Source organism: Triticum aestivum, chromosome 5B, assembly GCF_018294505.1.
Source record: "Triticum aestivum cultivar Chinese Spring chromosome 5B, IWGSC CS RefSeq v2.1, whole genome shotgun sequence".
Taxonomy (NCBI): Eukaryota; Viridiplantae; Streptophyta; class Magnoliopsida; order Poales; family Poaceae; genus Triticum; species Triticum aestivum.
Genome location: NC_057807.1, coordinates 386,505,125 through 386,575,005, shown reverse-complemented (window position 1 = coordinate 386,575,005; position 69,881 = coordinate 386,505,125). Strand labels below are relative to the sequence as shown.

The window sequence follows — 69,881 nt, the reverse complement described above, 5'->3', positions numbered from 1 at the left end:
ACATATCATTCATCACATTCTTCTTGGCCACATCACATCACAAAGCATACCCTGCAAAAACAAGTTAGACGTCCTCTAATTGTTGTTTGCATGTTTTACGTGGCTGCTATGGGTTTCTAGCAAGAACGTTTCTTACCTACGCAAAACCACAACGTGATATGCCAATTGCTATTTACCCTTCATAAGGACCCTTTTCATCGAATCCGTTCCGACTAAAGTGGGAGAGACTGGCACCCGCTAGCCACCTTATGCACCAAGTGCATGTCAATCGGTGGAACCTGTCTCACGTAAGAGTACGTGTAAGGTCGGTCTGGGCCGCTTCATCCCACAATACCGTCGAAACAAGATTGGACTAGTAACGATAAGCATATTGAACAACATCAACGCCCACAACTACTTTGTGTTCTACTCGTGCAAAGAATCTACGCAATAAACCTAGCTCATGATGCCACTGTTGTGGAACGTAGCAGAAATTCAAAATTTTCCTACGTGTCACCAAGATCTATCTATGGAGAAACCAGCAACGAGGGGAAGGAGAGTGCATCTACATACCCTTGTAGATCGCTGAGCGGAAGCGTTCAAGAGAACGGGGTTGAAGGAGTCGTACTCGTCATGATCCAAATCACCGGAGATCCTAGTGCCGAACGGACGGCACCTCCGCGTTCAACACACGTACAGCCCGGTGACGTCTCCCACGCCTTGATCCAGCAAGGAGGGAGGGAGAGGTTGAGGAAGACTCCATCCAGCAGCAGCACAATGGCGTGGTGGTGGTGGAGGAGCGTGGCAATCCTGCAGGGCTTCGCCAAGCACCACGGGAGAGGAGGAGTACTTGGGAGAGGGGACGGCTGCGCCAGAACTTGTGGTGTAGCTCCCATGCACCTCCCCACTATATATAGGGGTGGAGGGGGCTGGTTTCTTGCCCTCCAAGTCCATTGGGGCGTTGGCAAAGGTGGGAGGAAAGAAATCCCATCATTTCCTTCCCCACCGATTGTTATCCCCCCTTTTTAGGGATCTTGATCTTATCCCTTCGGGATATGATCTTATTCCTTCTAAGGGGGAATTTAGGTGCGCCTTGACTAGGGGTGTGGGGCCTTGCCCCCACTACCCATGTTCATGTGGGTCCCCCCATGCAGGTGGGCCCCACTCCAGAACCTTCTAGAACCTTCCCGGTACAATACCGAAAAAACCCGAACATTTTCCGGTGGCCAAAATAGGACTTCCCATATATCAATCTTTACCTCTGAACCATTCCGGAACTCCTCGTGACGTCCGGGATCTCATCCGGGACTCCGAACAACATTTGGTAACCACATAAAAACTTCCTTTATAACCCTAGCGTCATCGAACCTTAAGTGTGTAGACCCTACGGGTTCGGGAGACATGTAGACATGACCGAGACGTTCTCCGGTCAATAACCAACAGCGGGATCTGGATACCCATGTTGGCTCCCACATGTTCCACGATGATCTCATCAGATGAACCACGATGTCAAGGACTCAATCGATCCCGTATACAATTCCCTTTGTCTAGCGGTATAGTACTTGCCCGAGATTCGATCGTCGGTATAACGATACCTTGTTCAATCTCGTTACCGGCAAGTCTCTTTACTCGTTCCGTAACACATCATCCCGTGATCAACCCCTTGGTCACATTGTGCACATTATGATGATGTCCTACCGAGTGGGCCCAGAGATACCTCTTCGTTTACATGGAGTGACAAATCCCAGTCTCGATTCGTGCCAACCCAACAGATACTTTCGGAGAACCTGTAGTGCACCTTTATAGCCACCCAGTTACGTTGTGACGTTTGGTACACCCAAAGCATTCCTACGGTATCCGGGAGTTGCACAATCTCATGGTCTAAGGAAAAGATACTTGACATTAGAAAAGCTTTAGCATACGAACTACACGATCTCTGTGCTAGGCTTAGGATTGGGTCTTGTCCATCACATCATTCTCCTAATGATGTGATCCCGTTATCAACGACATCCAATGTCCATGGTCAGGAAATCGTAACCATCTATTGATCAACGAGCTAGTCAACTAGAGGCTTACTAGAGACATGGTGTTGTCTATGTATCCACACATGTATCTGAGTTTCCTATCAATACAATTATAGCATGGATAATAAACAATTATCATGAACAAGGAAATATAATAATAACCAATTTATTATTGCCTCTAGGGCATATTTCCAACAATTAGTACTGCCGATTTTGGTGTGTGGTCAATCCTGAGAACGGTTTATGTTAATGTTTATCCACTCAATTCAGTATGTATATTTTGAAGTATCCAGATCTTCTTTTTTGTGAGGACGGTTTATCAATTATGGTTACACTCCAATATTTGTATGCATTGCAGGGTTTATCACACCCACCAGGATTTCCAGTCCCATGGATGTTCGGTCCATATGATTTGTCACTACCTTTGGACTGTCCTATTTGTGGGAGTAGGCGGGGGCCCTGCATGCCACCCGTAGTTGGACAATCTTCTGTTTAGTACTTCAACATAGTGATTTCATGGTAAGGATTCACTCGTGTCACATCAAGTAAATCTTATTGATTTACTGTCTAAATCTTATTGATTTAATGTCATGTTTTCTTTCTTTTCCTGCAATTTTACGATGCAGATTTTGCCATGTGACATTCATCATGGAATAAACCGTTTGGTTTGCTCTAGGATGGCAATTTTTGCAGGTTTCACTTCTTATGTCGTGTCAGTAATGAAGGCACTGTCCATCACTTATACTACTGGAAAAAATTGGATCAGTCTGTTGTCTGAGTACAAGCTCAATCCCTATGATGAACTGTAGTTTGGTTTAACAAAAACACCACAATTAGTCCTTGTCGCGTTTAAAAGAACTGAAGAAAAAAACTGGATCACGGTCATGGATCCTAGTCAAGTTAGAAAGCTGATCATAGCAGACCAGATACGATCGCCGCTGTCTCGCACATCGGTACCACCTTCAGCAACGGATCGAGCACCGGTAGTTGCTCTAGCACTAACAGCGGCAGCAGCTCAGTCTGATCCAGCAGAGGATTGGGCACCGACCGCGTCAGCGGATCAGGCTGATCTACCAGAGGATCGGGCATCGACACCGGCACCTGCTCCGACACCGGCACTAGCTCTACAAGGAGCACCATCTCCGGCAGCAGCACTGGCTTCGGCACCTGCACCAACACTTGCCCTTGCATTTGCTTCGGACCGTGCAGCGGCAACCGAACGAGCAGTTGCACCGGCAATAGACTGGGCTGCAGTTCACACTTCATATACCAAAGTCCTTACAAAAACCGACATGTCCACCTTGTTGGTAAGCATTGGCCGCCTAAGTGCTTCGTTCTTTTTTCTTTCCATGTTGTTTCACATGATTCACTGTGTTGATCTAACTGTTTGGGTATGTCTTCTTGTTTGCAAACGGAGAACTCCTAGAGCAACGAGGGAGTCGTTCAACAATCCGGGCGACCGCGACCAAGTTTCTCTTACCATGCGCAGCCTTGGTGTGAATGAACCTGCTCAATATACCATAAGTACAAAGGATGGTCACATGATGATTGATGCTAAAGGATGGTCAAGGTTCAAATCTAAATCATATCTTGCAGTAGGGGATGATGTCAAAATCGAACTTTCTCGGCAAGGAGAGCTGGTCCAAATCAACTTTGAAATTCTTCAGTAGCAGCACGCAACTGCCGAACTGATCTATCCTCCAAGAGATTTTGATGTAATAATCTGGCATGGTGAAACAAGTGTCTTGTGTGTATAAGTAGTATGACAGTATTATTTATCACATGGTATATCGTTGATAGAATTGCAACTCTCATTGCTGGTTAAGAACCGTCGTTCGATTTCATTCCAACAGCTGCTGTGCTTTATTCAATTTTGTGTATTCGCCTTGCGACAGCATCTAAAACCAGTGCCGTACCGATCGCTTGCAATATGAAAAGCGCTGAGGTAGAACACATGGGCCCCCAAACATGCAGGGTGGGCATGCGGCCCAAAGTCCAGAACCATGAGCCTGTCTGAGTATTATATTCTCAGCTGAACCCCCATAATGCCCGTGTGTTGCACGTAACATCAAGATGCATTTGTATGAGTATTTTATCTTGTGAGAGAAAAGGATGAACGAGGGAAGTCCTTATTTGCAAATGTGGAGAGGTGTGTGGGTACCTTTTTGCAAAATTGCCTTAGTTTCCTTCCTATCCGTCAGATATAAATCGGATGGCCTATATTGCAGGATGGCAGGCACACCATCATCACCAACTCGTCTATACTGTGTTAAAAACAACTCTGTTTTTTATAATTATATATGTTATATATATTCCCCTTGATTTTTCTTATGTATAAAGTTGTGATATAAAAGATTTGTATATTTCTTTACAGAGGGAGTATCTCTCTGTCAAAAATATATTTATGTGTAACTAGTTACTCCTGTCTTTCTACTTCCTTTCGCTGATATGTGGGGCATCCGGCAACGGAGTCCACATGCCATATGCACAAATTAGAGTGCACAACTGCACGGTAGACACACCCTGGTCATAGCACCGCAGTAATGCCCAATGAGCCGCCAAATCACAACCCCCCCCCCCCTTCCAGCTTTAGCAGTAAGACGAAGCGGCAATATTTCACTGGGCCTGAATCCCCTTCTCCATTGTCTGCTTATTTAGAGAAAAACCCCTCTCGGCGATTGCATAGGGTTTTCTCATGGAGAACCAGGTACGAATTCTTCATCCATCCCCGATAAATCCAAGTCCCTTGGTCGCAGGTAATCCTAGGATGGCAGCCGCCATCGTTGATGCATTTTTCTTCCTACTGAATCTAGTTTGTTTCATTTGCAGTGTCCAAAGTGTGAGGACCCTACAGGTTTCTGCGCCCTCGATGAGACGCCACACTTGTTCCTTCTCATCCTAACACAGGATTTTAAAACGCGCATAGTATGTTCCTAGAATCCTCTTTTCTATCCGGGAGAGTGGGGGTTTTTTGAACATGTTGTCGACTAATTTGGAAATTTGGATTGCTATATTTGGATAAAAGGTACTACTAGTACGATGGTTAACACTGATGTGAAGGAGGAAGTTATTTCTAGATTTGGATAGTGGTGTTCTCATATTATTTTTCCTGCAGTGCATTATTTGCTCTGTCAGAACACATGTACTCAAGATGCTCGACCTTGCCATAACTGAATACACCAATTTAATGGTCACAGTGAAGACAAGCCATGGATATAAGTTCCGAGTTGGGTTCATGAACCAAGAAGATCGCTGCTTTTTTATGGCCGAACTTGGATAAACTTTCTCAAGTGTTACGGACTGAAAGTTGGCACATGAATGTTGATGGAAATAGCAGAACCTGGTCTCATCTTCACTGCGATCTTCCACCCCGACATTGTTTTGTTCATCCATGTTAGTTTTGTATCTGTTTCTTGCTTGTTGCCTCAATTACTTCTTAATCCACCTATTCTGTCTAATTAATCACAATTTAACTTCAGAAGTAGCAACGAATCTCTCACGAAGATGCTACTTCTAACTAATATTTTCTTATAATTGGTGGCACGTGTAGGTTTTTTCAGAGTTAAGCAGACTGCTCGTTACTGATGGCACTGAAGTTGACTGGGACGACATCCACAATTTCCTACACTTTATTGATCGTCTTGAGGTCCTTGTGGGGCATTTCAATGGTGGAAGGCCACGTGGGATATGAGTGTCACTGCTGCACTCGTTGAATAGGTCCAACTGTGTCCAGAAACTTATGGTACGAGCTATTTTCCGTTATATATGTTGTTCATAAACTATTGCTTATACACAATTTTACAGTTGTGATCTTCTTGAAACAGAAACTGCCCAGTTCTATTGTTCCTATACAGATGCCTGACCATGGTCGGGTCAGACTTGCGCTTGGTCACAACATGATGTTTATGTCGACCTACACCATTCCCCTTGGAGGTGAAAAGATACTTATTCATGGGTGGTCTCAAATAATGAAGGCCCGTCCATCTTGGAGAATAGGACAGAAGATTATGTTCATGCTTTTCCATGGCTCTAAAGCGAATATCCTGTTTATTGACCACATTGCGAGATGAAGCCGCTTTTAGAAGGTTGTGGATGCGTGGGGTGGCGTCTGGGCCTTGTCCTGGGGCTTGGCGGCCTCACCCTTGGTTAACTGTAGGCAAAGTAGCACTGTTCAAGGCGTGCTTTGTACGGTTGAACCTGTATAAGTACTCATACTGCTTTGAGCTTTGGTTTTTAAGTGCCCCTGCTGGTTTCAGTTAAGGTTGTTAAGTACTCCTACTGCTTTTAAAGTCTATCATGTTTCTTCAGTCTTGTCTTCCTCCAGCCGCCAAAACCAAACCAGCGCAAGCGGGGCCTCCTGCTTCCGCCTCCCACGACTGGCTGCGCCTCAGCGCACGCATCGCGACCACCGTCTCCTAAATCATTACCGCCGACGTACGAGGCCTCGACGTCGTCCTCTTCGTGCTTTGGTGCGCTCGCCGTAGCGCCGCCCTCTCGCATTGTCAACATGGTCAACAAACAATAGGAATCGGCAGAAGTACGTGGAGAGGATGACAGTAGGGGCCCACCATGTCAGCGTATGGAAAAATAAAATGCTTCCTCCTAGTGTTTTTCGGACATCTAGGACCCACGACATTGTCAGCGTATATAGTCAATAGACAAGAGAACAACACAAGATCGGCTGACACCTGGGACGTAGTTGCTCAAGCAGTATTTTTTTGTTATTGTTGAGATGGAGCAGGGTTTGAACTAGGTTGTGGCCCGTCTAGCCCAGGCTTATATTTTATGTTCACCATGTGACCAGCCCAGCTATTTTTTCTTTGTGAAAATGAGCCCAGTTTATTTTTTCTGAAGAATACCCAATCTAGGCCTACTTATTTTTCTACGCCCTGATGGGCTGCAACTCTTTCAAGACGCCTGCAAATCTTGAAAGTAATATGAAATGGGTTGTAAATATAAAAACAGATGACAAATTGGCAATTACTTTATAATTTCTGAATTTTTTCACATTTTCATATTCCTATTTCACTGGGCATTAACCTAATTCAAATATATCTTCAAAGTACTTTAAATCTGGCTCGACATTTCGGTATTAAAAATAGTTTGGAACCCATAGAAATATGCGAAATTGGCCCTGGCCAACCAAAAAATGGACTGCAATAAATTGCATAAGAAGTTGCAATGAGCTATATAAAAATTATTTAAAAAGAGGGAATGGTCTGACTTGTGGGCCTATTAAGTTGACGCATATGCAAGATTTTTTTTAGTTGTTATATACGTCAACAAACGATTCTAGCAGACGTAACCGTTGGATGTCAATCCAACGGCCGTTCTTCAATCTCTCATCTTCTTGCTCCAGCCGCCAAAGCAGCGCCGGCGGGACCGCCTGCTCCCGCCTCCCGTGGCCGGCTGTGCTGCCGCGCAGGCCTCACCGCCCCCTACTACTCCCACCGCTGGCCAGGGCATCCCTCTACTCACCCACACCCCCTGTTGTTCTGCGGCGACGGCAGCCTCACACCGCAGCCGAACCAGTGAACCCTCGTATTCCTCTCTCTGCGGGCTTCCACTGTCGCGTCTTCCCCGGCTCCGCGTCATCCCCTTCCGAGGCTTCGTCTTCGTCCACCGCCCTGGTGCTCTCGGCGCGGCTTGGTCAATGTGGTCAACGACGGACTTCCATCGGAAGAGTACTGTACGTGGAAAGGCTGACAGCTGGGTCCATGGCAGCCGCAAGGAAGTGCCTCCTTATTACGCGGAAAATAGTTCTTCCTCCACCTGACAGCAGGGACCCACCAGACGGGCCACCTTATTTCACGAAAAAAACGTTTCCCCCCTGACTACTGGGACCGACCGGATGGGCCACCGTATTTCGCGAAAAAAATGTTCCCCCCACTATCAGCTCGGACCCATCGGAAGTGCCTCCTTATTACGCACAAAAAAATGAATACTCCCCCTGCTAGATGGGACCCACCTTGGTGGGAGGCTGACTTGTGGGCCTACTAACTTGACTGGGACGGAGGCCTTTGTCAACTTAGTCAATACGAACGATTCTAGCTCCAGTGACCGTACGATGTCCATCCAACGGCCGTAGTGCTTCTTCAACCTCTGGTCTTCTTGCTCCAGCCGCCCAAAGCAGTGCCGGTCGTGCCACATGCTCCTGCTTCCCGTGGCCAGATGTGCTACCGCGGAGGCCTCGCTGCCCCCTACTATTCCCACCGCTGGCCACGCCCTGCGGCAACGGCAGGCTCACACCGCAGCCGAACCAGTGAACCCTCATACTCCTCTCCACATGGGCTTCCACTGCCGCGTCTTCCCCGGCTCCGTGTTGTCCCCTTCCTAGGCCTCGCCGTCGTCCACCGCCCTGGTGCTCTCGGCGCGGCGTGGTCAACGTGGTCAAGGAACGACTTCCATCGTACGTGGACTGTACGTGGAGAGGCTGACAGCTAGGTCCACGGCCACAGCAAGAAAGTGCCTCCTTATTACGCGGAAAATAATGATTCCTCCACCTAACAGCAGGGACCCACCGGACGGGCCACTGTATTTCACAAAAAAATCGTTTCCCCCTGACTGCTGGGACCCACCAGCCACATCTTCGCACGCAAGGAAGTGCGCCCGGCCAAAAAACGATTCGCTCCCCTGACTGCTGGGACCCACCAGCTACATCTTCGCACGCAAGGAAGTGTGTCTGGGCAAAAAAAACGATTCGCCCCCCTGACTGCTGGGACCCACCAGCTACATCTTCGCACGCAAGGAAGTGCCTGACAGTCGGGACCCACCTGGTCGTAGCGTACGCAGCGTTGTCATTCTGGTCGCGAACGTGTACGTACATACTGGTCGATCTAGAGGCGCGCACGTGTCGTAGTAGAGGCACGCATGTAGCATGTGCACGTACGTACAGCGGCCAGTGTGCAAGAAAGAAAATACGGCCACGTATGTACATATGGGCGGGGTCTCGAACGCCTACTCGCGCATACGTACGGCCAGGGCTCGTGTACATGGCTGGGTCAGGACGGAGAAACAGCGTCGTCGTTGTGTTCATGGGGAGCCAACCGGCTGGGTTGGAACGGAATGCATCGTCGTGTTCATCGAGACGGCTTGGACGGAACAGGCGATGGAAAGGAGGCCTGGTGTACCGCAGAATGGAGGAAACTGCCTTGTGTTCGACTGGCCACGTTCAGAACGGGATCCTGTTCATCGGGAGGGGTCTGGCGTACCGCAAAACAGAGGAAACGGACTTGTGTTGGACCTTCTACGGCCGAAACGGGGTCCTGTTGATCGAGAGGGGTGTGGCGTACCGCAAAACGTACGAAACGGACTTGTGTTGGAGCGCTACGGTCGAAACGGGGGTCATGATCATCGGGAGGGGTGTGGCGTACCGCAAAACGGGACTCCATGGGATACTGTTCATCTCCACCGGCGACCTCCACCAGCCTCCACGGGATACTTTCATCCACCGTAGACCTCCTCCAGCCTCCACCTGCGACTGTTCATCCACGGGCTCCTGTTCATCCAGCCTCCACCGCGCGCTACTCCACCGGCTACTGTTCAACCACCCCTCTCCACGGGCACATGTTCAACCACCCCTCCACAGGCTACTGTTCATCCACCCCTCCACCGTCTACTATTCATCCAGCCCTCCACGGGGTCGTCCTGTTCATCCCGCTCTGCACGGGGTCCTGTTCATCCAGCCCCAACCGGCTCGATCGATCGGGGTCCTGTTCATCTAGAGGCAACACCACGGGGTCCTGTTCATCCACCCCCACCGCTCACTATTCATCCAATCCCCCCCCCCCCCCCCCCCCCCCCCGGCAATGCTCACTGTTCATCTACCCCCATCCACAAGCTCCTGGCTCTTTGGACTGAAAGAAGACCTAGCTCTCCTAACCTATAGGGTAGGAGAAAAGAATAAACCCTTCTTACTTTCCTTTATCCAAACCTTGTAACAAAACTCTTAGTGCATCTACCCCCCCCCCACCCCCCCTCTCTCCACCCACAAAGTGGGATGGATTTGTAACATTAGACTCATGTACAGTGGTTGATTCATTTAATTAATTTGCAGTAGGAGCCTCTCCTACTGTTTCAATGGTTCAAAAAAATGCTCACTGTTCATCCAGAGGCAGCATCGATCGGCTTCAGTTAGCAGCAGTAGCGAAGGAATCGCTCGATCGGGTTCAAGTAACGCGTAGCCTGCAGTGCAATCGCTCGGGTTCAGTTAGAGCCCAACACCTCTCTCGGGTTTAGTTAGAGCCCAACGCCTCGCACACGCATGTACGTGTACAAGAGAAACGCGCATCGCTCGGCCCCCGACCACCCACCGTAATCGGGAACTCGCCGAAATTTTCCTCGCCCTCGCTTCTACCACGGTTTTTTCCGTCATGGACGGCCCAAAGAATGTCATGCAGTTGCGTCTCCGGCCCGCCCAGGACAAAAAGCCCATTTTTGTCATGATTTTTTGTCATAGAAGTAGGAGCCCACCGCATCTATGATGATACCGGGTTTTGTCACAATTATCGTCATACAAGTGTCATAAGTATGACAGAAAAAAATTCGTTCGGCCCGAAATGTCACGGATGTGTCTTTTTTTTTGTAGTCTGTGATCTGCGCAGGGCTTCGCCTAAGCACCGCGAGAATATGAACGGGGGTGTAAACTATCGAGCGGGCGCCACACATGGCTAACAGTTGATGTTGTGTGTTCTAGGCGCCCCTCCCCATAAATATATAGATGGGAGGGGGAGGGGAGCAGCAAGGGTGCGCCCCAAGTAGGAGGAATCCTACTTGGGGTCGTCCCCAATTTGCCCCCCCCCCCCTTCCATATTTGTCGGAGGGGGGAAAGGGAAGAGGAAGGAGAGAAGGAAAGGGGGGCGAATCCCCTCTTTCCCTTCTCCCATGCGGCCTCCTTCCTTGGGGGTGTGCCTCCCCTTGTGGGCTGGTGTGCTCCCCTCTTATGGCCCATATGGCCCATATCTTTCCCACGGGGGTTTCGGTAACCCCTCCGGTACTCCGATATGTACCCGGTACACTCTGGAACACTTCTGGTGTCTAAATAATATCATCCTATATATGAATCTTTACCTCTAGACCATTTTGAGACTCCTCGTCATGTCCGTGATCTCATTCGAGACTCCGAACAACATTCGGTCACCAAGTCACATAACTCATATAATACAATATCATCATCGAACGTTAATTGCGCGGACCCTACGGGTTCGAGAACTATGTAGACATGACTGAGACACCTCTCTGGTCTATAACCAATAGCAAAACCTAGATGCTCATATTGGTTCCGACATATTCTACGAAGATCTTTATCGGTCGAACCGTTATGACAACATACGTTATTCCCTTTGTTATCGGTATGTTACTTGCCCGAGATTCGATCGTCGGTATCTTCATACCTAGTTCAATCTCGTTACCGACAAGTCTCTTTACTCATTCCGTAATACATCATCATGCAACTAACTCATTAGTCACTTTGCTTGCAAGGCTTCTTATGATGTGTATTACCGAGAGGGCTGAGAGATACCTCTCCGATACTCTGAGTGACATATCCTAATCTCAATCTATGCCAACCCAACAAACACCTTCGGAGATACCTGTAGAGCATCTTTATAATCACCCAATTATGTTGTGACGTTTGATAGCACACAAGGCATTCCTCCGGTAGTCGGGAGTTGCATAATCTCATAGTCGGAGGAATATTTATTTGACATGAAGAAAGCAATAGCAATAAAACCGAACAATCGTAATGCTAAGCTAACAAATGGGTCTTGTCCATCACATCATTCTCCTAATGATGTGATCCCCTTTATCAAATGACAACACATGTCTATGGTTAGGAAACTTAACCATCTTTGATCAACGAGCTAGTATAGTAGAGGCTTACTAGGGACACAATATTTTGTCTATGTATCCACACATGTATCAAGTTTCTTGTTAATACAATTCTAGCATGAATAATAAACATTTATCATGAAATAAGGAAATATAAAATAACAACTTTATTATTGACTCTAGGACATATTTCCTTCAATGATGCCACTGTTGGGAAATGTTGCATGGAAAACAAAAAAAATTCTACGCACACGCAAGATCTATCAAGGAGATGCATAGAAACGAGAGGGGAGAGTGTGTCTACGGACCCTCGTAGACTATAAGCGGAAGCATTTGTTAACGCGGTTCATGTAGTCGAACTTCTTCACGATCCAACCGATCGAGTACCGAACGTACGACACCTCCGCGTACAATACACGTTTAGCTCGGTGAAGTCCACGCCTTCTTGATCCAGCAAGACGGCGAGGTAGTAGATGAGTTCTGGCAGCACGACGGCGTGGTGACGGTGATGGTGATGCTATCTCTGCATGGCTTCGCCTAAGCACTACGAAAATATGACCGAGGGTGTAAATGGTGGAGGGGGCGCCACACACGGCTAAGAGATTGTCGTGGTTCTGTCTGGCGCCCCCTCCCACATATATATAGGTGGGGGGGAGGAGGCAGCCTGGAGGCGCCCCAAGTGGGGCTGAATCTCACTTGGGGTCCTGCCCCAAGCCCCCTGCCATGTATGGGTGCGGGAGGAAGGCAGGGAAGGGTGGCGTCCCCCCTTTCCTTTCTCACATGAGGAGGGAAAGGTGGGAGGGGCCACCCTCCCCTTTTCTTCCTCTAGGGCCAGCCGGCCAGGGAGAGGGGTGCACTAGCCCCTTGTGGGCTGGTCTGTCCTCCCCTTGGCCCATTAGGCCCATACACCTACCGGGGGTGTCCGGAACCCCTTTCGGTGACACGATGACTACCTGATGCTCTTCGAAACTCTTCTGGTGTTCGAATATCATCGTCCTATATATCAATCTTTACCTCCGGACCATTCCGGAGCTCCTCGAAATGTCTGTGATCTCATCTGGGACTCCCAACAACATTCGTCCACCAAATCCATATAACTCATATAACACTATATCGTCAACGAACGTTAAGCGTGCGAACCCTATGTGTTCGAGAACTATGTAGACATGACCGAGACACCTCTCCGGTCAATAACCAATAGTGGAACCTGGATGCCCATATTGGCTCCTACATATTCTACGAAGATCTTTATCGGTCAAACCTTATGACAACATACGTAATTCCCTTTGTCGCCCATTGGTATGTTACTTGCCCGAGATTCGATCGTCGGTATCTTCATACCTAGTTCAATCACATTACTGGCAAGTCTCTTTACTCGTTCCGTAATATATCATCTTGCAACTAACTCCTTAGTCATTTTGCTTGCAAGGCTTCTTATGATGTGTATTACCGAGAGGGCCCAGAGATACCTCTCCAATACTCGGAGTGACAAATCCTAATTGATCTATGCCAACTTAACAAACACCTTCGGAGATACCTGTAGAGCATCTCTACGATCACCGTGCAGGTGCCACCACCGCCCCCCCCCCCCAGCCCTAGCCTGGGCCGGTCCGCGCCGAGCGAACTCCCGATCCAGCAGGTCCGTTTTCCGTCGTCACCGTCTCCGCTTCCAGGCTGGCTCCACGGGACGTGCCCTCCGCCGGCTTACACGGAGGCCCGACCGTCGTCGGGTTCCCAGTTGCAGCCCGAGGCGTCGGGCGCCACGGGGAACTACGCCGGCCTTCCCACCATGGACCGAGCGCCGTCATCAGCCCTCCGCACCGCCGAGGCAGTGGGCCATGGCGCGCCACACCAACAGCCATCCCGGTTCGCCAAGATCGACTTCGCCACTTACGACGGTTCGGACGACCCGCTTAACTGGCTCAACCAGTGTGACCAATTCTTCCGCGGCCAGCGCACGCCCGCGTCGGAGCGCACTTGGCTGGCTTCCTACCATCTCCGCGGGGCCGCCCAGACATGGTACTACGCCCTCGAGCAGGACGAGGGCGGCATGCCCCCGTGGGATCGTTTTCGCGAGCTGTGTCTTCTTCACTTCGGACCGCCATTACGCGGGAGCCGCTTGGCCGAGTTGGGTCGCCTGCCTTTCACCTCCACGGTGCAGGATTTCGCCGACCGCTTCCAGGCACTGGCGTGCCACGCGCCAGGTGTGACAGCCCTACAGCGGGCGGAGCTACCACGGGCTCGCTCGCGACGTGCCCATCACTATCGGCGACGAGCACTTCACCATCACCTGCGTCGGCATCGACTTGGGCTGCTTCGACTTCATCCTCGGCGTTGACTTCTTGCGCACTCTTGGTCCCATTCTCTGGGACTTCGACGCGCTGACGATGACCTTCTGGCGGCTGGGCCGCCGCGTTCGGTGGGACGGCATTGGGGGTGCCGCACCCGCACCACCACTTCAGCTGGCCGCGACCACCGCCGAGGCCGAGCACCCGCTCGGAGAGCCTTCTGCAGCAGCACGGCGACCTCTTCACCGAGCCGCAGGGGCTTCCGCCCGCCCGGGCATATGATCACCGAATACATCTTCTGACGGGCTTCGCGCCGGTGGCGGTACGTCCTTACCGCTATCAGCAGCTGCAGAAGGACGAGCTGGAGTGGCAGTGTGCACTCATGCTCGCGGCGGGCATCATCAGGCTCTCCACCTCGCCGGTGCTTCTCGTCCGCAAGTCGGACGGCACGTGGCGTTTCTGCATCGACTACCATGCCCTTAATGCCATCACACTTAAGGACAAATTTCCTATTTCGGTGGTCGATGAGCTCCTAGATGAGCTACACGGGGCGCGCTTCTTCACCAAGCTCGACCTCCGGTCGGGGTACCACCAGGTGCGCATGCACCCGGATGACATCGCCAAGACGGCGTTTTGGACTAACCACGGCCACTTCGAGTTCTTGGTGATGCCCTTTGGCCTCACCAACGCCCCGGCGACCTTCCAGGCTCTGATGAACGCCGTCCTCCGACCCTACTTGCGTCCGTTTGTGCTCGTTTTCTTTGATGATGTTCTGATCTACAGTCCGTCTTGGGCAGAGCACCTCTAGCACGTCGCCATCGTCTTCAACGAGCTTCGGGCGCACCATCTTCATCTTAAGCGCTCGAAGTGCTCGTTCGGGACGCCTTCGGTTGCTTACCTGGGCCACGTCATCTCGGCCGACGGGGTTGCTATGGACGCCGACAAGGTGGCGGCCGACGCCACATTCTCCGCGGGCCCTTCGCGGGTTTCTCGGCCTCGCCGGATACTACCAGAAGTTCATCCGGGAGTTCGGCCTCATCGCTTCGCCACTCACGCGTTTGTTGCGCCGCGACGCCTTCGCCTGGGACGAGGAGGCGACGGCAGCATTTGAGGCCCTCAAGGGGGCCCTCACGACGAGGCCCGTTCTTCAGATGCCGGATTTTGACCGGCCGTTCGTGGTGGACTGTGACACCTCGGGTGCAGGGTTCGGCGCCGTGCTTCATCAGGGCGATGGTCCTCTCGCCTTCTTCAGCCGGCCCTTCGCCCCGCGCCATCTCAAGCTCGTGGCGTACAAGCGGGAGCTCATTGGCTTGGTGCAGGCGGTGCGCCATTGGCGGCCCTATCTGTGGGGCCGGTCTTTCCAGATTCGCATGGACCACTACGGCCCTATCTGTTGGACCAGAGGCTCTCGACCGTGCCGCAGCATCAGTGGATTAGCAAGCTCTTCGGCTTCGACTTCTCCGTCGAGTACCGCTCGGGTCGTCTTAACACCGTGGCCGATGCTTTGTCCCGCCGCGACGCCGACCTCGACTCCACCACCGGCGACTCAGAGGGGATGGCGTTGTGCATCCGCTCAGGGCCGACTTTCGGCCTCTTCGCCAACATTCGCCGGGCCACGGCGAGCGCTGCCGACACGATCCTCCTGCAGCAGCAGCTGGCGGTCGGCGACCTGCAGGAGCCTTGGCGCTTCGCTGACGGCCTGCTCCTCCATGGGCGCCGCGTCTTTGTTCCGGCGCATGATGATCTCCGTCACCAGGTCTTGCTGATAGCCCACTCGGCTGGCCATGAGGGTGTGCAGAAAACCCTCCATCGTCTCCGCGCCGACTTCTACATTCCTGGTGATCGCGCCCTGGTCCGTGATTGGGTGCGGTCTTGCATGACGTGCCAGCGCAACAAGACGGAGACATTACGGCCGCCTGGTCTTCTTCAGCCCTTGGACGTGCCATCTCAGGTCTGGGCAGATATCTTCATGGACTTCATTGAGGGCCTTCCCAAGGTGGGCGGCAAATCGGTCATTCTCACGGTGGTCGACCGCTTTTCTAAGTATGCTCACTTCATCGCGCTGGGGCATCCCTACACCGCCGCGTCCGTGGCCCGTGCCTTCTTTGACGGTATCGTTCGTCTGCACGGTTTTCCTTCTTCGATCGCCAGTGATCGCGACACGGTGTTCACGGGCCATGTCTGGCGCGACCTCTTCAGGATGGCGGGAGTCAAGCTCCGCTTCAGCACGGCCTTCCACCCCCGGACGGACGGCCAATCTGAGGTGGTTAACAAGGTGATTGCCATGTATTTACGCTGTGTTACAGGTGATCGGCATCGCTTGGGTGGATTGGCTCGCATGGGCGGAGTACTGACCCGGCTACGGCACGGACAGAGGCCGCGGGCGACCTTATTCGCACCCGTGACGAGATGCTTGCTGAGGTCCGTCAGCGTCTCCTTCAGGCCCAGAAGTTGGCGAAGCATTACTACGACGACCACCATCGCAAGGCGGAGTTCGCGGTGGGTGATTGGGTGTGGTTGTGTCTTCTCCACCGCTCTACGCAGTCACTAGACCCGCGCGCAAAGCGCAAGCTCGGTCCTCGCTACGCTGGGCCCTTCGCCGTCTTGGAGCGCATCGGGCAGGTGGCCTATCGCCTTCAGCTACCGGCCGGCGCTCGCATCCACGACGTGTTTCATGTGGGGCTGCTCAAGCCTTTTCGTGGAGAGGCACCGGCGGCTCCACCCGCGCTTCCTCCGACCGCCAACGGACGTCTTCTTCCGAAGCCAGAGAAGGTGTTGAAGGCGCAACTCCGTCGCGGGATGTGGTTCGTCTTGATCCGCGGGTCTTCCGGTGGAGGCTACTTGGGAGCCACGTGATGACTTCCGCCACCACTGTCCAGACTTTCAGCTAGAGGACGAGCTGTTTGTGCAGGCGAGGAGAGATGTTATGACCGGTTTAACATATAACCGGAGGACGCCCACTGGGCAGTAGTTAGGGGCTTGGCCCACAAGTTATCTTAGGCTATTCGTTTCGAGGTTATAAATATTAGTTGTAAGACACCTTTTCGAGATTAAGCAATAAAGATATTTTCTATCCTATTGCCCGGCTCCCAGAGGAGCCAGAACCCTAGCCGCCTCCAGCCCTAATCGCCGCCGCCCTCCTCCTTCCTCACGACGGCGCCGACGCGCCAGAGCTCGCGCCCTCGCCCCCATCCTCCGCTATTCTGCCCTTATAACCTAAGGAGTAGAGCCGGTAGGAACCCTAGTCCTACCAATTTGATATCAGGTACCCGAGTTTCGACCATGTCCTCGCCGCCACCAATCCCGCCGCCACCCCCCCCACCACCACCGTTGCCCGCCAACTCCCCCACCGCCGATGCCTCCAACTCCACCGCCGCCGCCTCATCGCCGAGCGCCACGGCCTCGCTGTCGGCGCCGATCTCCCCCGCACCCAGCACAACGCCGGGCCAGGGCCAGCCACCGCCCCCCGTCCAAAACTCGCCGCCGTCACCTTCCCCCGTGCCGCAGCAGTTTACGCCGGAGGCCATTGCCGGCGTGCTCAACGACCTGGTCGTCGCGGTCCAGGGCATCCGCCTCTACTTGGCTAGCCCGTACGGGCCGCCCCTGATGGATAAGTCTGTGTACTAGGGTCCTTGTGGGGCTGCAGCACATGGTCCTTGTGGCAGTTAGGAGGATAAAGTCCTGGACCATCAAGGACTGGCTGTTAGGATAGAGTTCTGTTCTTGACCATCAAGGACTGTCAGTTAGCATCTTAGACTAGCATCTTAGACTGGCATCTTGGCAGCATCTTAGCATATGCCTTGGCTGGCTAGCAGCCTATAAATATGTATCCCCAACCCCTCGGGTTGGCATGGCATTGTGTGAGAAATAAACCAACGAAAATTGTCCCAACTCTCCTAGTGTCATCCACAACTATCAATGCTCAGGTTGAAAGGTCTAACAAGTGGTATCAGAGCCAGGTTAACCTGCACCCTGAGCATTTCCTGTGAGCAGCCCAAGTCGGTAGCAGCAGCTGCTCCGTCTGCCTCTGGTTACCTTCCTCCCTCCGGACTGTCGAGCAGCAGCTCGTCTTCATCAGCCTCCTCTTCACGCAACAGCCCCCCTGCAGCGAGCCATGTCTGCAGGTCGCTCTCAGCACACGGCTACCTCGAGCATGCGGCGCCGGCAAGAGGCCGAGCGCGCCGTGGCAGAGGAGCGTGAGCGAGCGGCTGTAGCAGCGGCTGCTGCGGCGGCAAGAGTGTCGAGGCTGGCTGCAGCGGAGCTGGCAGCAGCCAGAGCGGAGGTAGAAGCAGCCAGGGCGGAGGTAGAAGCAGCAGCAGCAGCAGAAGCAGCCCGTGAGGCTACGGCGGATGCCAAGGCACTCCGCGGCAGCCCCGGCAGCTCCAGCAGCTCCGCGCCTGCGGACGACGGCGCCGACGCAGATCGCGCCAAAGTGGCGCAGGAGCGGACGGCGCAGTGGGCAGCCGAGCACGCCCGCGCTCCAGGTGGAGGCGCGCACCGCGACGGCGGCTGCAACGACCAGGACCGCGGCCTCTACGAGGTCCGGACTGTGGTCAGGGATGTTGGTTCCAGTGTTGGGTGGCCTACCCTCACTAAAACCAACTACGTCGAGTGGGCCGGGATCATGAAGGTCAGGCTCCAGGTGCGGCGCATGTGGGAGGCAGTCCAGGACAGCAACGTCGACCACCTAGAGGATCGACGGGCGCTGGACGCCCTCATCGCCGCAGTCCCGCCCGAGATGCAGTTCTCGCTTTCCAACAAGCGGACTGCCAAGGAGGCTTGGGACGCCATCGCCGCAGCACGCATCGGCAGCGACCGTGCTCGCAAGTCCACCCTGCAGGCACTTCGTAAGGAGTGGGAGAACCTGGGCTTCAAGCCAGGTGAGGACGTTGATGACTTTGCTCTCCGTCTCAACACTCTGCTGCAGAAGATGGTGAAGTTTGGCGATGCCACCTACACCGAGGAGAGAGCTGTCGAGAAGCTTTTTCGGTGCATTCCCGAGAAGTACAAGCAGATGGCTCGCTCGATCGAGTCGTTGCTGGACCTCTCCACGATGACGATCGAGGAGGCGATAGGTCGACTCAAGGTCGTCGACACCGACGAGCCACAGCCCCCCTCGGGGCCCGTCACCACCGGCGGGAAGCTGCTCCTAACTCGGGAGCAGTGGGATCCCAGCCTTGGTGACAAGAAGAAGGGGGAGCCTTCCTCCTCGACGGGCGGCCGCAAGCGTGGCAAGCAGCGTAAGGCGCGAAGAGGCCCCCCGGGCAGGGCACAAGGACGTGCCGAAGGTGACGCCCGCGGAGGCGCCAAGGACGGCGCCGCTGGCAAGCCCAGGCCGGCACAAGACAACAGTTGCCACAACTGTGGCCGGTTTGGCCATTGGGCCAATGAGTGTCGGCAACCACGACAAGGCCAGGCTCACGTCGCACAGGCGAAGGAGGAGGAGACGGCTCTGTTCATGGCGCATGCAAGCATTGAGCTACCCTCGGCGACTCCAGTCGCAAAGGCTTTCATCCACCTCGATGAGCCAAAAGCACATGCTCTTCTCGGCGATGGCTCCGGGAAGGACAAGGCTACGGGGTGGTGCCTCGACACCGGCGCCACCCACCACATGACCGGTCGAAGGGAATTCTTCGCCGAGCTCGACTCCGATGCGCGAGGCTCCGTCAAGTTCGGGGATGCCTCCGCTGTGGAGATAAAGGGCGTCGGCTCCGTCATCTTCACCACCAAGATGGGAGAGCACCGGCTGCTCACCGGTGTCTACTACATCCCCGCGCTAAGGAATTCCATCATCAGCTTGGGACAGCTGGATGAGAACGGCTCACGCGTGCTGATTGAGCATGGGGTCCTACGCATCTGGGATCGCCAGCGTCGCCTTCTCGCCAAGGTGCCCAGAGGTGAAAATCGACTCTACGTCCTTGATGTGCAGGTGGCACAACCGGTCTGTCTCGCTGTCCGTCGAGACGACGAGGCGTGGCAGTGGCATGAGCGCTTTGGGCACCTTCACTTTGAGGCCCTGAAGCGTCTAAGTGCCAAGGAGATGGTGCGAGGCCTGCCATGCCTCGACCATGTGGAGCAGTTCTGCGACATCTGCGTACTGACAAAGCAGAGACGACTCCCCTTTCCCCAACAGGCGAGTTTTCGGGCTAAGGAGAAGCTGGAGCTCGTGCACGGAGACCTGTGCGGCCCGGTGACGCCAGCCACACCAGGAGGTCGACGCTACTTCCTGCTGCTCGTCGACGATCTCTCCCGCTACATGTGGGTGATGATCCTCGGCAGTAAGGGAGAAGCGGCGGACGCCATCAGGCGCGCGCAGGTTGGTGTGGAGGCGGAGAGCGGCCGCAAATTGCGCGTGTTGCGCACTGACAACGGCGGCGAGTTCACGGCGGCTGAATTCGCGTCGTACTGCGCCGATGAGGGCATCCAGCGCCACTACTCCGCGCCGTACAGCCCGCAGCAAAACGGCGTCGTCGAGCGGCGCAACCAGACGGTTGTGGGGATGGCTCGGGCTCTCCTCAAGCAGAGAGGGATGCCGGCTGTCTTCTGGGGAGAGGCGGTGCTAACGGCCGTCTACATCCTCAACCGCTCTCCTACTAAGGCACTCGACGGCAGAACTCCGTACGAGGCCTGGCATGGGCGGAAGCCGGCGGTCTCTCATTTGCGGGTCTTTGGCTGCCTTGCGTTCGCCAAGGAGCTCGGCCACATCGGCAAGCTCGACGACAGGAGCACTCCGGGAGTCTTCATCGGCTACGCGGAGGGCTCAAAGGCCTACCGCATCCTCGACCCAAAGACACAACGTGTGCGCACAGCGCGAGACGTCGTGTTCAACGAAGGGCGAGGGTGGCAATGGGACAAGGCGGTGGACGACGGCTCGACGCCGACGTATGACGACTTCATTGTCGAGTACGCTCACTTCAAGGAAGCTGGGGGAGCAAGCAGCTCCTCTTCACCGGGCACGTCTACCCCGGCCCCCAAAACTACATCGACTCCGGCGCCTGCTACACCGACGACACCACAACCGGCGACGCCGCATACTCCAGCCCCGGCGGTCGCCACTCCGGGCTCGTCTTCATCAGCACCAGCTCACGCAGAGCACAACCCGATGAAGTTCGCTTCCCCGCTCACTCACGACGAGGAGCGGGTCGACGCATGGTATGGAGGCGAACCGCTGCGGTACCGTACGATGGATAATGTGCTCGGCGACCAGCCGGTGCCAGGACTGGTGCCACGTGACCTGGAGGCGCAGCTACAGCTCGTGTGTGAAGACGGCGAACCACGGTCCTTTGCAGAGGCCGAGAGAGACGCGGCATGGCGCGCCGCGATGAAGTTGGAGATGGATGCGGTCGAGCAAAACCGCACCTGGGAGCTTGCTGATCTCCCTCGAGGTCACCGCGCAATCACCCTTAAGTGGGTGTTCAAGCTGAAGAGGGATGGAGCCGGCGCCATCATCAAGCACAAGGCTCGTTTGGTGGCCCGAGGCTTCTTGCAGCAGGAAGGAGTCGACTTCGACGACGCTTTCGCTCCCGTGGCACGGATGGAGTCCGTGCGACTTCTCCTTGCGCTGGCTGCCCAGGAGGGCTGGCGTGTCCACCACATGGACGTTAAGTCGGCATTCCTCAATGGCGACTTGAAGGAGGAAGTCTACGTGCATCAGCCACCGGGGTTTACGATTCCCGGCCAGGAGGGCAAGGTGCTCCGCCTGCGCAAGGCTCTCTATGGCCTGCGGCAGGCACCCAGGGCGTGGAACGCCAAGCTGGACTCCACGCTGAAGAAGATGGGTTTCGAGCAGAGCCCGCATGAGGCTGCCGTCTACCGACGGGGGAGTGGAGGAAATGCCCTGCTGGTGGGCGTCTACGTTGACGACCTGGTGATCACCGGCACCAAAGATGCAGAGGTGGCGGCGTTCAAGGAAGACATGAAGGCCACGTTCCAGATGAGTGACCTGGGGCTCCTCTCCTTCTATCTAGGGATTGAGGTGCACCAGGACCACTCCGGGATCGCGCTTCGACAGTCCGCCTACGCCAAGCGCATCGTTGAGCTAGCTGGGCTCACCGACTGCCATCCAGCTCTCACTCCGATGGAGGAGAGGCTGAAACTAAGTCGCGACAGCACGACGGAGGAAGTGGATGCTACGCAGTACCGACGCCTTGTGGGGAGCCTTCGCTACCTCACTCACACACGGCCGGACTTGGCATTCTCCGTCGGCTATGTCAGTCGGTTCATGGAGCGACCAACGTCGGAACACCAGCAGGCAGTGAAGAGGATCGTCCGCTACATAGCAGGGACCCTCGACCACGGCCTCCATTACCCTAGGTGCCCTGGGGCGGCACACTTCGTCGGGTACAGCGACAGCGACCACGCCGGCGACATCGACACCAGCAAGAGCACGAGCGGGATCCTCCTCTTCCTCGGCAAGTGTCTCGTGAGCTGGCAATCAGTCAAGCAGCAGGTGGTGGCCCTGTCCAGCTGTGAGGCTGAGTACATAGCGGCCTCCACCGCCTGTACTCAGGCGCTCTGGCTTGCTCGACTGCTTGGTGATCTTCTCGTTCAAGACACCAGAACGGTGCAGCTCCTGGTGGACAGCAAGTCCGCCCTGGCCCTGGCAAAGAACCCCGTGTTCCACGAACGGAGCAAGCACATCCGACTGAGGTATCACTTCATCCGCAGCTGTGTGGAAGAAGGGAGCATCGAGGCGAGCTACATCAACACCAAGGATCAGCTCGCAGACCTGCTCACCAAGCCCCTTGGGAGGGTCAAGTTCCTCGAACTTTGCTCCAGGATTGGGATGATTCAACTCTCCCACAAGACGACGTACAAGACTTAGGGGGAGAATGATGGATAAGTCTGTGTACTAGGGTCCTTGTGGGGCTGCAGCACATGGTCCTTGTGGCAGTTAGGAGGATAAAGTCCTGGACCATCAAGGACTGGCTGTTAGGATAGAGTTCTGTTCTTGACCATCAAGGACTGTCAGTTAGCATCTTAGACTAGCATCTTAGACTAGCATCTTAGACTGGCATCTTGGCAGCATCTTAGCATATGCCTTGGCTGGCTAGCAGCCTATAAATATGTATCCCCAACCCCTCGGGTTGGTATGGCATTGTGTGAGAAATAAACCAACGAAAATTGTCCCAACTCTCCTAGTGTCATCCACAACTATCAATGCTCAGGCTGAAAGGTCTAACAGCCCCCGCCGCTCCACACGGCCGTGCTCGCGGGACAACCGGCACTACCGTGGTACTCCGTCCCCGTGGCCATCATCGGGGGATACCCGGCGCTCCCATCACCGGTGGCTTCGACGCCGCCTTGGCCCCAGTGGCCGACGCCGGCACTCGCGGCGCCACCCGCGTGCCAGCCGCCGCCCAGGGCCCGCAGTGGCCGGACTGGCCCGCGCTGTCCCCCGCCACGCCGTCCCTCCCGGCGGCCACCGTGCAGGTGCCACCACCGCCCCCACCCAGCCCTAGCCTGGGCCGGTCCGCGCCGAGCGGACTCCCGATCCAGAAGGTCCGTTTTCCGTCGTCACCGTCTCCGCTTCCAGGCTGGCTCCACGGGACGTGCCCTCCGCCGGCTTACACGAAGGCCCGACCGTCGTCGGGTTCCCAGTTGCAGCCCGAGGCGTCGGGCGCCACGGGGAACTACACCGGCCTTCCCACCATGGACCGAGCGCCGTCATCAGCCCTCCGCACCGCCGAGGCAGTGGGCCATGGCGCGCCACACCAACAGCCGGCCCGGTTCGCCGAGATCGACTTCGCCACTTACGACGGTTCGGACGACCCGCTTAACTGCCTCAACCAGTGTGACCAGTTCTTCCGCGGCCAGCGCACGCCCGCGTCGGAGCGCACTTGGCTGGCTTCCTACCATCTCCGCGGGGCCGCCCAGACATGGTACTACGCCCTCGAGCAGGACGAGGGCGGCATGCCCCCGTGGGATCGTTTTCGCGAGTTGTGTCTTCTTCGCTTCGGACCGCCATTACGCGGGAGCCGCTTGGCCGAGTTGGGTCGCCTGCCTTTCACCTCCACGGTGCAGGATTTCGCCGACCGCTTCCAGGCACTGGCGTGCCACGCGCCAGGTGTGACGGCCCTACAGCGGGCGGAGCTCTTCGTCGGCGGCCTTCCCGACCACATCCGCGTGGACGTCGAGATGAAGGGCCCCCAAGACCTCCAGACGGCCATGTACTATGCTCCGGCATTCGAGCAGCGCGCCCAGGCGTTTACGCGGCCATCCGCGCCACGTGGGGGCCGACAACCCCCCCGGCCGCCTCCGACAGCACCTGCGTCGTCCACCGCAGCCCCGGCGGCCACCCCGGCCACGACGCGGCCGTTCAGGCGCCTTACTCAGGCGGAGCAGCTTGAACGCCTACGCTTGGGCCTGTGCTTCAACTGCGATGCGCCCTATGCACCAGGCCATGTCTGCCCGCGCCTCTTCTACTTGGAGACGGCGGACAAGACCGAGGATGACACCCCGGAGGATGGCCACGACGCCCCAGCCCTCGCGGAGCCCGCACCGACACCCGCGCCCGCTCCGGCCACCGCCCTCGTTGTTTCACTTCACGCGCTGGCCGGCATCCGTGATGAACGGACGATGCTCTTACCGGTCATGATCCGTGGCGAGCGCCTGGTGGCCCTCCTGGACACAGGTTGCACGCATAATTTCCAGCCTGAGACCACCATGCGGCGCTTTGCATTACAGCCGACCGACGGGGAGCAGTTGCGGGTCACTGTCGCTAATGGCGACCGTCTACGCTACCACGGGCTCGCCCGCGACGTGCCCATCACTATCGGCGACGAGCACTTCACCATCACCTGCGCCGGCATCGACTTGGGCTGCTTCGACTTCATCCTCGGCGTCGACTTCTTGCGCACTCTTGGTCCCATTCTCTGGGACTTCGACGCGCTGACGATGACCTTCTGGCGGCTGGGCCGCCGCGTTCGGTGGGACGGCATTGGGGGTGCCGCACCCGCACCACCACTTCAGCTGGCCGCGACCACCGCCGAGGCCGAGCACCCGCTCGGAGAGCCTTCTGCAGCAGCACGGCGACCTCTTCACCGAGCCGCAGGGGCTTCCGCCCGCCCGGGCATATGATCACCGTATACATCTTCTGACGGGCTCCGCGCCGGTGGCGGTACGTCCTTACCGCTATCAGCAGCTGCAGAAGGACGAGCTGGAGTGGCAGTGTGCACTCATGCTCGCGGCGGGCATCATCAGGCTCTCCACCTCGCCGGTGCTTCTCGTCCGCAAGTCGGACGGCACGTGGCGTTTCTGCATCGACTACCATGCCCTTAATGCCGTCACACTTAAGGACAAATTTCCTATTTCGGTGGTCGATGAGCTCCTAGATGAGCTACACGGGGCGCGCTTCTTCACCAAGCTCGACCTCCGGTCGGGGTACCACCAGGTGCGCATGCACCCGGATGACATCGCCAAGACGGCGTTTTGGACTAACCACGGCCACTTCGAGTTCTTGGTGATGCCCTTTGGCCTCACCAACGCCCCGGCGACCTTCCAGGCTCTGATGAACGCCGTCCTCCGACCCTACTTGCGTCCGTTTGTGCTCGTTTTCTTTGATGATGTTCTGATCTACAGTCCGTCTTGGGCAAAGCACCTCCAGCACGTCGCCATCGTCTTCAACGAGCTTCGGGCGCACCATCTTCATCTTAAGCGCTCGAAGTGCTCGTTCGGGACGCCTTCGGTTGCTTACCTGGGCCACGTCATCTCGGCCGACGGGGTTGCTATGGACGCCGACAAGGTGGCGGCCGACGCCACATTCTCCGCAGGCCCTTCGCGGGTTTCTCGGCCTCGCCGGATACTACCAGAAGTTCATCCGGGAGTTCGGCCTCATCGCTTCGCCACTCACGCGTTTGTTGCGCCGCGACGCCTTCGCCTGGGACGAGGAGGCGACGGCAGCATTTGAGGCCCTCAAGGGGGCCCTCACGACGAGGCCCGTTCTTCAGATGCCGGATTTTGACCGGCCGTTCGTGGTGGACTGTGACACCTCGGGTGCAGGGTTCGGCGCCGTGCTTCATCAGGGCGATGGTCCTCTCGCCTTCTTCAGCCGGCCCTTCGCCCCGCGCCATCTCAAGCTCGTGGCGTACAAGCGGGAGCTCATTGGCTTGGTGCAGGCGGTGCGCCATTGGCGGCCCTATCTGTGGGGCCGGTCTTTCCAGATTCGCATGGACCACTACGGCCCTATCTGTTGGACCAGAGGCTCTCGACCGTGCCGCAGCATCAGTGGATTAGCAAGCTCTTCGGCTTCGACTTCTCCGTCGAGTACCGCTCGGGTCGTCTTAACACCGTGGCCGATGCTTTGTCCCGCCGCGACGCCGACCTCGACTCCACCACCGGCGACTCAGAGGGGATGGCGTTGTGCATCCGCTCAGGGCCGACTTTCGGCCTCTTCGCCAACATTCGCCGGGCCACGGCGAGCGCTGCCGACGCGATCCTCCTGCAGCAGCAGCTGGCGGTCGGCGACCTGCAGGAGCCTTGGCGCTTCGCTGACGGCCTGCTCCTCCATGGGCGCCGCGTCTTTGTTCCGGCGCATGATGATCTCCGTCACCAGGTCTTGCTGATAGCCCACTCGGCTGGCCATGAGGGTGTGCAGAAAACCCTCCATCGTCTCCGCGCCGACTTCTACATTCCTGGTGATCGCGCCCTGGTCCGTGATTGGGTGCGGTCTTGCATGACGTGCCAGCGCAACAAGACGGAGACATTACGGCCGCCTGGTCTTCTTCAGCCCTTGGACGTGCCATCTCAGGTCTGGGCAGATATCTTCATGGACTTCATTGAGGGCCTTCCCAAGGTGGGCGGCAAATCGGTCATTCTCACGGTGGTCGACCGCTTTTCTAAGTATGCTCACTTCATCGCGCTGGGGCATCCCTACACCGCCGCGTCCGTGGCCCGTGCCTTCTTTGACGGTATCGTTCGTCTGCACGGTTTTCCTTCTTCGATCGCCAGTGATCGCGACACGGTGTTCACGGGCCATGTCTGGCGCGACCTCTTCAGGATGGCGGGAGTCAAGCTCCGCTTCAGCACGGCCTTCCACCCCCGGACGGACGGCCAATCTGAGGTGGTTAACAAGGTGATTGCCATGTATTTACGCTGTGTTACAGGTGATCGGCATCGCGCTTGGGTGGATTGGCTCGCATGGGCAGAGTACTGACCCGGCTACGGCACGGACAGAGGCCGCGGGCGACCTTATTCGCACCCGTGACGAGATGCTTGCTGAGGTCCGTCAGCGTCTCCTTCAGGCCCAGAAGTTGGCGAAGCATTACTACGACGACCACCATCGCAAGGCGGAGTTCGCGGTGGGTGATTGGGTGTGGTTGTGTCTTCTCCACCGCTCTACGCAGTCACTAGACCCGCGCGCAAAGCGCAAGCTCGGTCCTCGCTACGCTGGGCCCTTCGCCGTCTTGGAGCGCATCGGGCAGGTGGCCTATCGCCTTCAGCTACCGGCCGGCGCTCGCATCCACGACGTGTTTCATGTGGGGCTGCTCAAGCCTTTTCGTGGAGAGGCACCGGCGGCTCCACCCGCGCTTCCTCCGACCGCCAACGGACGTCTTCTTCCGGAGCCAGAGAAGGTGTTGAAGGCGCAACTCCGTCGCGGGATGTGGTTCGTCTTGATCCAGTGGGCGGGTCTTCCGGTGGAGGCTACTTGGGAGCCACGTGATGACTTCCGCCACCACTATCCAGACTTTCAGCTCGAGGACGAGCTGTTTGTGCAGGCGAGGAGAGATGTTATGACAGGTTTAACATATAACCGGAGGAGGCCCACTGGGCAGTAGTTAGGGGCTTGGCCCACAAGTTATCTTAGGCTATTCGTTTCGAGGTTATAAATATTAGTTGTAAGACACCTTTTCGAGATTAATCAATAAAGATATTTTCTATCCTATTGCCCGGCTCCCAGAGGAGCCAGAACCCTAGCCGCCTCCAGCCCTAATCGCCGCCGCCCTCCTCCTTCCTCGCGACGGCGCCGACGCGCCGGAGCTCGCGCCCTCGCCCCCATCCTCCGCTATTCTGCCCTTATAACCTAAGGAGTAGAGCCGGTAGGAACCCTAGTCCTACCAATGTCTTAATCTCCCTTTTGTTCAGGGCCTCTTGCAACCACTTGTTGTTCTTGCAACCACTTGCTGTACAGCGAGCGCAACATCAAATCTCTTTTTATGCATATGATTTGCTCATTGTTCCTACGTCCTATATCAAGTGACCTCTCCCTCATCAAACAGCTCCTTGACATCTTCAGCCATGCTACAGGCCTTGTAACTAATATGGCTAAAAGCTACAAAGCACGGATACGGGGACACGTGATACCTTTTCAAAAACAGCCCATCCGGGACACGACGAGTATATATAAAATAAATAAAAATATGGCATGTAATATAGAATTAAAGACAAAAAAATAACAAGAAAGAGATCACCCCATTCAGCAATAACCCTCTGAACAGCTAGTGCCATTTCCTCTCCCATTGTCAAGAGCCACAAAGAAGATGATAAATTAGTAGTTGTGCCGGCCCAGCTAGTGCCATTTCAAGAGCCACTGGATGCTACACATTAATCTGCACCGTCAAAACTCAAGCCCTATCTCTCTCTCTGACCTAACGCTTTGACCAAGCCGCTACCCTCTTGCCACCGCCCCTCCTCCCAGCGATGGATCTCTCAATTCCCCCGCAGCAGCTCTCGCCACCACCCTCCTCCAAGCGTGCTCCTCTTGCCATTGCAGCAGCAGCGGCGGCCAGCGGCCAGCGCTGCAACGGGGGATGCAGCAGCAGCAACGGCGGCGGAGCAGCAGCAGCAGCGCGGCGGCGGGAGGGTGCTCCAGATCCAGCGCTACCTCGTGTCCCCTACGTGTCCCAGCCATGTCCTGCCTTTCTTTTAATTCTTAATTCGGGAAATGCGGCGGGTTACGCGTATCCCCACGTGTCCGAGCATGTCCCCGTGTCGGCCGTATTAGCACGGGGATTCGGCAACTTCTGCCGTGTCCATGCTTTGTAGGCTAAAAGTCAGTGATCCTATTCAGGGCAAAGATGAAGACTTGGAGATTATGCCAGCACATTGTTGTGAAATACAAGATTTCTCTTGCACCTACCTTGGTCTTCCACTTACTATTCAGAAGCCTACTAAGGCTGAATTTCACCCACTTATTGACAAGGTGGCACATAATCTCCTAGGTCGGAAAGCATCCATCATGAAGGTGCTAGCCGTCCCATTACAGTCGGAGTGGTGCTCATCACTATACCTATTTACCTTATGATTGCTTTGGAAATGCCAAAATGGGTGATTAAACATTGATAGGCTCCCCATGAGCTCTCAATGGGAAGACCAACATAAGGCCAATGGTGGTAATTGCCTTGTCTCATGGGAGCAGGCAAACAGACCAATCCAATATGGAGGATTGGGCGTACATAACCTGGAAGATTAAGGTACAGAAAACCACTGCCCAGCGAAATGCCCAAGCTTCGTTTTGAGTTGCAGTGCAAACTTTTATAGGCAATGGACATAACACCATGTTCTGGTCTAATGGATGGTTACAGGGTATAACAGTTACTAAATTGGCTCCAAACTTATTCCAGTTGATCTCTAAAAGAGCTGTCAAGCAGCAGACTTTTGCACAAGCATTGAATAATCGCAGATGGTTTGCAGACATTAGCTGTCCAAGTCCCAACAGACATACCTACATATTTGGCACTTGGTGGATGGTCCGATCGTACAGCAACTAGTGTTTAACATAACTTTTGTGGTCAAATGAATTGACAGTGAGCGTCATAGTCCTAGGATACCGTAAACAAAGACTAGAGACTACCCCCTCCAGTCATAACTCACAATTAGTCCCTCCGTCCCAAAATAAGTGACTCAACTTTAGTACAAAGTTGAGTCACTTATTTTGGGATGGAGGGAGTATGTCACAGTGGGACAATGGAACAGTCTCCAAAAATGTCATTTTGACCACTAATTTATACTACTGTATAAGTGTATATAAGTAATATATCTGCAAGTCTTGCTAAGATGTAGTACCCCTTAAGGAATTCGTGAGTACAAATAAAGTTTTTTAGGGACAGTAGTGCCATTTACTCGTGTATGGTATTTTCAGGAGAGGCGGTACAATATTGCCAACATTGCCTAATTTGGCCCATCTTCTGGCGTACTCTCGGGATCACCAGCAATGGGAACCAGCTTGAAACCTACATTTAATCCTAATAACATCCTAACATCATGGACAGACCCAGTGCATAGAAGCTCCCACACAAGGTGGGGTCTGGGGAGGGATTATAGGAACCTAGTCTTACCCCGCAAAGTGCAATGCAGAGAGGCTGGTTCGAACCCAGGACCTCTTGGCACAAGTGGGGAGGACTTCACCACTGCGCCAGGCCTGCCCTCTAATAACATCCTAACATTATGAAGAAAAAAATCAAGGCAAATCTACTCATATGATTTTGATCTACCCAATCCAAATATTTCAATATAGACCGATAGCAAAAACGTATCCTAAAATGAAATCCATCTGTGGCTGGAGGGAGTACTCATGAACATTGAGCAGAAAATTTAAGATCCATCAATCATGTAACATCCTAAATTTTAGGCAAAGGGCAAAGCAAATAAAATCACAAACAAACTTACCAAACCCAATTTTATTTATTTTTTGCCTACACTTTCTAAAACCCTCAGAATTTACCTCGTGGTTTTTCTAGACCTCCCTCCAACAGTTATGATAACCCAACCCACCAACCCATGACAAAAAAAAAATTAGAACTCAGGACAAAATAAAAACAGAAAGTGCCTTTTCTTTATGGCAGAATGTATACTGGCGAAAAGACTAACATGACCATTTTTTCCAAAATAATACCTGTCCTGGAGAGTGTAAAACAACTCCATCAAGCTGATTAAGGATATCACCAACCTCAACGCCCTCACAATTTGCACGTGATGCTTCAGGAATCTATAAAATGTATGTGATCAACATATTAAATTAAAGCAATTGCAAAACAAGGATAGAAAAAGAGCCAGCAAAACACAAAAGCACCCTAGATACTATTTCTGAAATCCTCAAATCATTTACTGAGCAGTGTCATCTCATGCTAGTTATTTCATTAAATGTCCCAACAAAACTAGCTACAGTAAATAAAGAGGAGAAGAGTTAGAAAAGGGGCATGGATATAGAACCGTGGGTTTAAGACTTGAAGGTTGGATAAGTACCATGTCCACAAGAATACCAGAATGTGGCTTAGGGCACCGATGGCATATTTTCTCCAGCTTGGCTAATTCCAACACATGAAGGGCTCGTCCCCGTATTCCAAGCCAAGGTTGTTTGATTTCCCTGCACCCATCACCAAATTGGTTTCATGCACTAATGTGTAATGTCCGCAGCTATGTTGTTTATACAATTCAAAGCAATCAGGTTATAATTGGTGATAACTGATAACAATTTAGTGAACACCTCATGTATTATATGCATGCTGTTAGAAGTTCAAGATAAGTTGAAAAGTCGAATAAAATAACGGTTTTGCTAAAGCACATCTAGATGTGCCCTAAGTATTGTACATCTAAGTCCTATGTCATTGATTTTATGCCGAGATTCCTGCGGGTAAATTATTTAGTTTTTCCTTTTTCCTTTTTATGCTTAATTGAATCACTTAGATGTGCAATAACTAGGGCACATCTAGATGTGCCCTAGACAGACCCAATAAAATAACTTACCGAAATTTTTTAAAGTGTGTCAGGCATCCGCGAACAACCTGAACTGGCAAGAAAGGAGTAGTTTCGTCGTCTATGAAATTCATCCCAACAATTTTTTCCTCTAAATCTATCAGAAGCCCTCCAATGAAAACCTGAAAGGAATGGTACACATATTAACAAGTTTTACTGAATGAGATCCATACAGAAATACGTCCGCAGAAATATGACCAACTTATGGAGCTTACTTTCAATAAATGCAAGCAGAAGCAGAGCTCACAAGACTACTATTGAATTTTGTTACTATCAGCAGAAAACAACTTTTACCTGCTCAATTTGGCAAGTGCTGATCATAAGTTCATTACAGTCTAAGTCGCTAACTGTGCGGCATGTGTTACCGCGTTTCATCTGCAAACTTTGAAACTCAAATTTCCGGGCAATGGCAACCACCGGACTAGGTGTCAAGAAGTAGGATTCAGGGAGGTCACTGAGCACCACTACAGGGAGATCGGCTTGAATATCAATGGAAACAACAGCGACATTATACTGCAAATCATACATGAGCAACTGCCCGTTGACAACCTTCTTGTTATGCAGGAGCACCTCAATCTGCAGCCCAGCAAGCAGCATATCAAGAAGAACACACAGGAAATAATGGACGAGAAGTCGCAAGTAAACGTGTTGATTGCTGACCTTGGCAATGGATGCTTCATGTACCTCGGTGTCGGTTCCCTGCTTCCTGATGAGAGTTGCAGAGGTTAAGATCCAGGTCGCAGAGTCCTCGTGAGAGACCACCGTGCCCGTGCAGGCCAAGGTGGACGGGGGATCCCCATCTGCTCCCACTTGGCGAAGTCAACAAACAAATTGCTCACGTGTGAGACAACGAATTGCGCATCCGCAAATTTCGCAAAGCCAACAACAAAGTACTACCTATGGACGCGGCTAGGGCGACGACGGACTTGGACACCGCCAGGACAGCGTTCCTCGCTTTCAGTCCCTCCTCAGTTAAATCCTCCGGGTCGTCCTCGGAGTCGTTGGCGGCGGCGGCGGCGGCGGAGGGGCTTGGGCAGGACTCCGAGTCACTTTGGCAGCAGTACGTCCACGGGTCGCAGGGAGCTAGGTTATGAGACAAACAAAACAGAAAAAAATAATACTAGTAAGCACGGGGCATTTGGGCGCGCGGCGCATCGAAACGGCGGCGGTGCCCCCATGTACCTTGGTCTTCGTCTTGATGCTCCTCTTCTACTCGACTTGTCTTGGTCGGGGGCATCTCCTCCCCCTCTTGGTCGGCGGCCGTGGCAGCGGGAGAGCTCATCGTGGTCTGGGCTTGGAGAAAGCGGACTGGACGCGAGCAAAAGGTACTTGTTTGTTTTTGGGTGCGTCTCGTCTCACCCGGCCCACGGTAAACCCGGTCGGTCAGGTCGGAGTAAATTGCACAGAAGTACCACAATTAAGGCATTGGAAGTAGATTGATACCAAGATTGGTAATTTTTACATGACAGTGCTAAGATTGGGGCGAGCCGTTGCAAAAAAGACTAAAAGTGTGTTTTATACGTATTGACAGAAAAGCTGACCGGTTGGGCCCGCCCGTCAGGCGACACGCTGGCCAGTGTGCGCGTGCCCGCGCGCTGACTAGGACGAGGCCGGCTCCCGTTTAGGGCGCGGCTGGTGCGGTCGAGCCACACCCCCGCTCACCCCCCCCCCCCCCGCTCTGCTCTGCGTTCTTCTTCCTTCTCTCTGCCTCGCCGCCGGCTGCGCCCGCCCCCGCCGGACGCCACACGACGCTGCTGCAGCCATGGTTTTTGAAGACGAGAGCAGCGACGAGAACTCAAGCCTCCCGTACATGCACTCCGAAACCTCCACCGATGGGCTCAATCAGGTCAGTTACTCCATTGGAGCTAGGGTTAGGGCTAGGTTTAGGAAAATTTTGGGATTTTTCTGTCTAGGTGGTCTTTGCTGTGAGGATTTCGTTTGATTTGCTTTGTCCTCGTCCTCTGCACATGATGCTAACTTGGATTTTGCTTGGGCAGGTGCCTTTCTCTCTTCAGGACCCGGATTACAATGGTCTTGAGCTAGATCTGATAGTGCTGTGCGAGAAGCATGGGAAGCCATCAGAGAGGCTTGTTGCATTTGAAGGAACAATGACTGGGAGAAGGTTCTTAGCATGTGCAGAGCCGGTAATTTTCTTGCCTTATTGATTATGCACAGGATATGTTCATTGGAAGTCACATAGTCTTGTTTGCCAATTGTTATTCAGTTATGTGATTGGTAATTTTGTTAGTCATATATGTCATACTGTAGTGCTCATTGTAGGAATGGTGAATATTATGGTCAGTAGAGTGCATTTAGGCTAAATATAGGCTCAAGCATGCTCTGTTGTGTGCACATGAATGCTCTGTTGTATGCAATGTTGCTTAGTACTCACATTAGCCATTAGCTGATGTGTGACTCTTAATAAGTAACTGTTGCTTACTGCTGATAGTAGGTACTGTCATTAGCTAGTTTGTTCCTGCAGGCTAATGTAGTGTATTTAGCTAGGCTAATGTAGGATTCCATTATATTAATGGCCAATTGTAAGTTGGTTATTATGCAAAGTTGAATGTAGTGTTACTCTGCTAATTATATACTGATCACCCTCTTGCTTAGCACATGGATGTGCAAATTCAGTGTTGGTCAGTACCAACATTAGCTACTGGCATGAACTAACTGTTGCTTACTACTATTAGTAGTTGTATTGTACTAAATTTTGCCTTGTTATTTTTTCAGGAAGGTCAGAATTGTGGGTTTGTTCAGTGGGTTGATGAGCAGTGGCCCCCAACAATGGAGAATGCATTGCTGAAGCTTTGGTCAATGGTTGAAGAGAGCAAGTCTGCTAGGGTGGATGATAATCTTCAAAGTTCTTTAACTATTCACCATTTGACAGAAGAAAATAAGAAGCTGGATGCACAATATGACAAGTTAGTGAAAGATGTGCATCAACTTGTGGACTTTCAGCAGGATAGGGTTGTGGATTTCAGTTATCTGCAGTCAGCTGTCACATATCAGCACCAATGCAGAGCTGAATTGGTGGCTGGTATGAATGCAAAAATGGCAAAGAAAGATGCAGCTCTAGAGAAGCTTCAACAGAAGTTTGAAATCCTGTGCAACCTGACAAGTGCTCAAGCAACTGCCATCCAAAACCTCAAGTTGAAGAATATGAAAGAGAAGCAATTAAGGATTGAGGCTCAAAAGAATTTGGAGCTGAAGAATGCAGAGTTCACAAAGTTTGAGGAGAAGCTCACCCAAGAGAAGTTAGAGTTGAAGTTCCAGGTTGCTGATCTGCTGAAGCTTAAGGAAAACCATAAAGAAGAGAAGCAGATGCAAGAGTTTAAGATTACTGAGCTCATGAAGGCAGAGGAGAAGCTGAAGGAGAAGATCAAGGGGATCCAGGCCATCTTGGAGAACTGAACAAGATGAATTAAGATTAGTGGGCATTGCAGACCTTTTGGGAAAGATGGCTGTGCAATGGCCTAGTAACTTAGAATTATGGTAGTGTAATGTATGGTTCTAGAACTAATTGTGAACTCTGGTTGTTTATGTACCTACTAATATGCTATTCATCCTTTTGTGAGAAAAGGATGGATTGTGCATTTGAACTCCACTATATAATGTGAACAATGGTTGTGTATTCCTATAATGTGTTGAACTCCAGTTAGTATCATTTGCTTATGTTAGACTGAAAATGATGGTTAAATGCATTTGAGGAATAGTTACATATGTTAGAGTGATGGTTAAATGCTTAAATGCATTTGCAAAAGGAATAGTTTTAGGTGGTTCCGTCGACCCCGAGACACCCTAGACCCTAGTTGATGGCTTTAGGTGGTTCCGTCGACCCCGAGCCACCAAAACCCAAAATGATGGCTTTAGGTGGTTCCGTCGACCCCGAGACACCCTAGACCCTAGTTGATGGCTTTAGGTGGTTCCGTCGACCCCGAGCCACCAAAACATAGACAACATAAAAAGGACCATTTTGAACATAGACAACATATCAATAATAAAAAGAACCATGTTTATCATAACAACATATCAATCATAAAAAGAACCATCCAAGCTTGCATAATCAATAACTCCAGCATATCAAGATAGTCCATTCCAGGCATTCACTCATAAGTTGCATCCACATCAACAAAAGCCATATATGGCATTGATTCTTAAAGTACACCACCACATGAAGTATCTAGTTACCACTTGCATAGAAGTACCTCCCCCATCCAGTATGTCTACCACCAGCACCTCTCCCAGCAACAGATGTGGAGGGAGCAGTAGATGTGGAGGGACCAGATTGTCTTGGGGCAGAGAATGCACCTCTCCCTCTCCCAACACCTCTTGCAGCACCTGGTGCAGCACCTCTCCCAACACCTCTTCCAGTAGCTTGAGCTGCTGCAGCACCTCTCCCAGCAGCTGCAGCTGCAGCACCTCTACCACCACCTCTCCCAGCTCCTCTCCCAGCTGTTGGTGTTGTTGTAGGAGCTGCATGAGAGGTTGTTGTTGCTGGTGTAGTAGCAGCACCACCACCATTGGAATTCCTTGCAAGAGGCTTGCATAAACAAGAAGGAAAATGAGTAAGTACTTAAAAAAATGGTATGTACAAGAAGGAAAACCACTTATAAGAGGATTACCACATGTTTGTTCTTCCTCAAAGCCAGCTCAGGCTTCAACTGCTTGAGGCAGCTTGTGTACCTATGTCCTTGCAGTCCACAATTGCCACATGTTATAGTCCCCATTCTTGATGTGTCCTTAGGCTTTGGAACTTTAAATTTCCCCTTGATCCTCTTCTCTTTCTTTCTTCCTCTCTTCACTTTAAATGCAGGTGGGTCAATGTATGGACTAGGGGTCTTTGTCCAGTCATGCTCACCAGGAACTGGATAGATCATTGGTTCATAAGCTGCCACATAAAATTCTTTCTTGAAGAACTTGCTGACATAATCCTCTGGTTTTCTTTTGCCCTTGTTGATTGCTGAGATGGCATGGTTACATGGGATGCCACTGAGGTCCCATTTTCTGCACCCACATGTGTGCACTTGCAAGTCAACAGCATGGGTTTGCTGCCCACTTGTAACCTGCCACAAGTTCACACCAGCTTGAATTGGTTTGCAATATTTGGCCCTCTCCTTCTCAACCTCTAGCTTCTCACTATAATGGGGTGTTATGTCCCATCTAGCTGTCTTTGCACTCTCCCTATTCCTATGCCACCTCATCATCTGTTTATCCTTTATTCCATCACACATTGTCCTAATTGGTTTCTTCCTAACATCTAGGACATACTTGTTGAACACCTCAGACAAATTGTTAACTACAAGGTCAGTCTTGCAGTTTGTGTCAAATGCATGCCTTGCCCATGTTTTCTTGGGTATTTGACAAAGCCACTCCCAAGCTTCCTGACATTCAGCTCTAAGGTCATTCATTGCAATGTTAAATTTGTGTTCACTATATGCATAGGCAGCATTATCCATACACTTCTTCAGATCTTCCCCCCTAAACCCAGCATTTTGGAAGTTTGCATAGATATGCCTAAGGCAGAACCTTTGGTTGCACTTAGGAAAGACAGCATTCACTGCATTTAGTAGGCCCTGGGACACACAATTAAACTAGCTAAGCTACTATCTAGCACAAAACAACCATATAGGAACAAGGACATAAGATGCAAGCACATACCTTTTGTCTATCTGACATTATTGTATATGGACCAAACTGTCCCTCTTCTCCTCCTAGGCAGATTTTAAGTTGGTGTAGAAACCAACACCAGTTAGGTGTGTCCTCTTGCCCAACAATACCAAATGCTAGTGGGTATATATTGTTGTTGCCATCTCTACCAGTGGCAGCAAGTAGTTGAGCACCAGTAGTTAACTTAATGAAGCACCCATCAACACCTGAATGAGCAAGCAAATTCAATATTTAAAACATTCAAATGCATTTCAAGATGAAACAATATGTAACTAATGCACAAGGTGAACAAACTAACCAATGAATGGTCTGCACCCCTTGAGAAACCCCTCCCTTGCTCCATTGATGCAATAGAACATAGCATGGAATCTTGGACCTGGATGGGGGATTTTTTCAGTGGGTGTTGGAGTTACAGTAGTGACTACTACTCTACTCCCAGGGTTTGTATCCATCACTGTCTGAGCATAGTCTTTCAACCTAGGGTATTGCTTCTTGTGGTCTCCTAGCACAGCATCAATAGCTATGTTCTTTGCTCTATATGCCATTGACTTGGGCACATCCACACCATACTTCTCCATGCAAGCATCAATCAAAGTCTGAATGCCAGTTGTTAGATCAGATCTGAACAGTGACTCATACTTCTGTGCAAGCCACTTGGCACTTACCCTTGTTGTCTCTGTACTAGTAGGGCAAGTGTGCTTAATTCTCATCTTCTTAATTACAAAAGTAGTTTCACCTTTTATAACTGCTGCCACCATAAAGAAGTTGCAATTTTTTTGGTTGCATTCTACAATTATTCTTTGATCTGAGTTCCTATGATATCTGAAGTTTCTTTCTTGAGTGATGTGTAGGTTCAACAAAGCCTCTCTGAATTGATGTTGATCCAAGAAACACATGTGTAGACATAATTGCTCATGTGGTGCATCCATTTTCTCATTGTACCATTTTCTAGGAGGCCTCTGCTTTGCCCTGCTTTTCCTTTTCTTTGGCAGCACAAATGACAATGGCTCAAAACCATCATCATCAGCCTCCTTCAACAATCCTTTCTCTTCTTCATCAGATGAAGGTTTGAAATCAGGTTCCTCCTCTGATACTACACTTGAATGTGACCTTGTTGTAGGCCCTCTCCTAACTGGAAGCTTCTGTTTCTTCTTCTTCTTCTCTTCATGTACAATTACAGTTTCTACATCCTGTGAAACAACTTTGTCATCTTCATCCATTTGAAAAGGTTCCTCAACCTCTGTGTCACCCTCATAATGCACAACTTCTTCCTCCTCAGATTCTTCATCATCTGTTTCTTCCTCTTCCATTTCATCATACTCTTTCTGTTTCTTTCCCTCAGCCATCTCTATGTCATCAGCATCACCCATATAAAAAGGTGGTACATCAATGTCCTCTTCACCTTCACAATCAGAACCACCACTGCCAACATATCCCTCTTCTTCTTCTATTTCCATAACAGCTTTCATTTTTCCTTTTACATTCTTGCTCTCTTGTGTGCAAACACCAGTACCATGAGCTACACTGTAGCTGCTACTCTGACTTTCAAATGCAACTCCTTCTTCATTAACAGCATAGATGGGTGGCTCACTGAGATCATATAACACAGGCTCTTCATACACAACAGTGGATAATTCTTGCCTCTCAAACTGGCTGCAAGGAGGTGGACATGCCCTCACTAGCAAATTTAAGACCTTAGACTCCTCAACCTGCTTCTTTACTAATTGCAACTCAGCATTACACTCTACCATCTCCAATCCTTTCTCCCCTAATTGTGGATTCTCAATGTGAAACAGCAGATCATATTCACTAAATCCTTGGGTTTCCATCACTGCAATCATATTCAGGTATGTTACATCTGAACTGCAGAGCTTCAACTCAAACATTTCTGAAGCATCAAAATAGAACCTAACATCCAAAATGTCATCATACAAACTGCAAAATGAAATAACAGAAAAAATGGTTAATAAACAATTTTACTTAACAGATAGGCTAACATATAAACAAAGCTTTGTTTAAGTTAACATATAATTTGGACTCTGCTCTAGTTAGGAATTTTTTAAGTTAACATATAAACAAAGCTTTGCTTAAGTTAACATATAAACAAAGCTTTGTTTAAGTTAACTAATGGTGCTCTGCTCTAGTTAGGAATGATTTAATCCACTATGCTTCTCTGCTCTGCTCTGCTCTAACTAGGTAACACCTAATGCTGCTCTGACAATTTGGACTAAGAAATAACAATGTAATCCACTAATGCTGCTCTGCTCTGCTCTAGTTAGGACTCATGTAATCCAATATACTTCTCTGCTCTACTTAGGAACTAGCAATTAGAGTGCTAAACATGCAGACAGTAAACCAGGCAGTAAACCCTAACCCTAATCCCCAATTTCAGTTTGCAAAGATGGAACAATGGAACACTTACAGAACACCACCGATGCCATGAGTCCACTGATGGGCGGTGCTAGGGTTGGCCAACCAAATTCGCGCCATCTTCAGCCTCTGCTCCATCGACAACGCCGGCTCCGCAAAATCTTCGTCCTCGCTACTGTACTCCGAGCTGGAGTAGCAACCACTCCCATCGAGGCCTAAGCGGGGGAGGTCGCCGCCGCTCGCATCGCCCTGGCCATCGTCGCCTGCCGGAGTAGCCGAGGCCATCGTCGCCTAGGGCACAGCAGCCGCGGGGGAGAGGAGGGCGCGAGGGACGAGCAGCCGCGGTGGAGGTGACAGCGCCTAAGCAGTTCGATCCATGACTACGGTGGCGTGGTGTGGCGGGCGGCGGGGCGGGCGGGGAGGCAGCCGCCGGCGAGGAGGAGAAGGAAGAGGGCAGAGCGGGGTCGGGGTGTGGCTCGACCGCACCAGCCGCGCCCTAAACGGTGCGAGCCGACCTCGTCCCAGTCAGCGCCCAGTCAGCGCGCGGGCACGCGCGCACTGGCCAGCGTGTCGCCTGACGGGCGGGCCCAACCGATCAGCTTTTCTGTCAATACGTATAAAACACACTTTTAGTCTTTTTTGCAACGGCTCGCCCCAATTTTGGTACTGACATGTAAAAATTACCAATCTTGGTAGCAATCTGCTTCCAATACCCCAATTGTGGTACTTCTATGTAATTTACTCGTCAGGTCGGGTCTGACCGCCAATCAATCTGAACCATCGAAATCCATCTGTCCGCCGCGACTTCTCCTGATCCTTGCATTTCCTTCCTCCTTCCTCTTTCCCCTCTTCCTCTCTCTCGCGCATCCCCACTACCCTGCTCCGACCTGCCCAAGCTCCAATCCAGCTCGGTGCGGCTCTTTGCTAGACTCCACCCACACTGCGCCATAGATCCGCCGGCGCCTTTACCGTTCCCGTTCTACCTCATCGCGCACCTGCTGTCCTCACCCCGTCCGCGATCCAGGACATTGATTTTGGAGGTATCAACTCTTAATCCCCACCTCCCCCGCCCAAAAAGATTAGTAGTCGTCGTAGTAGTAGTATACTAACTTTTCGCATTTCTTTGGTTGATGCAGCTCCTCATAGCCGGCAGATGGACGAGGTAACCTCCCTCTTTCTCTGCCTCTTATTAGAAGGACATCGATCTCTCTGCCTCTTATCTTACCCTAACTGATTGTCGCGCAAAGAGGACTTGTGTAATCCCACACCAACTTTAACCATCTCCTCCCACTCCCAGATATCGACCAGTGAAATCGTTGGCGTCCATGACCCGCGTGCAATAGATTTTTACGATCTACGCGGTTTTGATGACGCCACAAAGAAAAAGAAAAAAGAACAGCAGAGGATGAGAGCGGAACGCATCAAAACCAAGCGCTTAAGCTTAAAAAAGAAACGCTTGAGGAAGCAACGTAAAAGAGAGGAAGCTAAAGCAATTGTGGACAGGGCCCTCCAGTTAAGAGAAGAGATGTATCAAAAGAGGCTCGAATTTGAGGCATCGGAAAAGGGCAAGGAGGAGCAGGAGAAGTACCGCAGCACCCCTCCCTGGAGCTGGAGGCCGGCAGTTCCCATTAGTGAGCCTTTGATTTCACCCTCTTTCATTGTTTCTTTTAAATAAGTTGTTCTTCCCTTTCTAACATAGTCCTCGCACAAACTTATTGCAGCTGAAGTCACTAACCAACCACCAGGTTATTTGCTTCTCTTGCCATTTTACTTGTACCTATATGATACTCCCTCCGTAAAGAAATATAAGAGCGTTTAGGTTGATCTAAACACTTTTATATTTCTTTACAGAGGGAGTATGTCAGTTTATCCTGTAGCGCCTCACGTTTATTGATGGGTGTTACTTTTGAATTTCTAAGCTTTCGAATGGGTTCCATCTTTTGGCGTTGATGAGTTTGGGAGAATATCTGTACTGAAGTGTACAAGTTGGAGAGTCGAGGAATACACATTGGAACTTGCTGAGTGTGTGGTTGGACTTCAGTCATTTACAGGTATATAAATTTGTTGCAGCGGGTTATATACGTTAGTGTTACCCCCATCCCAAATTACTTGTCTTAGGTTTGTCTAGAACAGATGTATCTAACACTAAAACGTGTCTAGACAAATCTAAGACAAGTAATTCGGGACGGAGGGAGTATTAACTTGGCTATACCACAATGAGTTCAATCTGTTCCCTGCAGAAGACAAGCATCTTTTCTCTTGCTCTGGAACAATTGTTGAGTTTCTAAAGGGTGTTGGTCGTGTGGTAACATCTGCTAGTTTAGTTAAATTGCCACACCAAGATGAGATAGCTGATAAACTCAAGGTTACTGCATTCTTCTTTTCCTTTCTTTATGGTATTGTTGTGTTCTTTAAGCAGTGAAGGTTAAATTTTTGCTATCTTGTATTTTCCTCTAGGTCAATGTATGCTTACCAAGCGGAGAAATACTTGAGGGCTCAGTATCAAATGTGGACTTTTGTTACAACATATGTGTGGTACATGTCCGTTCAACTTCGCAGCTGCCAGCGAAAAGGTTCAGTGCGGACACTACATGTTTCAATTTCAATGACTGCCATTCAAAAGATGTTGTAGCTTTAGGCCGCCTTTGTAAGCGATGGAGCTTGAACGTTGCTTCTGGAAAGTTATCCCCAAGAAGAAGCCAGTTTGATTGTGAAGAACTTCTTGTTTCATCTTGCAGAATTTCAAAGGTAATTCAAACAACGAAAATCACTATGCAAATTGATGGCTGAACCACTAATTTGATAATTTATTGTTTTAGTGTTTTGCTTCTTTTTGTGCCTGGTTTGGACACCATTAGTAGAATTGTAGCAACCTTGATCTTAGGTTTAAGGATCTCGCTGTATATCCATAACTAGCATTGGAAGTAAATTGTCTTATCCTAATTTATTATGATAACATCCTATACGAACTTGTTAATAAAAACTAATAGCACTTTAATTGTTCCAACATATTAATCGGCACCATTTAGTTATTTGAGTAAATTTCTTAAAGCTGTACCTTTTCATGTCGAACAATGAAAAAAACATCATTTTTAAGTAGTTTCACCAAACTACCTTTATTTCATTTTACTCTCAGAAACCGCTCTCATTAGAAACTGACAGCCAGGCCCAACCTCTCAATGACACGAGAGAAATTGGATGCTAGTTTCCTGGAACTGTGTTGATGGGGCGCGACTGACACATCCTAATTGTAGTTATCTGTAACGTAGTGCAAAAAATTGTTGTTCTATGAAACTGCTCATTAAAAATGTGGCTCGTTGTAGTTTGGCAAAAAAAGTGTGTTATTTTAAAGACATTTACTTAATTCTTTGATAGTACAATTACTGGGTGCTGAACTTAGAGTTCTGTTGGCTCCCATCTTGTTTTTTTTTTGACGGTGCTATGGCGGGCTTACACCGGCCTGGCATTGGAGTATTCATCCCTTAGTTCAGTCTCAAGTTACAGTAAATTTCCCTACCACGTTTTGAAAAAAAAAACTGTGGGTACCAATATTTCCTGTAAGATGAAATTATGGCATTTCTTGCAAAAAAAAAAAAATAACTCCATGATTCCATCTGGTTTAGTTCATTCTGTTTAATCTGTTTGAATTTAATGGCAATTCAAACTTCCTCAGTAAACTGAGTCAGAAAGTAATTATCAGTTGCCACATTCTTCTTTCATAGGTTCTTAGATCTTAGATTCTTTATATAGAGGGTAGTCTCTGTTTACTAGTGTCTATGTTTAGCTTACCTGCTACTCAGCCTGCCTGCGTGGAATGCTTATTAACCAAAAACATGTGAGCATTTGCACTGAACTACTTATCAAATTTAAATTTGTTGTCCGGTGTCACCATTGCTGTCTAAATTTCAGATTTCTAGAATGCACAACAACAACAACAAAGCCTTTAGTCTCAAACAAGTTGGGGTAGGCTAGAGGTGAAACCCATACGATCTCGCGACCAACTCATGGCTCTGGCACATGGATAGCAAGCTTCCACGCACCCCTGTCCATAGCTAGTTCTTTGGTGATACTCCAATCCTTCAGGTCTCTCTTAACAGACTCCTCCCATGTCAAATTTGGTCTACCCCGACCTCTCTTGACATTCTCCGCACGCTTCAGCCGTCCACTATGCACTGGAGCTTCTAGAGGCCTCTGCTGAATATGCCCAAACCATCTCAGACGACGTTGGACAAGCTTCTCTTCAATTGGTGCTACCCCAACTCTATCTCGTGTATCATCATTCCGGACTCGATCCTTCCTCGTGTGGCCACACATCCATCTCAACATACGCATCTCCGCCACACCTAACTGTTGAACATGTCGCCTTTTAGTCGGCCAACACTCAGCGCCATACAGCATTGTGGGTCCAACCGCCGTCCTGTAGAACTTGCCTTTTAGCTTTCGTGGCACTCTCTTGTCACAGAGAATGCCAGAAGCTTGGCGCCACTTCAGCCATCCGGCTTTGATTCGGTGGTTCACATCTTCATCAATACCCCCATCCTCCTGCAGCATTGACCCCAAATATCGAAAGGTGTCCTTCTGAGGCACCACCTGCCCATCAAGGCTAACCTCCTCACACCTAGCGGTACTGAAATCGCACATCATGTACTCAGTTTAAGTTCTACTAATCCTAAACCCTTTTGATTCTAAGGTTTGTCTCGATAACTCTAACTTCCTATTTACCCCCGTTCGACTATTGTCAACTAGCACCACATCGTCTGCAAACAGCATACACCATGGGATATCTCCTTGTATATCCCTTGTGACCTCATCCATCACCAAGGCAAAAAGATAAGGGCTCAAAGCTGACCCCTGATGCAGTCCTATCTTAATCGGGAAGTCATCAGTGTCGACATCACTTGTTCGAACACTTGTCACAACATTTTCGTACATATCCTTGATGAGGGCAATGTACTTTACTGGGACTTTGTGTTTCTCCAAGGCCCACCACATGACATTCCACGGTATCTTATCATAGGCCTTCTCCAAGTCAATGAACACCATATGCAAGTCCTTCTTTTGCTCCCTGTATCTCTCCATAAGTTGTCGTACCAAGAAAATGGCTTCCATGGTCGACCTCCCAGGCATGAAGCCGAACTGATTTTTGTTCACGCTTGTCATTCTTCTTAAGCGGTGCTCAATGACTCTCTCCCATAGATTTCTAGAATGCACAATTATTTTTTTCTAGAACACGCAGGAGAGCTGCGTATCATTCCATTAAGATAGAGAAAAGTACAGAGAGGGGGCAGAAAGACCCCTGCCCCAACCATAGCAAACACACACGCCACACCCACACACCTTGAAGAAACTAGCAAAGAAACGCAACACCAACAGAAGCACACGACCGGCACGCCCAGGGGGTGGACTAAGAGTCAGGGCTAGCGACCTTAAGAGCAGCTCACGGAGTCCCTGGGCACCAGCCTAATACCATAGCGCGCTCTCATTTGCCACAGCCTGTAAGACCAAGGAGACACATGGGCTAGCAATTTTATTACTTAAAGGATTCTTTTGCCCTCTGGTGAACTAGATTGCATGGTCTGTTAGGTTGTACTCCCTCCGTCCGAAAATACTTGTCATCAAAATGGACAAAAAGGGATGTATCTAGAACTAAAATACGTCTAGATACATCCCCTTTTATTCATTTTGATGACAAGTATTTCCGGGCGGAGGGAGTATTATTTATGTGCCGTAGTGCTGTGGTGGGTAATTGATAATCTGGCCCTTGTTGTGCTTAAAATTTGCGCCTCTTAGTCTGGGAGAGCCAGATGCGTGGACATCATGATTGAAGATTCTTTATTTCAACTTTCTAGAAATCTAATATAATTTCACAGCTCTGTAAGAACAAAGCGCATCTTCTTGTATATTTGTAAGAAACTGAAGGTTTTCTTCTTTCTCCAAAGGCGGGAGCCATTTGTGGATCCTTCTACATAATAATCCGTGAAAAAATATTTTTGATGATCATCTGATATTTGAACTAGATAAACCTTAGTTTGTTCATCTCTCGCTTCAGTATGTAGCCAAGTCTTGTAACTGACTATATCTTGTCTAGGCAGCTTCAGTAATTACATTGTCTAAGGTCTGTTATGTTGTACTCCCTCCGTTCACAAATATAAGATGTTTTGCATATCTCAAGATGGACTACATATGACTGAAATGAGTGAAAAATACACTAAAACGTGTCTATGTACATCCGATTCAGAAAAAAGCGAGAACATCTTATATTTATGAATGGAGGGAGTAGGAACTAAATTTATGACTTTGCTCTGTACTGAAATGGGTGAACAAACACACTAAAAAGTGTCCATGTTGAAGTTTGCTGACTGCTTCACGGATATAAATCTGTTGTAACGCGTGCTATATGTTAGGAAATTTCTTCATTCGATCTTTGCTACAGTGATGAATGTATTTCTTGCAAATGATCGATTATTTGCAGAGAGGTGTTGGGGGTCCTCTGATGGATTTTGATGGAAATATCATCGGAATGAACTTCTATGACAAGAAAGAAACCCCTTTCGTTCCAGGTTTCATCGTGTTGAAGTGTTTGCAACACTTCAATGATTTCGGGTATGTATTTTGTTATTTCTGTTTCATTAGAAGGAACATTAAGTAGGTTTGCTTTTCTAGCCCATACTAGAATTTCACAATATATATTATGTAATAGTATTGAAGCAGTTAAGCTGGTCTTGGATTTGTAATTTTAAAGTTAGTGTTCCTTATTTCTTTGGACTTTGGTACATCTCCTTGTGAAGATCTCTTCGATTTTTCAGACACGGTCAACAGGTGTGTAAAAACTAATGTTTTTGCACCATTAGTTTGATTAAGCCACCAACTGAGCATAACGTAAATAGAACTTTGTTTCGTCACTATAATATACAATGTTTTAGACATAGCATGACTGTATGACCTCCTTGACTAATTTGTATTTTCAAAGTCCATAATTTAAGTTTTCAAAGGAATTTTGTTACCCTTTAATGGTCAATCTGGGCAAATTATCTGAAAAGCTTTATCTGCAGTATGCATGCCCTTCTCATGATATACTAACTTTGAGTGTGTCATTTTATGTGTAGTATCTTTGATACGCTTCTTGCTTTAACTGTTATTTATCCAATTATTTGGCTACTTCATTTTTCCACCTTCTCATTACCCCAGTTAAGCTACAGCCTTTAGTTGAAATATTGTACAGAGTTAGTAAGAAATGCTGTTTATTAGTGGTTCACTTTCTAGCATTAATGAGTTAAGTGAACTATCTGATGATGCAGGAGGGTCATACGACCGTTGCATGGACTGAGAGTTAAAACTCTTCATGAAGAACAGCTTACTGTACTTGAGAAGATACATCTGGTCTTCCCTGGTGTCTGTGGTGTCATAGTGGAGAAGGTATACATTTTCTTGTTTGCGCTTCTTACTTGCATTGATGCATAACTTTACAGTTTTGTATTTTTCTTGTCTTACGAGTTGTTCTTCAGGTAGAAGTGCCTTCACCTGAACATTCTGAGATAAAGGCTGGGGACAGTGGTGTCATGGTGGACAAGGTATACATTTTCTCGGTTGTGCTTCTTACTTACATTGATGCGTAAAATTTACAGTTTTATATTCTTCTTGTCTTACGAGTTGTGCTTCAGATAGAAGTACCTTCACCTGAACATTCTGAGATAAAGGTTGGGGACATCATCACTCATGTTGATGGCATACCTTTCTCCAGTGCTGCAGAGGTTAGTGTCGTTGTAATATTAAGTTACTTATAGGCATGAGGAACTTGCTGAAGAATTATGTGACATTTGGTAGATGGGAAATGTGAGGTGGAAATGGGAAAGCAGGGTGAGATGACCTTTCTTTTAACAGAGGGTCCCGAGAACCCAGTAGCTGATATTATATATGACAACAAGTTACAACGTACTAGCTAATACAGGGATCCCTACTACGAAAAACATTCACTCCCTTCTTTGGTACACAAGATCTGAAAAGAACCAGGATTGGAACTGGTTTGCAGGTGGGAATGGGATATGGATTGAAAAATAACCTTCATCTTTCTCACCACATGAATCACCCTTCTTCCTCGACATGATGCTAAATAGTTGCCTGAATGCCCGTGCGCCGATCCTCATCATGGGATGTGTCATCGTTTTACTGATTACTGGCATGCTCAGACTAATGAACACCTGCTCTGGCCGTATCGGTCACTCAGGTGGTCGTCATCTTGTTTTTGGACGGCATTAACCGATCTCACCTTCCATCGCTGCTTACTCTCCCTGGCAGCACTAATCACGCTGCCAAGCTCATCACGTATGGTTGAGCTGCTCCCTTGCCCCTTTGTTGCTTTGTGAAGCATCGTTCTCGATCTGCCCCTCATGTTATTGATCGCAGCTGTTGCATCACCCAAACTTAGTGTCCATTACTTGCCAAGATCATGGAATGCTGCTGCTCTAGGTGCATGCAGTCCATGGCTCCGGAGCATCGGTCATCCGCTGAACATCGGCCATGATGGCATGATCTGAAAGAAAGGGGAAAGGGGTAGGCTCGGTATAGGTGAAGTACGTTCATTTGGATAGCGCAGGGACTTCTCCAACTCAAATACAAATACAAAGATACAGTACATAGCATAGAAAAGCAGATCTGGTATCACTGATTGCCAGTAGGCCTCATCTGGTCACCACCAGGAACTGGTAATTTGCGCGATGTTGTTTAACAACACACGTGTTTTTTTTGTTAGTTTGGTGGTATACTGCTTGATACGTGTGGTCAGCATATGCTAGAGAGACAGAAATTGGGCCTACCGGAGGACTACAACCAGATGTCAACAGTGATAAGCCTAAAGGTTCAGTGCAAATAAATGCATGAAGTTTTTGTATGATTCATGCTGACATTTTGATTGTAGCTTACTGTCCTATTTGTACATCCAATTCAGTTCGACGTGAAAACACAGAGAGGTCGCAAATCTGAAAAGACAACCAGAACTATCAACATCGACAAGTTTACTCCTAGTGGAAAGTTAAACAGGTAATTTGTATAGTTGTTAGAAACAGTTTAGTTCTTCAGTATCTGTGTTCTGATATCGTTTACCAACAGGTGGCCACTTGGGAGAGCTTATCTTCTTCGCCGTATTGAGAATGGAATCCTGTACACCGAAGAGCGATATGGCTAACAGCAAAACTCTTTGTTTCGTCAATTTGAGTAGAATTAATTCGTAATGCTAGTATAATTAGAAAGAGTTTGGGTTCATGTGTGGTTGGTTGGAGACTACTTAATTTAGCAAGCATTTTCTGAGGGGATAACTTCGGTCAAGTGAGCCACTGCTAGAATGAACTACATTAGGTTTGAAGCTAAATCTAATCCAATATCCTTTTTGCTGGATAAATAATATATATGCCAAAAGACCATGCTTCAAAAATGTATCCCGGTTGGATGAGTGTATCCTCGACTCATAGTGGTTAACCGAGCGATGTGGTTTTAGTCATTTTCTTTTCTTCGAAAACAAATTTCATAAAATCTTGTGTGATTCATAATAGGATGACTACAACAGCCTCGCGCCTTAGGCCGGCAATCTTCCTTGTCGATGTGATTGAGGACAGCCCTGAAAGTATTTGGTGGAAGGGTATGCCTCTCTGGCAGGGACGCGTTCATGTTAAATAGGGTTCACAAGATACAGGGTTCGGCAGGTGGTTGATAGACTTGACCTCTACTCCAAGCTAAACACAAGATAAGGAGATAAAGATCTATCTAGCCTAACCACCTGCCATGTACAACAAGTCACGCACCCAACACAGCGTTACAACTTGTCACGACACAACAAGCCTATCGTCTAACAAGCCCTTGGACTAAAGCCTCTGATGTTGATGCCATCTACAGGATGATCTCCAAGATCCGCACCTCTGCTATACCGAAAAAGGCTTTCGCCCGTTTTATATATAAAGCACCAACCCACAAGCATCCAGTACAACCACACGTTACGCCACCGCAGCACATGCACACACCCAGGACGGGATACAAAGGCGCTGAGCGCAGCAACACTACTCCTAGCACTACCGCCCCGAAGATATGAAGCTACATATGACGAACCATGCGCTTCAAGGCGGCGCCTTCAGGAAGGAAACGACGTCGGAGCGCCGCCATCGCCCGGTCCAAGGATCAGAGTTTCCCCCGGAGCCGCATGACGGGCAATGAGAGCCGCGACGACACCTTCAAGAAGGGAACGATCTTCGCCGCCGCCGGTCCGTCCGAAGATAGAGCAGGTTTTCACCTCGGCCAACATTCACCGCCACCGAACGCCACACCCCGGCAACCACGCCGCCCACACGGCCATGATGAGCGGGCAACACCAAGGCGCGGACTTTGTCCAAGAGCACCGCGCCGCCACCACCACCAGGGTCGCCGCCCCAGCATCCAAGACCTCGACACCACCTCACCCGTGACCCGTCGCACCCCAACGAAAGAGACGAGCGGAAAGGTCCCACCTTTCGTGCCCCTTGGCAACCCCCAGCGTCGAGACCCAATAGGTCAGCCAGAAATGGCATCCACCGACCCATCCTGCTACCCCAAGCGCGAGATGAGCTCGGTCCTGCAGCAACAAGAGGGGGACGAGGTCAGTCCTGCAACATCGTGCGCGAGACGAGCTCGGTCCTGCTGCATCGTGCGCGAGACGAGCTCTGTCCTGCGGCATCGGGCACGAGACGAGCGGTGGATCGCAGCTGGGAGAGGACCAGCCCTTTGATGGGAGTAGCGCCCGGGCGACAATGAGATGGGGTGAAGGACGAGACGGCCCGAACGCAGACAAACCGACGCCGGAGAAGCCGGCCATTGCCGTGGACAGATCCATCAAGTCACCGTGAAGCCGTCACGACACCGGTAGGCCACCGAGACCTACCCATGCCGCCGCCCACGACCGGAGCAGCAGCCACGCCCGGCGCTGCCCTACCAGCGTCGCCCGGCGGGCTCCAAGCACCGGAGCCGCCGGGCACGCACCACCGAAGCCAGGCGCCACCGGCCGGCCCCAAAAGCCAGATCCGGACGGATCCGGCACGAGACCGGTCGTGCGCCACCTCCCGAGACGGGAGCACCGTAGCCGCCCCGTAGCGCGCAGACCGAGGATCGCCGGAGCTTCGCCACAGCAGGCCACCCCGCCGCCCCCCGAGACCGCCGCCGCGTCGCTGGAACCCGCGGGCGTCCAGCACCATCGCTCGAAGGAGCCGCCCCGCACCGGCGCCCACAAGCGGGCGGGGAAGGAGGGCCGCGCCGCCGCCTCGCCCGCCGGGCTTTGCCCGACGGAGCGCGCCGGCGACGGCGGGGGGGAGGGGAGGGAGGTAGGGCCGAGGGACGCGGCCACAGGGGACCCCATGGGCGCGCGCGGGCGCGCTGCGGGAGGGGAGGGGAGGGGAGGAGAGGGGAAGAGGGGGGAGCGGGGCGGGCCGGGAGGCGCGCGCCCGGGGGCCGGCACTGGCGGGGGTGGAAACCCTAGGGAGGGGAGGGGAGCGGGAGGTTTCTCCACTAAGTTTTTTTGGGCGCACTCACAACTCTGCTATCAACCTGACACCCCCTGCTCCTCCGCTGCTGCCATCACATTAGGCCAACTCCACCGCGCGACCCTATCATGTCCGCCCCCGTCTGTTTGGGGTAAAAGGGACAAACGAGACGGCCCAGCGCGCGGGCGCAAACGGGCTTTTGTCCGCTTTGTGTCCGCTTTTGACCCATCTGCGGCCCAAGTTTGCGCCGCTTTTGGGGTGAAACGGACACCACGCGGACGCGCGGGGTGTCTGCGCGTGTCCTCCCCTGGCCCGCCCGTCGGTGGCACAGGACGGGCCTTTTTCTATCCGCCCCCTCCCTCCCTCCGGCCGCATCCACTCCACTCTTCCCCACTCTTCCCCTCGCCGCCGCCGGCCGCCCGCCCGCTGCCATTGCAGTCGTGCAACTCGGACGCGCGCTTGCCCAGCCCCTTCCTCTCGTCGCCGCCGAGCTACCCAAGCACGGCCACCTTGTTTGCGCACCCGCCGGCCGGATTTGGGGTGGATCCGGTCGGTCTTGAGCTCGCCCGGCTGTGGGAGGCCGGGCCGCGCCATGGACTGGCCGGGCACCTTGCCGGAAGGCCCTGGCAGGGCCGCAAGGCCACATGCAGGCAGTGGCTCGTCCTCTAGCCGCTCGGATCTGCACCGTCGGTGGTCCGCCGGCAGATACGCGAATGGCGGCCGGCCGGGCTCGGTGCTTGCCCAAAAGCTCGTCGGCGCACCGTTGCCCCTCATCAAGTGCGACCACTGCCCAAAGGTGGTCGTGCGCCGCGTGTCTACGACGCCGGAGCATCCCCGATGGGTGTTCATCAAGTGCTTAAACGAAGGGGTGTGTGCTCTTTTTAGCTTCGGTTTGTGCTCTTGAATTAGACTAGTGGTGCTAACATTAAGTTTTATTGTGTAGAACGGATGCAAGTTTTGGTATTGGTGAAAGATCGTGGATGTCGCCTAGAGGGGGGGGGTGAATAGGCGCTTTAAAATAATTACAGTTTAGGCTTGAACAAATGCGGAATAAACCTAGCGGTTAATTTGTCAAGCACAAAACCTACAACAACTAGGCTCACCTATGTGCACCAACAACTTATGCTAAGCAAGATAAGCAACTATGTGATAGGAAGATATATGACAAAGAACAATAAGGCTATCACAAAGTAAAGTGCATAAGTAAAGGGGCTCGGGTAAGAGATAACCGAGGCATGCGGAGACGACGATGTATCCCGAAGTTCACACCCTTGCGGATGCTAATCTCCGTTTGGAGCGGTGTGGAGGCACAATGCTCCCCAAGAAGCCACTAGGGCCACCGTAATCTCCTCACGCCCTCGCACAATGCAAGATGCCGAGATTCCACTAAGGGACCCTTGAGGGCGGTCACCGAACCCGTACAAATGGCGACCCTTGGGGGCGGTCACCGAACCCGTACACTTTGGCAACCCTTGGGGGCGGTCACCGGTACCCGTCGAATTGCTCGGGGCGATCTCCACAACCTAATTGAAGACCCCGACGCTTGCCCGGAGCTTTACACCACAATGATTGAGCTCCAAGCACCACCAACCGTCTAGGGCGCCAAAGCACCCAAGAGGAACAAGCTCAAGGGCACCAAGCACCCAAGAGTAATAAGCTTTTCAACTTGAAACTTCCACGTATCACCGTGGAGAACTCAATCCGATGCACCAAATGCAATGCCAAGGGCACACGGAGTGCCCAAGTCCTTCTCTCCCAAATCCCACCGAAGCAACTAATGCTAGGGAGGAAAATAAGAGGAAGAACAAGAAGGAGAACACCAAGAACTCCAAGATCTAGATCCAAGGGGTTCCCCTCACTTAGAGGAGAAAGTGATTGGTGGAAACGTGGATCTAGATCTCCTCTCTCTTCCCCCCCAAAACTAGCAAGAATCCATGAAGGGATTGAGAGATAGCAAGCTCGGGGAAGGTCAACAATGGGGGAAGAACACGAGCTCAAAGGATAAGGTTCAATGGGGAGGAAGACCCCCTTTTATAGGAGGGGGAAAATCCAACCGTTATGTGCTCAGCCCGCACACGAGCGGTACTACCGCTCTACGAGCGGTACTACCGCTCGGGCGGAAGAAGCAGGGAAAAGGAGCAACAAAACATGAACCTTGGGGGCGGTAGTACCGCTTATAAGCGGTACTACCGCTCACCCCAGCGGTGCTACCGCTGGAGGAGCAGAACACGGGTCCAAAAGAGGCAGGGCAGAGCAGAGTACGGCGGCAGTAATGCAGTAGCGGTACTACCGCTCGACTGGAGCGGTACTACCGCTTATAGGCGGTACTACCGCCCAATCGGGGCGGTACTACCGCTTATAGGCGGAACTGCCGTGCCTTACTGCCGTGCAACTACTGCTAAACCCGACACGAAAAGAGCAAGACCCAAAATCGAGGCGGTAGTAGAGCGGTACTCGAGCGGTACTACCGCTTGAAGCTACAAGCGGTACTACAGCTGCCACCGCGGTACTACCGCAGGGAGAAAACAGAACTGCCATAACTTCTTCATATGAGCTCCGAATTGAGCAAACTCAAGCTTGTTGGATACAAGACAACGAGTAGCATCAAAACAGCGACTGGTTATAGTAAGAAGAGGCAGGGAGGTATGCCTAAGATATAGAGGAGTGAACACTCCATCAAAGAAGAACCGGCAGAACCTCCAACATCGAAAACATCATAGAAGATGCATGTGAACTCCGTTTTCGATGAACTCGAGCTTGTCATCAAGATGACCATAAGCTCCAAAACTCACAAAGAGAACCAAACAAGAACCAAGAAAGATGATGCAAGGATGCAATGGTTTGAGCTCTCTACGAACGATACGATCAAGCAACTCATCGAGAGCCCCCCTTGATAGTACGGCAATCGATCCTAAAACCCGGTCTCCCAATTACGACCATGAGACCGGTAAAATAGAAAACCTATCAAGGGCAAACCTTTGCCTTGCACGAAGTCCACTTGAGCTAGATGATGACGATCTTGACTCCCTCAAGTTGGACCAACTTTCTTGATTGCGTTGGCGCGATGAAGACTAGATGATTACTCCCCCATAGTCCATTATGGGTGAGCCACTCTTTGGATCATCTTCACAAGTCCATTGATACCACAATGGACGGCATGCTTCAATCACTTGATCTCTTCGTGATGCATCACTTGAACTTGCACACCGCATCCTAACCCAACAAAGAACTCTCACGAAGATCATGGGTTAGTACACAAATCATAATTGACAATGCTTACCATATCATGGGATCACTTGATCCCTCTCGGTACATCTTCTACGCTTTGTGTGTTGATCAACTTGATTCACTCTTTGACTTAGTCTTGATCAACCTTTCACAAGGCCAATCTTTTAGGTAATTCCTTGAATAACACCTTGGTCGACACAAACTCTCCTTGAAACCAACATATGTACTCCAAGAAAAGCCTATGGACAAAACCTTCAAATATAACTCAAGGCAACCATTAGTCCATAGAGATTGTCATCAATTACCAAAACAAAACATGGGGGCACCGCATGTTCTTATAATTGGGAAGAAGAGTACATCGATATGTTGATAGAGTGAAATGTAGTGCATGTTCGTGCACTTTTAGCTAGCCTAGAGGCTTTAGATGAGACAAGTGCACTTGTTGCTAGATTAGAGGCTAGGCACGATACTACGTGCGAAAAAGCAACAAGGCACGATACTACGTGTGAGAAAGCAACGTCGACTTCTGGCTTGAAGAAGAAAGGAGGGTGCAACGTCGTGCCTCCTCCACAGATCAACAATGAGTGCATCGAGAAGGCCCTAACCCAGTTCAAGGGAGCAGTTATGGAAGTTGGGTATCTTCTCAAATGTATTCTTGTGGTTCTTGTTTTCTTTGGTCTTGTTTTACTAGTCAAAATATGATGATGTATTTTTCATGTACCAAAAATGAATGATGAAATAAAGTTAAGGACTTGCAAAGAAATATACGCGAATAGGATGGGGCAAATGGATGCGGCCACGCGCTGGTTGCACGGCCACCGTATCCCAGGACAGGCCCGGACACGATCCCAAATCCCTACCCAAACGGACAGAATTCGGACAAAACGGACGTCCGTTTGGGATCGCGCGGTGGAGTTGGCCTTACTCCTTTTGTTCGTCCTAGTGCCTACGGGCGGGCATGTGTGCCTTGTTTTATGTACCTGCGTCTCGGTACTTGGTCATGTGTGCCTTTGAACTACGGTTTATTTGGTACTTTGTTGTATGCCGGTCGACATTGCCGTGAAGATTCTATTTATACGGGCTCAAACTTTAAAAAAAAAAAAATGAATTACACATGTTTATCTGGATTGCTGGAATAAATCAAATCTTCGTGAATTCCGGAGCCGGTACGGTTTTCCGAAGTTTCACCGAAACATGGCATCTTGACCTTGAGGATACAAGCAATTTAGATTTGAGTGTGCAAACCGTGTTAACGTCGGGGTTTATTCGTACTTGCCCTCTGACCATATCTATCATTAGATCATGATACTCAGTGTTTTCTTTTTATTTGTCTGCGTTGCCCGAGTGCAGAAGCTCTTTGCCGCGGCCGCCGGCGAGTGGATCCTCGTCACCAGCCCGACGCCGTTCAACCGCTGCGTGCTGCTGCGCTGCCCGTCCGTGTCCTTCGAGGACGGGGGCGTGCTGCTCGACGGCGTCAACGAGCGCCTGCTCACCCAGGACCGCCACTACGTCAACCTCAGCCGGGGCAGCATCCCCGCCGCGCCCGCCGGGCAGGGCGCCGGCGAGGTCTCCTACCAGCGGCTCTGCATCCCCCTCGAGGACGGCGGGGTGATCGCGCTTGACTGGCCCGCTAACCTGGATCTGGACAAGGAGCATGGCCTTGATTCCACGGTGCTCGTCGTGCCCGGCACCCCCAAGGGGAGCATGGACAGGGGCATCGAGATGTTCGTGCTGGATGCGCTCAAGAATGGCTACTTCCCCATTGTTATGAACCCCAGAGGGTGCGGCGGATCACCGGTTACTACGCCAAGGTGAAGTTAGTCACTATAGCTCTTTTACAGTTTGCGATTCCGCACATTTAGCACACATATCATATCATTGTTGGAGTAAATTAATAGGCGTCAGAAACATTTTCTGTATGCCCAATTTTCGGGCTATTATATCGCGGCGGCAGAAACAGTGATTAAGAGTGAACTGTAAGTATCTGGAAATGGCTATATTATTTGTTGCTTGGATCATATTTACAAACTTGAGTACTAAATTGACCAAGATATATTCTAACAGGTAATGCCATATGCTTGCTGTCTGTACATAATTTTGAATTTTGGTACTCCCCTCTCTGAGACCAGGGCTATAGTAGTACTATAGAAAATTTAAGTTTATGAGAGCCAAAACAGATCAGTAAGTGCAGCTTCAAAGCTGTAGGAAGTACTCCCTCCGTCCCATAATATAAGATGTTATTACATCCAATATGTGAGTATATTGAATGTAATAAGATCTTATATTATGGGATGGAGGGAGTATTTTGTTATTGCAACGTGATGTTGTCAAGTAAAGTTCAGCCAGTGTAGCGAAGCATAGTATTACTGTACTAAACAAACTTCTTCTGTAGGTTATTTACAGCGGCTGACAGTGATGACATCTGCACAACGATCCGCTTTATAAACAGCAAAAGGCCATGGACGACAATAATGGGTGTTGGGTGGGGTTATGGTGCCAATATGCTGACAAAGTACCTTGTGGAAGCTGGAGAGTCTACTCCTCTTACGGCTGCTGTTTGTATCGACAATCCTTTTGACCTACAGGAAGCAACAAGAACATTTCCTCATAATATCGCTCTTGATCAAAAGCTCACAGCTGGCTTGGTTGATATTCTGCGTGCCAATAAGGTTGTGACCCCACACTAGTAGTATCTCCTTTCCACATCTTGTAAACAGAGCAATAGCGTAAGCTGTGCATGTTAAATAACTTGACCAGCCAGCTGCCCCTGAGATGGCCTGCATTTGCAAGCAGTCTTTCTTCTCCAGAGTAGGACATTTAGTCTGTTTTATTGTTTCAGGAACTCTTTCAAGGAAAAGATAAAGACTTTGATGTCCAAAAGGCTTTATCGGCGAACTGTTTGCGTGACTTTGATGGAGCAATATCCATGGTTTCACATGGGTTTGCTAATGTTGATGACTTCTATTCGGAAAATAGCGTGAGGCCTTTAGTTGCCGGCGTGAAAATACCTGTACTCTTTATACAGGTATAAGCCTAAAATGATTACACATCATACCAGTCTAATGTTCTTTTTGAATTTTTTATATCAATCCAATGTTAGGATATGTGAATGTATTAACTCCCAGATTATGCTAAAATCCAGCTACATGCTCTGTCAATACTGCCTTTCTGGTTATCTAACTTTGAAGCCATATCTTGCAGAGTGATGATGGGACTGTGCCACTTTTGTCAGTACCGCGCAGTTCAATATCAGAAAATCCTTTTACCAGCCTTCTCCTTTGTTCTTGTGTACACTCAACTGGATTCACCTTTGAGAGATACACTGAATTATGGTGCCAGAATCTTACCCTGGAGGTAAACATTGCCATTTTTTATTTTGACTCCAATAGAGACATTTTTGTACCACCTCAAAGAAGAGTTTATATTTTATCTTCAACGTGATCTCTACCCCAGCTCCCTGCTGTTGAAGGTTTCCACATAAAAAACAACAAAACGTGATTGTTATGTGCGTGGGCACGCACACGTGCATGCTTACTCATAATGTGTTAGCTGACTCTCTTGAGACTGCTTTATCCCTTTTCTCTGGTTTTTATTTAACTATACTTATTTAGATGCATGAGTTGATCCATTTTAAGTGATGGCACCAAACTCTTTTGCTTGCAGTCTCCATGGTAGTTAACATTCTTATGGATCGCTTCTGCAATTACTTATTTCATGTTGTCATGTTGCTCATTTCAGCTGTCACGTTAAATTGGTCTTTGGGTTTATGCAGTGGTTGTCAGCAGTGGAGTTTGCTCTTCTTAAGGGTCGTCGTCGTCATCCGCTTATCAAAGATGTGGATATCACTGTTAACCCATCCAAAGGTCTAGCATTCACCGCACCTCAACCGAATGATAAGAAGGTCCCCAAAGAGGACAATTTTCATGAGCAAGCTCAGTTTTTTCTCTCTAATAATTTTCCCCATGGAATAAATGGGCTGCTCAATGATTCTGCAAATGAATATTATGGTGCTCAAAACAGCGAAAATGGGCTGCTCACTGATTCTGCAAATGGATATTCTGGTGCTCAAAACAGCGAAAATGGGCTGCTCACTGATTCTGCAAATGGATATTCTGGTGCTCAAAACAGCAAAAATGGGCTGCTCACTGATTCTGCAAATGGATATTCTGGTGCTCAAAACAGCGAAAACGGGCCGTTAAAAGATAATGGTGACGTAGGCAGGATAAGCAAAGAGGCTGATGAAGAGGAGCCAGAAGAGATTCCTGAAGATGTTGAAAAAGGTCATGTACTACAATCAGCAGGTCTTGTGGTGAATATGCTGGATGCTACAATGCCTGGCACTCTGGATGATGATCAAAAGAAGAAGGTATAGTAGATCTACATGATATTTTCTGTTGAGTCAGATTTCTCGATGCCTTATAACATTCCATTTCCAAGGTCATAGGCCAGTCATGGCACGTTCTTTTCTGTTCATCGTGTAATTTATGATGTTTATAGAAATACTGAGTTTATAGTAGGAAAACTCAAATTTTCTTGCTGTAGTCTTGTGAGTGCGTCAAGTTGCTTACATGTTTCTTTCTTGTCATAAGGTTATGGTGGCAGTAGAACAAGGCGAATCCCTTGTGAAAGCTCTAGAAGAAGCTGTACCTGAAGATGTGCGTGGAAAGCTTACGTCGTCTGTGACTGAAATTTTACAATCTAAACGACACAATTTCAATTTGGATGCATTGAAGCGCGGCTGGACTAATGCAAGATCAACCACCAAGACAGTGGTCCAAGAAAAGGTCAAAGAGTCGGATCATGAGAGTGGAGTTAAGGATGCCAAAATTGTTGACCAGAACAGGAGTGTTACATCCATTGGTGAGGGAGACCAAAAAGATACTAATCTGACCTCAAACGACAACAATCCTGCTGAAGGTATTGATTTATCACAATCAAAGCCTTACCAAGCTTCTGGACCTGTCGGAACTGGAATCGAAACGGGAAATGATCAGATTCAACTCGATAAACCTGAGAGAGATAGCTCTGGAGTGAATGAAAGCAGTGAAGAGAAGCAAGAGGCCGATCAGGGCAGTGTAACAGACCCAAAGCATCTTTCTGATGATCCATCAACAGCCAATTCAAACGGAACTCCCAGAGAGCGAGTGCAGTCGGCAGATGCTACAGCAGAGCAGAATCCACAATCCAATATGGTAGACAAGGAAGTCGATGCAGTTCATACCAATGAAGATAAGGTTGTACTTAATGTTGTTGATCAGAGCACGCAAATCTCTAAAACAGAAGAATCTAAACATCCGTCAGTTAATAATGTGAGACAGGCATTAGATGCCTTAACTGATTTTGATGACTCGACTCAAATGGCTGTCAATAGTGTGTTCGGAGTTATTGAAAATATGATCGACCAGTTTCAAAAGCACAAGGACTCTGAGGACAGGGAGAATTCTGATGGAGCCACCGATAAGCCTCCTGTGGATGAGACAGAGTCTGATGCGATGGTGGATGTGGACAATGATTTAAGTGGAAAGGACAAAAATCCATCATCATCTGGTGAATCACAACATAATACTTCTGTTAAAGATCGTCCGATCATGTCTGAAGATCATAATTTTAGTGAGAAAAAATCTGATTTGAACACTGTTCCACCTTCGAAAGGAAAAATCAGAAATTCTCAAAGAAATATACCTGGAAATGATGTTGATGGTGATGTCGGGAAGATGGTGAGTGTCTCACCTGATTACTTGTTGGATGTAGCTGCCAGTTCTTATTTGAAGGTGCAGTATGCTTTGTACCTTCATGAATATCTTACAAGACAACTGCAACTTCAGTCACCAGGTTTGAACTCGGCAACTGATCTTTTCCTTGATCCGCAAGAGGGTAAATGGAAACTAGCAGATCAAATGGACAATGTGCAAGGTGACATTTCTATATCTGGAAAATATAGCTTCGTCAATGAAGGGATCAAGCATGCAGATTCCTCGCAAGCTCCACCTAGGACAGGCAATGTCATTTTGCCACCATACTCAGCTCTGCGAAATTTTGCAGATTCTGAAACCAAAAGGAAGGTAATTGAGAAGTTGCCTGGTACTGCTTTGAGACAGACACTCACATACTTTATTACTGATGAGTTAACAAATACCCTCAAAACTGAAGTTGGTCGCAGACTGGGGATAACAAAAGCTGAGAAACTTCAAAGAAGTCTTGCACATGATGTAGAACGACTCGCTACTCAAGTTTCTAGAACTATTGTCCATGACTCTGAGTTATACAGAGCAACATCTGTGCAGAGGAATCCAACGACTGTGAAATTTGGTGTGGTCCATGGCGAAAATGTTGTTGAAGCTGTATCAACTGCAGTTCTGCAATCTCATGATCTGAGAAAGGTTCTTCCAGTGGGTGTAATAGTTGGTGTAACTTTAGCGTCCTTGAGAAACTACTTCCACGTTGGTGTCTCTAAGCATGACAACCTTACAGAAGCTGCGGTCAAGTCAGGAATTTTGGATGAGGATCTTATTATTCAGGATGCCGGCGAAGGAAATATAGATAATCTTTCCACTCAGAAAGAAGCAAATGCTGATCTTTGCACACAAAAAGAAGCAAATACAGATTATTATAAAGAAAAACCCGGTGAGCACAAGCAACAGGAGATAACAAAGTCAGATGGTAAAGGCATGATGGTTGGGGCTGTAACGGCTGCCCTAGGTGCTTCTGCATTCGTAGCACATCATCAAGTAAGCAAATAATGTCATGTTGTTTCATTTTTGTTCATAATTAAGCTGGATGGAAATAAAACACATGGATACTGGAGTCCGGCTCAGCCTTTTGTTTTAACATAGTAAATATCTGTAGTACTATTAGGTACTAGTTCTCATTGATCAGTTGTCACAAGTTCAACAGTGCACAAAGGTTGTTCCTTATAGTGCGTTCCATGTTGCATATTTGAGTTATTCTTGATTCCTAATTATTATTGTTGAAATATTCTGTTTAATTATTTATTCTAACAATACAGTTTTTTTTATATTTCAGCAAAAGAATGCTGAAGAGCATGATAGCATGGATAGCACTCAGCATAATCTTGACGACACTGAACTGGAAAAGGGCCAGAACAACTTAGTGAGAAGCTTTGCTGAGAAAGCCATGTCTGTTGCAGCTCCGGTGGTACCCAAGAAGGGTGGTGGTGAACTTGATCACGATAGGTCTGTTTAATGTTGCCATTGCATTTATCATCTTTATTCTCTCTTTGTTGTCTCTTGAATACCCTTACCATGTCTGTCTTTGGCAACAGGCTTGTTGCTGTTCTAGCTGAACTAGGGCAAAGAGGTGGAATCTTGAAATTTGTGGGGAAAATTGCTCTACTCTGGGGAGGTATTCGTGGTGCTATGAGCTTGACTGACAGGCTCATCTTGTTCTTACGTATCAGCGAGCGTCCCTTATTTCAGAGGTTAGTTCTTCCAACTTACAATTTTCTCCAGAAATATATCCAGATAGAGAAGAAACATAATTCAAATGACATTTCTTCGTCCATAGATTATGTTAGAAGGGTATGAAAGTATTAAAATGGCTGGCAGGATGCCCGTGCGTTGCAATGAATTTTGAATCAGCAAACCATAAGTTCCAGTCGTTTTTAGCGCGCTACACTAAATCAATCACCTCGTAGAACTAGTTGCCAGTTTGCTACATTATATGATAACACCATTAGTTTCAGCATAGCCTTATTTTGTAAGCATCACGAGTGTTATCAATGAATGGTTCGTTCTGTAGTGTAGTGGTTATTTGAACAATGGTTTGATTAATTTTTTTTTCTTACTGCAAGTGTACTATGAAATCAGGAATACTGAACCCACCCCTTCTTATATTACGGTGGTGGAACCTCTGCTGAGTATACATATTAGTTACTCCCTCTGTATCTAGTGTCAGAAAACGTCTTATATTTTGATACAAAGGGAGTATACATTTTCATGGTAATGTCTAATTATCATGCTGTGCTTAACTCGCCCTTCTCAAATTCTTAGGATTATGGGATTTTCCTTCATGGTACTTGTTCTATGGTCTCCTGTGGTGATTCCTTTACTGCCAACTCTTGTTCAAAGCTGGACAATAAGCGCTTCAACAGGAATTGTTGGGGATGCTTGCATTGTTGGTCTGTATGTCTCTATAATGATACTTGTAATGCTATGGGGAAAAAGAATACGTGGCTATGAGGATCCAGTTGATCAATATGGAATGAATCTTGCATCTTCATCAAGGGTATGATCATTGCTTAGTCTCGTGTGCAAATATCTGTCAAATGTTCCTGGCACATATACATGACAACTAAACCTTTGATTGCAGCTGCAAGAATTTTTCCAAGGTCTTGTCGGAGGCGTGTCTGTCGTTTGGTTGGTGCATTCGATAAGCATTTTACTTGGCTTTGCAACTTTTGGAGAAGGGACGCCTTCATTCTTACCATTTGATCTTCTCAAATCTTCAAGAAATGTATTGTTGCCAGCTCTTAGAGGGTTTATCACAGCAACTAGCATTTCTGTGGTGGAAGAAGTGGTTTTCAGATCATGGCTTCCAGAAGAAGTTGCAGTTGATCTTGGTTACTACAATGCTATTCTGATGTCTGGAGTTGCTTTTTCTCTGATTCACCGGTATATCCAGTCGAGCCACCATCCCTTCTGTTATTTCACTACTTAATTTTTCAGCACATGGTTCATGTTACTACTGGTAGTTGTCGTGGCGATCGTAATTGAATTTGGGATCTAAAACCCATGAGCAGCTGAGCGTGATTTGGGGGCAATCATTAAAACCCGTGAGCAACTGAGCGGCGTGGTTCCGCAGACGGTACTGTGGTGGGGTGGGTGTGGGAACTGGGTGAAGGGGACAAGCAGGGGAGGGGAGTGGCAGAAAATGGGATGGATGGAGTACAGTTTTTTTTAAATGGTCTATGGTTAGTCGAACATAGAAGTGCCTAGCAATCCTACAAAATAAAGCTTGATTTCACGGCAGTTAACAAGCAGATTAGGACCTTTCTGTAGCAACCTTGAAAAATGTTTATAATATAAAATGATTAAGGCCAACAGTTGTGTGGGTTGATGTATATATATATATATATTTGCACCAAGCATGATCTGTTGTGAGACCAAGTAACAAAAGGTGTTAACATTTTTACAAATGAATGGCAGGTCTCTACCTTCAGTACCAGGCTTCGTGCTACTTTCCCTGGTGCTTTTTGGGCTTAAGCAAAGAACGCAGGGGAATCTTGCTGCACCGATTGGCCTGCGATCTGGAATTATGACTGCTAGTTATCTCACACAAACCAGTCGCATTATTGCATTCAAACCTGAAACTCCATTCTGGATGATTAGTACATATCATCTTCATCCGTTTGATGGTGCGATTGGGTTAAGTATTTGTGCATTACTTGCGATCCTTTTCTTCCCTCAGAGACCTGTTCAGAAGGATACATCTGCGTCATGAGAATTGGGAGGACCCACAAAAGTACTCTTTGAGGCCAGTTTCAACAAGATATCACGTCTGCACAAAACGTGAGCACTGAAGGGCTGCTCCAGTGTATACTATGTTAGCTCACACTGACGCACTGTAACTTGCTCGAAAAAGAGCACCCGGCTAGCAGCTTGATTACACCGAGGGGTGCTGCCGATGGAATGGAGCTGTGGGGGGTTCATACCCTTGGCAAATTTGTATACTACTCTTTTCTGGACTCTTGACAGATGTACTCTGTTATTGGTCGTGGTAACAACATAAACTCCGAGCAGGGATGATTTGTTTCGTTCATCATTATAAGGTATGTATGTTTGAACTGCAGTTATACTTTGTTTCCTGTCTGCTAAATTATTAATTCGGCTCTGTCCAATGTTATTGCGAATGCAGGTGGGGCGGTATCGTATAAACTACCCAGGAAGCTGGATATATCTTGGAGAGAAATTAGCAGATATCATAATGTGAAGTCGATACTTGTGCCATTTGGTGGAGTATGTGTGCTGACTGCCTTAACTTCTTTTAGAAATACTTCATGCTGACTAATTGGTGTATAGGTTTGTTCTTTAGATCTAACTAAGGGTGTGTTTGGTTCACGCCCCAGCTAGCCACGCCAATTTTTTGGTATGACCAAAGCGAAGGCATGACCAAAATTTTGGCAAGCTGATGTTGTTTGGTTCAGAGCCAATGTATCCTTCAAATTTTTGGCAAAACGGGCCTTTGCTTGGTTCGTGACCAACTGGTACCATGATTATTATACTACATGAAAAACATTTAACGAGATATTAAACGCATCTATTTTTTAGAAGTGAGAAGTATGTACGGATTAAAAAACTTATATGCAAATCTATATAAAAAAGAATGCCAAAACAATGCCACGCAATTATCGCAAGTTGAAACACAAATCCCGTACAGCACGCCATGCTGCATGCAGTCCTTTTTTTTCGAAGCTTGTTGCATGCATCTGCTAATCACGCGGAAGCAGCGACGTGATTTCTTTACTGATTTACTACCGCTAACAGAAATAGTCTTACCCTGCAGAACCCCTTTAAAAAAATATCGTACCACTACCTACTATGTAGGGCCCACCAAGAGCAGCATGCCAATTTTTTGGCGCAGCTTTTGCTCGCCCACATCTCGCCGGCGCGTTGGCGAAAAATACACGGAGGAACGCCCTGGTCGTTGGGCGTGACAAATATTTGGCAATGATCCAAACAACCACCAAATTTCATGGGCTGGCCAAATTTTTGGCATGGTTAGTTTCGGTAGCAATCCAAACAGCCCCTAAGCCTCCTTTTGATATTTCGGAACACAAGCATGTCCAAGTTTTGGGGTGGAAAATTTTGACAGCACATACTGTATGTAGAAGATAGTCACATGACAGAGTTAGCTGATACATCATACACAGTTGTGTATCTTCCTCGATGACAGAATCTCACTGACTGTAAGGTTCAGTGCAAGTATAATGTTGCCTGTATGTATAGAAGAATCCGTCGAGACCTGCAAAGAGAAATAGCCATTTGTACTATATGTAATATTTCCACAAAAATGTAATACGTTGCCTCAACTTCTCTCACGTAGGCTCTGTTAGCAGCCGGTCCATCAAGTCCACTACAAGGGACGGCACAAGCCAAGTCAGCGACGACTACGTCAACCCTTCGAGCTCTGTCGTTGACAGTGGACCAAGCAAGAGGATTCCAAGCAAGAGGATTCGACGAAGCAAGAGGATTCGATGCCCGTCCACTCGCTACGCAGGCAAGGAGTGGGTCACATGCTCTGTTAAATAGGGAAGGAAATGGTCATTAGGGATTTGGCCAGTCTGCCGTTTGCTTGTAACTCTCTTCCTCCTTCCTCCGGGCTTGTAATTTCGAATTAGAGCTACAGATCTGAGGGATGTTCGTCAGTAGAGAGAGATCCTAGCCCTTTGCTAACAATTGGTACTCAGAGCCAAAATTCTCCACCCCCGTTGCACTGGAGCATCACTAGGACACGCGTGCGGCGGTGGGCCGGCGGTGAGAGCCGATGGAGAACCTTTCTATGGAGGGCAAGGCGCTGTACGAGACGCTCACGTCTGCGGCGACGATCGCCCACCAGCAACAGAAGAAAGAGCTTGAGGAGCTCATCATCGCGGTGGTCGGCCACGCCGTTGACACGGCGATCTCCAAGTCTATTCCGCTCGCAGTCGACCAGGCGTTGGGATTCGTGGTCGAGGACTTGCAAGCCTACACCGATGGCGCTGAGCAGGACCTACACAAGCAAATCTGCGAGCTCCGCGCCTCGATTGGTCTCACCTCCAACTCGGGCACGGCGACAGTGCAGCCGCCTTCGTCCAGGGGAGCGGCGGAGACCGGCCCCGATGGGCACGGCGGACATTCGACTACATGGGGATCGGGATCTGGGGCTTCGCTGCCCTATGTTCCGCCTCCGGCACGAGGTATCACCGATCCGCCCCCATCCTCCTCGTTTGCCAGTCTGATTCATCGTGAGCGTCGCGCATCTCAGTTTCAGTCCCAATCTCACCATAACCGCACACCGAAGTATGATTTCCCCCGTTTCGACGATGACAATCCTAAGTTCTGGCAGGCCCGGTGTGAAGATTACTTTGCTCTATTTGATACTGACCCTGCGCTATGGATAGTCGCCGCGATGTAGTTTGAAGGGCCTGCAGCGCGTTGGCTTGCATCGGTTCAGTCTAAGTTTGTGCATGCGTCTTGGCAGGAATTTAGTGCTGCAATGGTGCATAGGTTTGGGCGAACTCAGCACCAAACCTTGATTCGTCACCTATACCACTTGCGCCAAACTGATTCAGTAGATGATTACATCCTGGAATTCTCGGCTCTAATGGATCAACTTTCTGCATATGAACCTAATTCTGATATGATGCACTATACTACTCATTTCATAGATGGTTTAAAACATGCTGCTCGTGTAATTGTGGCTGTTCAACGCCCCCTAGATCTCGATATTGCATATTGTATTGCATCTGTGCAGGAAGAGGTGGGCGAGGGCGATACCGAGCTTAATTCTTCGGGGTACAGTCGATGACCAAGTTCCTCTTCATCGAGCCGTCAGTACAAGGCTAAACCTCCCGATGAGCTTCGTGAGCCCAATGTCAAACCAACTCAGGCGGATGATAAATTAGCTACCCTGAAAGCATATCGTCGTGCAAAAGGACTCTATTATATCCGCCGTGAATGTTGGGGCCGTGATCATAAATGCAAGACAATTGTGCAATTACATGTGGTGCAGGAGATGTTGGAATTCTATGATCTTACTTCTCCAGACTCTGATGATAGTGCTCATGATTTGATGGTGTTGTCGACAGAAGCTCAGTCTGATAAATCTGAACCCAGTGCTATCAAGCTCAGTTGTCAGTTGCAAGGGCAATGGTTTGTGTTTCTGTTGGACTCAGGTAGTTCCCATTCTTTCCTCGGTGCTAAGGCAACAGAAATTGTTCCGGGGCACAAGCTACTAGCTCGTAAGCAACAAGTTCGAGTGGCAGGAGGGGGTCATCTTGAGTGCACTCATATGATACCAAAATGTTCTTGGTCAGCAGATGGACACACATTCAAGTCTGATTTCAAAATCTTGCCATTGCAGTTTTACGATGGGATCATTGGTATGGATTGGTTGGCTGCTAGAGGCACTATGCAGGTGAATTGGGAGCAAAAGTGGCTTTCGTTTGAGCACCTTGGGCAATGAATATTCTTCCAAGGGCATCCCCCTGTCGTGTTTGATATTACTATTGTTGAGCTGCAGATAATTCAAGGGCAACATAATCTTGACCTTCCTGAAGAAATACAATGCTTGTTGGATGGTTTCTCTGTAGTTTTTGATGCTCCTACTGGACTTTCACCTTGCCGTGCTTGTGATCACAAGATTCCGTTGATTCCGGATGCACAACCAGTAAACATCCGGCCGTATCGCTATTCTCCTGAGCTCAAGACTGAAATTGAGAAGCAAATTGCGGAGATGTTGCAATCAGGGATCATCAAACCCAGTACTAGCCCTTTTGCTTCACCCATTATCATGGTCCGGAAGAAGGATGGAACCTGGCGCCTTTGTGTTGATTATCGCCATCTGAACTTGTTGACAGTGAAGAGCAAGTATCCAATGCCTGTTATCGATGAGCTTTTGGATGAGATATCCGGTGCATCTTGGTTTACCAAACTGGACCTTCGTGCAGGTTATCATCAAATCCGTTTGGCCCCTGGAGATGAGTACAAGACGACGTTCCACACACACAATGGCCATTTTGAATTCTCTATCTTGACTTTTGGGCTCACTGAGGGCCCTTGTACTTTTCAATCTGTCATGAAAATGGATCTCTCACCTGTTCTACGTCATTGTGATGTGGTGTTTTTCAATGACATTCTCATCTTCAGCAAGACGTATGCCGAGCATATCGAGCACTTGCGTCAGGTGCTCCAGTTACTTGCAGAGAAGCAATGGAAAGTCAAAGGATCCAAGTGTACTTTTGCCAAGCGATCTGTGCAGTATCTTGGTTATGTGGTTTCAGAAGAAGGTGTTGCTACTGACCCTCAGAAAGTGGCAGATGTTCAAAACTGGCCTACTCCTACTTCTCTCAAAGAACTTCGTGGATTTCTGGGACTGTCGGGCTACTACCGTAAATTTGTCCGTCAACATGGCGTCATCAGTCAACCTCTGACACACTTGCTCCGTAAGAACGTTCCTTTTGTCTGGACAATTGACTCTCAACTAGCCTTTGACACCCTAAAGCAAGAATTAGTGAGTGCTCCTGTGTTGGCCTTGCCAGATTTCAAAGTTTAGTTTGTCATTGAGACGGATGCAAGTGACACTGGCGTGGGCGCTATACAGATGCAACGTGGACACCCTCTGGCATATGTGAGCAAGGGATTGGGACCGCGAACGAGGGGCCTGTCAACTTATGAAAAGGAATATATGGCTATCCTACTAGCTGTTGAACAATGGCGTGCATACTTGCAACACGCTGAATTTTTGATTCTTACTGATCATTGCAGTCTGGCACATGTGGGTGATCAGTGTTTGCACACTCCTTGGCAGCAAAAAGTGTTCACTAAGCTACTTGGATTGCAATTTCAGATTAAGTATAAGAAGGGAATTCATAACAGAGCCGCGGACGCCTTATCGTGGCGACCTGCCCCTGATAGTTGTTTACTCACCGTCACTCAGTATCGCCCTACATGGATGTTGGATATTGTGGAGGCCTATATAACTGATCCAATTGCTCAAGAATTGCTCACTCGCTTGGCTCTCTCTAGTCCGACTGAAGATCACTATTCTTTGCGTGATGGCTTGATTCACTATAAGGATTGTATCTGGATTCCCAATAACATTCCTATGCGTACCAAAATCTTGGAAGCTCTTCATTACTCACCCCTCAGAGGCCACTCTGGTATTCCAGTTACATTACGAAGAATTAAGCAGAATTTCTATTGGAAAGGGATACGGGCTTCAGTGCATCACTACATGCAGGAGTGCACTGTCTGTCAGCGCGCTAAGCCTGACAGAGCTAAATATCCTGGCCTACTGGCACCTCTGCCTGTTCCTGCACAGTATTGGCAAAAGCTCACTATGGATTTTGTCGAAGGTTTTCCTCGTTCTGGCCGTTTCAATTGTATCATGGTGGTAGTGGACAAACTCTCTCGTTATGCCCACTTTATCGGTCTTTCACATCCATTCACTGTATCTGTGGTAGCCACAACTTTCATGGATAATGTGCATAAGCTACATGGGATGCCAGAGTCCATTGTGCCTGATTGAGATCGTGTGTTCACCAGTCGCTTCTGGCGTGAACTGGCTGCTCTCACTGGAGTTAAGCTTTG

The 69,881-nt window shown here is 49.6% G+C and overlaps 5 protein-coding genes across 7 annotated transcripts; 3 read left to right on the top strand and 2 right to left on the bottom strand.

Annotated features, from left to right (window-relative positions):
- Positions 1-30,611: 30,611 nt before the first annotated feature.
- LOC123111994 (putative protease Do-like 14) lies at positions 30,612-33,128 on the bottom strand. Of its 2 annotated transcripts, none has more exons than XM_044532887.1 (7): positions 32,993-33,128; positions 32,708-32,893; positions 32,471-32,619; positions 32,105-32,386; positions 31,802-31,932; positions 31,301-31,421; positions 30,612-31,043 (listed from the first exon to the last, which is right to left on the bottom strand). In XM_044532887.1, exons 1-7 carry the CDS (start codon positions 33,090-33,092, stop codon positions 30,921-30,923), a joined length of 1,092 nt encoding a protein of 363 aa, XP_044388822.1. In that variant the 5' UTR covers positions 33,093-33,128; the 3' UTR covers positions 30,612-30,920. The 2 variants fall into 2 exon arrangements, with proteins under 2 accessions (XP_044388822.1, XP_044388823.1); XM_044532888.1 differs by having other exon boundaries at positions 32,471-32,610.
- Positions 33,129-33,572: 444 nt separating this feature from the next.
- Positions 33,573-35,224, top strand: LOC123114795 (uncharacterized). The gene is made up of 3 exons (XM_044536202.1): positions 33,573-33,656; positions 33,808-33,954; positions 34,544-35,224. The coding sequence occupies exons 1-3, from the start codon at positions 33,573-33,575 to the stop codon at positions 35,222-35,224; spliced, it is 912 nt and encodes a 303-aa protein (XP_044392137.1).
- Positions 35,225-35,993: 769 nt separating this feature from the next.
- On the bottom strand, positions 35,994-40,135 carry LOC123114794 (uncharacterized). Its single transcript, XM_044536201.1, has 5 exons — positions 39,903-40,135; positions 37,779-39,415; positions 37,472-37,686; positions 36,436-37,386; positions 35,994-36,353 (listed from the first exon to the last, which is right to left on the bottom strand). Exons 1-5 carry the CDS (start codon positions 40,133-40,135, stop codon positions 35,994-35,996), a joined length of 3,396 nt encoding a protein of 1,131 aa, XP_044392136.1.
- Positions 40,136-40,622: 487 nt separating this feature from the next.
- On the top strand, positions 40,623-49,298 carry LOC123111993 (uncharacterized). The gene is made up of 14 exons (XM_044532886.1): positions 40,623-40,890; positions 40,987-41,012; positions 41,148-41,481; positions 41,572-41,595; positions 41,770-41,901; positions 42,091-42,215; positions 42,308-42,598; positions 46,323-46,453; positions 47,149-47,266; positions 47,356-47,421; positions 47,512-47,601; positions 48,600-48,704; positions 48,795-48,886; positions 48,956-49,298. The coding sequence occupies exons 2-14, from the start codon at positions 41,004-41,006 to the stop codon at positions 49,029-49,031; spliced, it is 1,593 nt and encodes a 530-aa protein (XP_044388821.1). The 5' UTR covers positions 40,623-40,890; positions 40,987-41,003; the 3' UTR covers positions 49,032-49,298.
- Positions 49,299-55,860: 6,562 nt separating this feature from the next.
- LOC123111992 (uncharacterized) lies at positions 55,861-64,836 on the top strand. 2 transcript variants are annotated; one of them, XM_044532884.1, is made up of 12 exons: positions 55,861-56,384; positions 56,966-57,242; positions 57,413-57,598; positions 57,775-57,927; positions 58,346-58,939; positions 59,163-61,301; positions 61,597-61,766; positions 61,856-62,011; positions 62,583-62,817; positions 62,902-63,203; positions 63,738-64,360; positions 64,447-64,836. In XM_044532884.1, the coding sequence occupies exons 1-11, from the start codon at positions 55,876-55,878 to the stop codon at positions 64,030-64,032; spliced, it is 5,016 nt and encodes a 1,671-aa protein (XP_044388819.1). In that variant the 5' UTR covers positions 55,861-55,875; the 3' UTR covers positions 64,033-64,360; positions 64,447-64,836. The 2 variants fall into 2 exon arrangements, with proteins under 2 accessions (XP_044388819.1, XP_044388820.1); XM_044532885.1 differs by lacking the exon at positions 55,861-56,384 and having other exon boundaries at positions 57,187-57,242; positions 58,312-58,939.
- Positions 64,837-69,881: the final 5,045 nt, after the last annotated feature.

Coding starts and splice junctions, on each gene's coding strand:
- LOC123111994 (XM_044532887.1), bottom strand. CDS start 33,092: ATGAGCTCTCCCGCTGCCACGGCCGCCGACCAAGAGGGGGAGGAGATG. Junction 32,894..32,992: donor GCATCAAGACGAAGACCAAG/GTACATGGGGGC, acceptor CTCATAACCTAG/CTCCCTGCGACCCGTGGACG. Junction 32,620..32,707: donor CGCCCTAGCCGCGTCCATAG/GTAGTACTTTGT, acceptor GACTTCGCCAAG/TGGGAGCAGATGGGGATCCC.
- LOC123114795 (XM_044536202.1), top strand. CDS start 33,573: ATGGTTTTTGAAGACGAGAGCAGCGACGAGAACTCAAGCCTCCCGTAC. Junction 33,657..33,807: donor CCACCGATGGGCTCAATCAG/GTCAGTTACTCC, acceptor TTGCTTGGGCAG/GTGCCTTTCTCTCTTCAGGA. Junction 33,955..34,543: donor TCTTAGCATGTGCAGAGCCG/GTAATTTTCTTG, acceptor TTATTTTTTCAG/GAAGGTCAGAATTGTGGGTT.
- LOC123114794 (XM_044536201.1), bottom strand. CDS start 40,135: ATGGCCTCGGCTACTCCGGCAGGCGACGATGGCCAGGGCGATGCGAGC. Junction 39,416..39,902: donor CATGGCATCGGTGGTGTTCT/GTAAGTGTTCCA, acceptor TTCATTTTGCAG/TTTGTATGATGACATTTTGG. Junction 37,387..37,471: donor TAATGTCAGATAGACAAAAG/GTATGTGCTTGC, acceptor TGTGTGTCCCAG/GGCCTACTAAATGCAGTGAA.
- LOC123111993 (XM_044532886.1), top strand. Junction 47,267..47,355: donor GTGGTGTCATAGTGGAGAAG/GTATACATTTTC, acceptor GTTGTTCTTCAG/GTAGAAGTGCCTTCACCTGA. Junction 48,705..48,794: donor CAACAGTGATAAGCCTAAAG/GTTCAGTGCAAA, acceptor CATCCAATTCAG/TTCGACGTGAAAACACAGAG.
- LOC123111992 (XM_044532884.1), top strand. CDS start 55,876: ATGATACTCAGTGTTTTCTTTTTATTTGTCTGCGTTGCCCGAGTGCAG. Junction 57,599..57,774: donor TACCTGTACTCTTTATACAG/GTATAAGCCTAA, acceptor CATATCTTGCAG/AGTGATGATGGGACTGTGCC. Junction 63,204..63,737: donor GCTTTTTCTCTGATTCACCG/GTATATCCAGTC, acceptor AATGAATGGCAG/GTCTCTACCTTCAGTACCAG.